This window comes from Thunnus albacares, chromosome 24 (assembly GCF_914725855.1).
Source record: "Thunnus albacares chromosome 24, fThuAlb1.1, whole genome shotgun sequence".
NCBI classification, from domain to species: domain Eukaryota; kingdom Metazoa; phylum Chordata; class Actinopteri; order Scombriformes; family Scombridae; genus Thunnus; species Thunnus albacares.
The window spans coordinates 77,204-149,292 of NC_058129.1; the positions used below are offsets into that span (position 1 = coordinate 77,204).

The 72,089-nt window shown below is 39.8% G+C and overlaps 3 protein-coding genes across 10 annotated transcripts; 1 reads left to right on the forward strand and 2 right to left on the reverse strand.

The window, feature by feature from the left end:
- The first annotated feature begins 10,160 nt into the window (after positions 1-10,160).
- On the forward strand, positions 10,161-41,267 carry LOC122976516 (chloride intracellular channel protein 5). Of its 2 annotated transcripts, none has more exons than XM_044345035.1 (6): positions 10,161-10,293; positions 33,946-34,055; positions 34,145-34,270; positions 34,708-34,814; positions 39,246-39,427; positions 39,588-41,267. In XM_044345035.1, the coding sequence occupies exons 2-6, from the start codon at positions 34,000-34,002 to the stop codon at positions 39,747-39,749; spliced, it is 633 nt and encodes a 210-aa protein (XP_044200970.1). In that variant the 5' UTR covers positions 10,161-10,293; positions 33,946-33,999; the 3' UTR covers positions 39,750-41,267. The 2 variants fall into 2 exon arrangements, with proteins under 2 accessions (XP_044200970.1, XP_044200969.1); XM_044345034.1 differs by lacking the exon at positions 10,161-10,293 and adding an exon at positions 31,345-32,069.
- LOC122976517 (protein ANTAGONIST OF LIKE HETEROCHROMATIN PROTEIN 1-like) lies at positions 10,368-57,322 on the reverse strand. 6 transcript variants are annotated; one of them, XR_006400953.1, is made up of 7 exons: positions 56,955-57,322; positions 52,327-52,480; positions 23,527-23,593; positions 23,107-23,247; positions 22,727-22,857; positions 10,612-10,674; positions 10,368-10,399 (listed from the first exon to the last, which is right to left on the reverse strand). XR_006400953.1 is itself a non-coding variant. In XM_044345036.1 (2 exons), exons 1-2 carry the CDS (start codon positions 57,020-57,022, stop codon positions 55,470-55,472), a joined length of 372 nt encoding a protein of 123 aa, XP_044200971.1. In that variant the 5' UTR covers positions 57,023-57,322; the 3' UTR covers positions 54,908-55,469. The 6 variants fall into 6 exon arrangements, 1 of the variants encoding a protein (XP_044200971.1); XR_006400954.1 differs by lacking the exons at positions 10,368-10,399; positions 10,612-10,674 and having other exon boundaries at positions 22,253-22,857; positions 52,327-52,474; XR_006400952.1 differs by lacking the exons at positions 10,368-10,399; positions 10,612-10,674 and having other exon boundaries at positions 22,253-22,857.
- A 2,290-nt stretch (positions 57,323-59,612) lies between these two features.
- On the reverse strand, positions 59,613-71,603 carry urp2 (urotensin II-related peptide). 2 transcript variants are annotated; one of them, XM_044345037.1, is made up of 5 exons: positions 71,235-71,603; positions 61,589-61,623; positions 61,104-61,263; positions 60,824-60,869; positions 59,613-59,647 (listed from the first exon to the last, which is right to left on the reverse strand). In XM_044345037.1, the coding sequence occupies exons 1-4, from the start codon at positions 71,365-71,367 to the stop codon at positions 60,838-60,840; spliced, it is 360 nt and encodes a 119-aa protein (XP_044200972.1). In that variant the 5' UTR covers positions 71,368-71,603; the 3' UTR covers positions 59,613-59,647; positions 60,824-60,837. The 2 variants fall into 2 exon arrangements, 1 of the variants encoding a protein (XP_044200972.1); XR_006400957.1 differs by lacking the exons at positions 59,613-59,647; positions 71,235-71,603 and adding an exon at positions 61,864-62,097 and having other exon boundaries at positions 60,339-60,869.
- Between the last annotated feature and the right edge of the window lie 486 nt (positions 71,604-72,089).

Sequence of the window (72,089 nt, forward strand, 5' to 3'; positions counted from 1 at the left end):
CTGTTTAACAAACACCTAAATAACAACCTGTGTCCTGCTCAGAGGCACAGGAACCATTTCTACTCGCAGAATGCGTTTATACTATTTATTGATTATTTGCATTTTTTGATAATCCTGATGGCGAATTCATATTCTAATAACCTAGAATATGATCAGGGTGTCTTTTGAACACTGGAAAATATGTATTTGGCTAAATGTTTCATGGAAATGGAAATTATGTAACTCATATCAAACCCGACGCTCAGAAATTTTCAGCCTCACATGTGACTGAATGGAAATGAAGATGTAAAATATAAATGTGTTTAACTGTTATTATGGATAAAATTAAAGTCAGGGAGAGTCTGTCTGTCAGCAAGAAACAGTTTAATGGCTGAAATAAGAGATCATGAAAAGAAAAATCTTTCTAATAAATGAAGAAAGTTGTTTATGGTTCTTTTGTTGATCAGACTGACGATTAACAGATTTTTAACTATATGATGAATCAGAAAACAAATAAAACATAAAACATGGGAGCGAAACACTTAAAATTGATCTGTAATCTGTCTTCGGTATGATGTTGTAATGTATCAGATCAGTCAGATCAGCTGCAGCGTCCAATCAATAACTGATATTAAATAAGGGGGCGTGTTGGCTGGTAAAAGACTTCAGTGAAGGCTGCTCTCGTGTTTCCTCGCTCCTCAGAGATCCCTCTTTGTTCCTCGGAGCAGAAATAAGAGACGTGGGACGCCCTTCAAAATGGCGCACCAGGAACAATTTCGGGTTCAGGCGAGGAGCGAGGAAAGATCAAATAAGAGACTTGAGATGTACCCATAGAGTTAGCAGAATGAAACACACCCTCTGTGTTCCTGTGCTCCTCCCCAATCTGCTTTTCTCTAGACACTGCATCGTCCTGCCCTGTGCCATCTGTTCTCCCAGCCAATCGGCTCCCTGCCTGTTCTCCTGCCTAGTCACCTGCCCCCTAGGTTGTTTTTCATTGTTTCATCTTATTCATTCATTGTGCCCTGTTTTATTGTGAAATACTCACCTCTGCTCTCATTTCAGATACTTAACTTCCTGCCCTTGTGTGTTTCCTGCCTGTATGATTGTCTACTCTGCCCCAGTTAGTTTCACTTGTACCTCATTACCATTCCCTCCATAGTATGTAGACTGTATGTTCCCCTCTTTCAATGCCAGTTTCTCTTAGTACCTCTGTGTCTAGTGTTCCAGCCTTTTTCCAAGTGTCTAGTTTTCATGGTGTTTGTGATGTTTACTTAGTTTTACCTGTTCTTGTACTTATTCCTGCATCTTTGACATGTGGACTGATTTTGACCCGCCTGCCTGCCTGCCTTGCCCAGTTTGGACTTGTTTGCCTTATTTGGACTGATTCCTCGCTAACTACCTGTAAGCTTGTGTTTTAGAATTCTCATTAAAAGCCCTTCTCACTTTACCTGTCGGTCTGTAGTGTCTGCATTTGAGTCCTCTTGCCTGTAACTTTACCAGTCCTTACATAAGTGAGGTGAAAGTTTGAGTTGTACTCCAACTGTATGTCCATCTGTGTGGCATAGGTACATGTACCATATGTAGTGTGGGTGTGTGTGTGTGTGTGTGTGTGTGTGTGTGTGTGTAAGGTACCGCATCTGAAGTGGTGCTGGTCACTGGGTGGCAGAAGGGTTTAATCTCCTGGTCATGTGGGGATCAGCTTTCAGGATCAGAGAGAGAGAGAGAGAGAGAGAGAGAGAGAGAGAGAGAGAGAGAGAGAGAGAGAGAGAGAGAGAAAGAGAGAGAGAGAGAGAGAGAGAATTTATTGATGTCTAACTGTGCTTAAAGTACAGTGCTGATTTGAGAGCCCTGTAGCCACAAGCAAGGAGTAAAAGGATGGTGTACTTGAAACCTTAAGCCTTTATGCCTGAAAGACATATATTGTCTTATGATCTTGGACTTACAATCTGTGAATCCAGATTTTCTTTCTTCTGCCTGGAAATTTTGAACTCACAGGCATTTCAAGAACTTCAGAACTTTGTAAACATTCTCAGCTTCATCTTGGAACCCTCCTGAAGGATTGGACTCATCTGAAAATTATAGGCTTCAAATAGCATTTTGGAATTCTGGAATTATTCTTATCTACTCCTATTCCTAGCCACTTGCCTTGGAACAACCTGTGATCAATTTTGGAATATTTTCTTATTTATTCTACTCTTTATTCTACAATCTACAATCTTTATTGTCCTCAGAAACACTCTGAGATTTCTCTTTGGACCTAATCTGGAAATTGGAACCATTCTGCAATCTTAATCTTAGGTACCTCCTAATTCCCTATTCGACCTTTTCTGGAATACTGGGCTAAATCCGCAAACTTGACATCTTACAGAACTGCACACTGATTCTGGAAACTTGGGCACCAATTCGTCCTGAGTAAGTGTCCAATCATTTCCACATACTTAATCAATGGCTCAGTCAGACTCCTGCCCAAACCCAGACATGTCAAATGGCACCATTGTCCACAGCCCAGTAGCTTTTTGTTCAGACCTCGACACTCAGAGGGGAAGAAGGAATGAGGAGGGAGAAGAAGATGAGGAGGTGGAGCTAGCGGAAGAGGTAGGGGAAGATGTTTTGATGATGGATGAAGCAGGAGAGTGGCATGCTGAAGGAGAAAGTGGAGACCAGGATGAAAGGGAGGAAGTGAAGATTATCCAAATGGCCCTGTTACCAAATGAAGCAATAAAAGAGGGTGAGGGAGGAGGTGAAAGACTGGAGGAAAATGGGGAGGGAGATGTAGAATTGGGGGATGAACAGCATGAAAAGACAGATGAACAGATTGAGAAAGAGGGTACAGGCAAGGGAGTAGAAAGGTCAAAAGACACAAAGACAGTGACTGAAAATTCATGTTACTTTTCAGCAAAGATAGAGGTTGAAAAAGATAAAGAGCAGATATCACACAGCGATGGAAAACATGAAGAAGACAGTGAAAAAGAAGAAAATAATCAAGACTGTGTGAAAGCAAGTGTGAAAGAGGAGAGGGAGGAAAAGACCAGTGAGGCTGATAGAGGATTAGAAGTACATCAGATAGTATCTACCACTGATAATGCAGAGACTGCCTGGGATACTCAGAACTCAGGAGCTGATGCACAGAAGTCTGACGAAGGTACACAGTTGTCTTCTGATAACACAGACAAAACAGAAGTTGTTACATTGCCAACCAATGGTGATGTAACAGAAAGAATTGAGGATCCAATGATAGATGTGACCCCTGTTACCATGGAGGTAAATGAACAAGTCAAAATTCAAGATGATCTTTGCCAAACCTCAATTGTCAGTGACAATGTCATACCTTTTAATGCAATTGCTACAGTCGAGGTGGTGGCCAATGAGACAAGCAAATCAAGCAATGAGAGTCAAAATGAAATGAAAAACACTGATGAGAAGCTAACAGTAATGGATGAGGGAGAGCAGAGTACGGAAGAGAAGGGAAAGACAGGTGATAATGTTGTTAGAGAGTTAACAGTTGAGGAAGTGCATAGAGGAAGAGATGATCTAGAAATGCAGGAAGAAACAATTGTTCAGCTTCAAAACCAGGCTCCTCCAGAGGTAGCTCCTCCAGAACCAGTACTTCAGTGTTTGGAGGATTTACCTTTAGACACACAGCTACATGTGGATTTGGACCAGGTGGAGGAGGCCTTTGAACTGGAGGAAGGGAGTGAAGTCGACCTAAACCAGCCAAGAGGAGAGGTCAAATTAGAGGAGAATGAGTCCGCAACAGAGGGGGGAGGTGATTTGCAAGAACATCCTTCACAGCTCCTCAAAGAAGCAAGGGCAGACACCTTGTGGGAACAGCTAAGAGAGCCGGCCCTTGTAGAGGACGAAAAGGGAGTAGGAACAGAGGAAGAAGCAATGGAGGGAGATGTAGAGATGGCAGAAGAGCCTGTGACTGTTTTAGATGATGAGATTGAAGAGACAGAGGAGAGTCAGAGAAAAGAATCCGAGGAACAAAAGCCTGCCACCATTTTAATCACTTCCGAAGATGCCGCTGTCAAGACAAAAGATGGAGTGCATCAAGAGCTGGAAGGAGAGAAGGTTAAACTAGGTAAAGGGAATGATGAGAAGCAGAAGGATAATAAGGACAAGAAGCCGAAATATGAAAACCCAGAGGTAGAGTTGGATATACATGGAAGAGTTAAAGGACTGAAGCAAGCAATGGAGAATGGGATCCTATGTCCTGAGCCACAGCCATTTAGGAAGGAAGGATGGGGGACATCAAGACTGCTGTCACTCAGGAGAAAAGATGATGACTGGATTAAAAAAGATCAACCAGAGGAAGAGAGAGCTCCAGAAATGAAAGATTGGAGGAAAGACCTGAAGCCTCTGAAAAAAGACATCTGGGAATCTGAGAGGGAGAGAAAGGAATGGATGAACAAAGAACCAATGACAAAAGAGAAAAGTCCACCAAGGAAGGAGGACTGGATAAAAGAGCTGAAGTCAGTGATCAAAGACGAATCTCAGCCCAAAAAGAGGGATGAGCAGGTGAAGAAAAAGCGAGTGGTGCTGCTGGAGGATGGCCATTCATACATCCCCCAGCAGGAGGAGATGACAGAAGAGAGGAGAGAGGAGGTGAAACTGATCTCCCATAGGAGGGTGGAGAGCCCTTTGCCTCCTTTGCGCAGGAACAGCAGAACATCCCAAGACCAGGAGTATGAGATCTCACTTTATGTTAAGGTAATGAAACATATGCATACAGCCTTTCCAACATACACAGACTGTACACATACAGTATGTCCACCCTGAGTCAATAACACCTTATATACATTGAGAAAAGAGGATGCTTTCATGGTTCCTTGGTCAAGGCCACAGACTATAATGGTTTTAGTGGCTCTAGCACCTTAAATGACGTTATCACAATATAAAAGACAGCAATAAGACCATACTTAAAAGATGACGATGAGTATAATTTAAGCCTGTGGTCAGGCCGCCCAGATTAAAATACAAAGCTTCCTTATTCATTTCAAATAGACCACTGGGTTGGTAGAGCAGGGGTCCCAATGCAGAGGCCTCTAGCAAAAAAACAGGGTCATTTGGCAGAAATACTGAACCCATCTAATTCATCTTCTGAAATTCGCTGCATAGGCCAATCAAAAACCCACATTTCTGGTAGTTTACTTTGTATTGTGGATGGCGTAATCCTTGTATTTGCCATGCATAATGGATGATAAAAGAGTATTATAAAACACTGTGCAGTGTTTTGATGTCTGATAAGCACGGGGGTTCCAAAGGACAAAGCATTTACAAGAGTGAAAGTACAAACATTAAGGGAAATGCTCCAAATCCAGAAATGCTAGAAAATACCAAAACACATACAAAAGTGAAAACACTCTTGTGTGTACTTTGTTCTAAGGGCAAAGGTAGATAAGCCTTAAAACTCAATTAGCTCCACAGCACATGCAGAATATGTCATACAGACAACAGAGGTTGTCAAGGTAACAGGAGCTGGGACGTGATGATCCAGGGAGCATATATGGCAAAACTACTGATTTTCTCGAGAGCTGACGTGTACCGACGCTTGGAAATAGAACATGGTGTATGACAATGCGGTGTCGTGCTTCAACCCAAAATGAAGAGTATTGAGATGCTGCTGGTGTGTGTGGCCCTAAATCTGGACTTCCTGGTTTGTTTCATCAACTTATTGATACCTGAAGCAAAGCAGCACACAAAATGTTTTTCAACACAGCACTATTTTTGCTCTGAAATCCTTCTAACTGATATAGAATTACTACTGACACAGAATCAAACTCTTGAATGGGCTTCATACCAGATCCACATAAACTTGTATTGTATCATTGGGTATCAGACCTAGAAACACCAGTCTGGCCACAGGGACAGCTGAGTTAGTCTATCTGCAGCTGATTCTCAGTGCACTCCCATGCTCTGGCACTGGAGAACCAAATGTGAGCCAGCTGTGTTTATGGCTGCCTTTAGACTAGGTTTCTGAGCAATGTAGACTTGGGACAATTTCTGGGTCACAAACTCAATAATAAACAATAGAACTGATTGTGTAGCTGGAAGCTATTCTACCAGCAGCAGCAATTTAAACAAATAGTATTGTGTAAAGCCACCTGACACTTGTGCTAGCTAACAGGCACAATGTGCCATAGATACTATATTCACACTTCACAGTGTGTTTTCAGTTCATAAGAGTTAGCTGTAACATTCCGGTCACCTAAAAAAATCTTGTTCAGCATTTGGTTGTGATAAAAGATCCTCTAAGGAATCAATGTTTTAGGCCTGTTTTTCGCTAGCGGAAATTAGCATTAGCATTAGCGTTATCACTGTTTACCATAGATTGTAAATGTACCATGCTAACCAAGCTAGCAGCTAGTGCTATGGTCAGCTCCAGCCTCTCATCCAAATATGATCACTTCTGGCTCCAAAAATCAAACATGGTGACAGTCAAATCCAAGATGGCGATGGTCTAATCGCTAAACTCAAGGCCTCAAAACGGCAGTTCACAAACCAATGGGTGACATCACGATGACTACGTCCATATTTTTTACAGTCTACGATGTAGATACATATGATGTTGTCTACTAATATTAAAGAGGGTGGTAGTTTTTGCTGATACTTAATAAGATTTTGGTTTGGGAACAAAAATACATTTATTATATTCAGGACTTGACAACATTAACTTATCATTGATAATTTCTTGATTTAATGTTGCCTGCTACCTCGTGTGCTCAGTGTGTTATCTTGCCTTCAGTGTATTTTTATATATAATATTTTTCCTCTTCAGTGTAAAGTGCCTGTGATTACCTTGAAAAGTGCTCTATGAATAAAATGTATTATTATTTTTGTAAGGTTGGAGTCAATGAAGTCAATGACAAGTTTTTTAAAATCAAAAAATGATTGTGTGAATTACTATTATTATTATTATTTCGATTAGATGCTGCCCTTATAGGCACATAATGTTACACACAATTATTTTCAAAATTAGTCTAAAAATAGCATAAATTTGAAGAGTGAGGCTGAAATGTTGAGTTTATGTGCTTTTGTATGTCTAGCATAGGTATGGGTACTATATTATCATTGTGTGTGTGTGTGTGTGTGTGTGTGTGTGTGTGTGTATGTGTGTGTGAGTGTGTGTGTGCGTGATACAGAGAGAGAGCAAGTAAGAGAGAAACCCCATCTTGATCTACTTACCTTATCCAATTAAGATAGTGATATCCTAATCCATCAGGCATGGTAGCCTACATTTTACAAGGTTGTGGACAAAATAATAGGAATACAATATTATAATATAGTGTAACCCAATACAATATCCTTCTGAAGCTTATAATAATCATCGATCATCCATAACTTGCAAATGCACACACATACACACACCAGATCATTTCTCTCTCTGGTTCAGCAGCACATTCCTCACTGAGGTGAGAATAAAGGAGTGCAGCATGCTGAGGGCCAGCAGAGAGGTTTAACGCCAAGAAAAATGCACTAATATCTGAGAGCCTCTACTCACACATACACACAACCACCTTGTTCTCCATGGGAGTTCACATTCAAACAAAGGCCTCCTTTGTCAGGTACACTGTTGGCGGCACAGCCTGAGGTAGATGGAAATATTATGGAAAGGTTCAAGTGTCCCTCTGTGTTGCTGTAGCTAATAGCACTTGAGGTATAGGAGGGTTGAAACATTAGATCAATCAGTCATCAAATATCTAGAAAACAGTTCTTTCAAAATGACATGGTCAAATTACACCAACAAAATCTTGACTTAAATAGAGTATGGGTATTTTCTGTCATTGTCTTGCATGTACTGAAGGAATGAAGTTAGGGCATTAATGAATGGCGTAGTGGTGCTATGCTGTTGCCAGTAGCATGCAGGGTTAATCTCTACATTCTCACTCTGTAAGCTGATTAGCCGTTTGGTTCTTAGAGCTCTGGGCACAGCGGTGCTGGAAATAACACATCCTCACACTCAATTCTGCATGTACATTATGTTTAACAGCTAGGAACCAATCTCAGCAATGACCAAGGTTTGAATGATAAAGGCCTACTGGGTTTTTAATGTATACAGCTGATCTGACAGCTGACATCTGTTCCAGTGACTGCAGTGATCACTGCTGATTTGTTGACCTGTGCTGTCCAGTCTACTTATCCTCGTCCTCAGCCTCACCCGCTTCCTGGCCCCCCTTTTCATGGACTAGACTGATGTAAACATCATGGACCTACTGTCTTTGGACTTATTTTACTGCACTTATTAATCTAATCTTGTTATTTCTAAATTGCACGTACTATAATTCTACTCTTGGACATTGCATTTCTGTTTTTTTTTTTTTTTGCTTCCTTCCCATCTACAGCTCCTATAGTGGACCACAATAATTCCTTAACAAGGTTATTATTGTAACCATGATGATGAAGGTCGCCTAACTTTAAAGTCCCCCTCCTTGAAAAAATGTGGTTTGCTCATAGTTACTTTACTTGGCGGTTTGAGCTTCACTGTGCAGAATGATGTATGTGCAGTTGTTTTCACATTCATCTGCTTAAGGGGGAATGTTTCTCTGTACTGCTCACAATTTAGGGCTTATACCAGTGAGCATGATTTATGACATCACAACTATTTTAGATCCAATTATGGTTGAGTGTACAACATACGGTGTGGAAACCTAAAGCCTCCAGTGCACATACACTGAGAAAGGACTGTTCAGAGAAGTAGGAGACATCTTATGTCCAGCAGTTTGCCACTTTTGAAATGAAAAAATATTTGTAGATTCATGGATTCTGGATTTATCAATGAGGGAAAAAAAACAATAGATGTAATTTTAAGAATTTTTAATGAAGTAAATTAACTTTTTTTGTTAAAAAAAAAACATGATATATACATTATCATTCAAAGTATTTTTAGATGTCTTAAAACATGTCTGGAGGGGATCTTTAACAAAGTAGTTATTTTAACTTAAACCACAATTTTTCCCCAAACCTAACCATCATTTAGGTTTAGACACAGTCATTTTGTGTCTAAACCTAATCAAACCTTAAACATAGCGTTGTAACATCATTTTCAGCACTGTAACAGTTTTAGAGGGCACCGACAAATGATGTTGTCTTGCTGATTGAGGCATCAGATCAAAAAATGCTTGAAAGTGTCACTCTTGAGTGCATGGACCAACAACATACTGTATTTTGTCATTAAATTTGGTGGACTTGTTGACAGGGCTGGAGTGGGAAAATCATTTGGGAAATATAGCGCGAAATATAGCCCTCGTCAGGCCACTTTTTAAGCTGGGTGTCTGAGGATCTCCCACTAGGAAAATTTTAAACTTGACTTGCTTGTGATCCCACTGGGTGCGCTGTGGCACATTTCAGAAACATCCCAGCTCCGGGCTAAAGATACATGCCCTGTCTATTTTTGATGGAGGCCGTGTCAAGTTGTACACATGGATATATTGTAAGAGCTGGATACCTGACTAAAAATGGCGCCAATTCAGTCGTAAGGGAATTGCTTGCCTGGCGCATATGCCAAAAAAAGTTTCTAGCTTCCGGGTTTGCTTCCGTGTTGTGTGGCCCACTGAATATGCGCAGTAGTGTTTCCCCTGCTGGCCCCGCTCGCAAGTTCCCGCTCGGCCCATAGACTTTACATTGTGATGACGTCACAGATTTTTAAATTGCTTTTCTGGGCCTGAGGAAAGTTTTACAAATATAAAACTTCCATGAATCAAAAGTTCATAATAGAAAGAGTTATAACTGACGTTGTTTGCAGTTCGACGTGTCCTGTCAACAGTTTTACAGACGTCTGTTTTACAATGGTGGTCTATGGGGAAAATCCTTTTTGGCCACTGGGAAAAATTGGTTGCAAGGCTGAGTGGCGGTGCCCTATCCAGCTCTTATTATACATCCATGGTTGCACAGAGCAGATCAAGCTGGGCAGGAAGTCAGACACAGAAACAGCATAGAGCATCCGGTCAACTTTCAAAATGAACACCCCGTGCAGATGCCTGATCATATATCAACAATAAACACAATTAAACAGACAAATAAAGAAACCATTTAACTACGTCACCTACTTAACCATAGTAGAAGCACAAAAATCAAGGAAAATTACCAAATCAACAAAATCTGAGCAAGTTAACAAAATCAGGCAGTTTAGTTGCCCTGCTACTGCAGTAATTACGGTAGTCTAAAGACGCCTTTTCAGGCTGCCGTGATTACTGTAGTAGGAATGCAACTGAATTTAAAAGGCGAATGGCTTCCCCGCAATCAAGACACTCCGCCTCTTAAACGCTCCTTGTGGCATAGGACGCCGTGCAGAGGACGGAGGAAATCTACGTTCCGGTTAGTACAATGTACTGTTATGAATCTCAAATAAAACTAAAAGTACATATCATTAAGTAGGGAGACGACACTACTACTACTGTGGCACCAATGCTACTCTCTTCACCTTCAAAAAGAAGCCGTGCCATATTTTTAATGAACGTTACCATAATACAGTTAACCACTACACTAAACTCCACCTATTCAAAGAACAGACCAAGAGTACAATACCCTATTCAGTTAACTGATTTACACTCATCAGAAGTTTGAGTACACCTATTTAAAACTATTTTTTCTATAAAATTACCTTAAACTGTATACATTTGATTTTTCTTGTACCTGCAGGTTGCTCTGAAGTAGTGGGCTTCTGTACTACTGTGGCACCAATGCTACTCTCTCCACCTTCAAAAAGAAAAAAGCATAGCTTAGCACAGCACATCATATCTTTTAATGTACCAATATAATACAGTTAACAACTCTCTCCACCTATTCAAAGAATAGAGCAAGAGCACAATACCCTACTCAGTTTACTGATATACACTACTCATCAACAGTTAAAATAGTCCTATAACCAACATAAACATTAAATAACAATAATAGGAAGTTTCAACAAATTACAGTAACCTGAATAGTGTGATAGAAGACTTTGTGTTGTCTCAATAATTTTCAATTATGAGTTCAAAGTATGAGCTCACTGACTGAAAATTTCACCAAAACATGAATTTTCAAATATTATTGACCACATTAACTAGACAAGATACGCCAATTATGCCATCAATGATTTTGAGGAAATTAGAAAGGGAACTACCACTTTTATTATTGATTGTGAAGTTTCCTGACAGCTTTAATAGGGGGTAATGATCATCAGTAACATTAGCTATGTTAGCTAGGTAGCAAACGTTAGCTAGCATGTTTATTTACTGACTAAACTGGCCGCTGTGGTCCCCTGCGTGCATCCATTTGGTCAATTTTGCCACATTTAGCGGCATCTCCTGCAAGCACCTTTCTTTTTTTTCTCTTTCCCTCTCTGCTCCACCCTCTTTTTTTCCACCATTCATCTTGCTAAGTCATTTAACCGCACTAACTGCCAACTACTCTCTCACCCTCTCTCTCTGTCTTTCGACACGCTACTTCTACTGTGTCTGGCTGCCACAGCAGTCCGGGCAGTGTTATGTTCAGGGTCAAAAATAAAAATCTGCAGCCTGTGGCGAGCCTGCCGAGCCATTTAGCAGACCAGGCCACCGGGAAAAGTCCCAGTGCTCCCAGTTGCCAGTCTGGGCCTGCTTGTTGACATTCACACTTAATGCTACTTTGAGAGGAAGGGGCAATTATTTTGTGGTATGGTTAAGATTTGGCAGCATTTGCATACTGAGTTCATGTTTCAGGCTTTAATGTATTCATGTGTCAAACACCCCACCAGTTACCACACAAACCACGCGAACCACACAAAGAGGGAAAGAGTTGAACTATTAATAGGTGTCAGTGTCTAGTAATACAGCACCTTTATCTACACTTACACTTGGGAGATTTTGGCTTGTGACAAATTGCTCTGGATTGAATTTACAACCAGTGACAGCTTCTTAATAACAAATCAGCCTGCAAAAAAACATATTGAATGAACTCAACACAAATAAAAGAGAGAACAAGACAGATTTCACAGCTGCTGTGGGTGTGAAAAAGACCTTCCATCCCTGCTGTAACACACTCACACTGGATACATTGTGTGCATGTGTTTGCAATGAAGCAGAGATTCCATTGCCACCCACTGAGATATGAAGGAACTGTAACACTGTTCTGTGCCTCAAAAATTCACACAAAAACTGACCTCAAGTAAGATTACAATGTTTATTAGATAATGGTCATTATAAAAGGACCATCAGAGAGAGAGACAGATCATAACCTGCTTTCATCAAAACATTGTGTGTGTTTGTCAACAAAGGGGGCGCTAAATCAAGAAAAAAAACCCTGTTCTGATGTAAATGTACAGTACATGTTATCCTCATTATTGTTATACTGGCAGCTACAGCACTAAAAATAACAGCATGTATGTCTTTTATGTCTTTATTGTCTATAACTGCACTGTAAAAAACTTACTGTGATTTTTACAGTAATTAATTAGCAGCAATTGACAAGTAACTTAGGCTACTGTAAAATTAATTAGTTACTGTAAAATAAATTACAGTAAGTTAGTTGTCAATTGCTGCCAGTTAATTACTGTAAATATAAACACAGTAAACTTACTATAATTTATTTTACAGTAAGTTACTGGTCAATTGCTGCCGGTTAATTACTGTAAATATAAACTCACTGTAAAATATGTTACAGTAAGTTTACAGTGTTTTTATTTACAGTAGGACTACTGTAATTGTACTGTTCTCATTATGCGGCAACACAATTCAACAGCAACCCAAACTCCGTCCAATAAATGCATGAGAGTCAGGGATCATCTTAGTTGTGTCTTTAATAAGATGTAGATGAGAAAACACAACGAAATACAAAACAATTCAATAGTGTTAGAGCTGGTGACATGACAGGGTAGCTATGGCTTACTGCAGCATACTACATACATTTTAAATAAACCAAAATGTATGAATTTCTAATATGAATATATATTAAATTATAATAATGCACTTGCACTTTACATACAATGTAATTCTCACAACAGTCTACATTCTTTTTTAGCTTATATCAGCGCCACAACAGGCAAACACATTAACTCTCAGCAATTACAGAATATATCTTACAAAGTTCACAAAAGCATCCTCCTCACAAATATCACCAAATGTGATTAGTATTTGAGATTAAATAACACAGAAACTTACAGATGATGCTTTCACAAGCTTAAACAAAGGGATGGCAGCAGATAATATATGTGTCTGCTCCTCAGTCTTCTTGAGTAGAAAGGGCTGATTTCAGATCACATGAGAACTATTTCCTGTACAGACAAACCCACCACTAGAAGGTGCTAAAACACTGCTAAAAGAACTAAAAAGCCTGGGGCAGAACACTCCCCGCCTGGCATCTATAAGATGTGTAAGAGAATTTCTTAAGAATTGAAGTTTTCTGAAGAATTAAAAACACAGAGTGATGAATCTTTCTTTACTCGTACATGCCAGCATGGAGAAGGGCACACAGCCATTCTCCCGAACAACCAAACAGTCTCAACTTAAGTACAGTATATCCTAGTGGGAATTTGACAGAGAGAGGGTAATAAAGTAATAAAGTACTAATGTTGTAAAATAATAAAGCATATAGCCTAACCAATGAACACTGCTAAACTCTTGATGACCTCCTGACAAATTTTACATAGTCAATTCTACTACCAGGTGTCTCTAACAAGATTCATTGTACAGATGTCCTTCAGCTGTCTACAAAAGTTAAGGCACATACTTTGACACAATAAATCCCTTACAGATGTCATAACTAGTTAACTATCTTGATCTTTTCATGACAACAGAAGGATGACTTCCATGACTGGTCTGAGGAATGTCTTGCATGATCCTTCCTGGGAAACCTTGATTTGTATCTTGTCTACCTTCTCATCTGCACTTTTAAAGACCTCAGAGACAAGCGTCACCCGCCACTCATTGTGTGCTACTTGAGCGTCTCTCATCAGAACAAGGTCTCCCTTCTGAATGTCCGACTGTGTTGTCTTCCATTTGCGGTGAGTCTGCAAAGTGGGGAGATATTCACGTCTCCAGCGATACCAGGACTGGTCAACAAGACTCTGCACCTACCTCCATTTCTGTCTGAAGTGGTTGCCTTCTGAGAACACTCCCATTGGACGAGGTAATCCAACCTCTTGAGTAAGTAGCATGGCTGGAGTAAGTATCAAAGGTGAGTCTGGGTTGGTAGACACAGGAGTCAGTGGCCTTGCATTGATTATCGAAGAGATTTCTGCCATGAATGTGCAGAGAACTTCATGGGAGAGAGGTTGACACTTGTCCTGCATCAACATGGAGTCCAGTATCCTTCGAACATCCCTATCATGTGCTCCCAGGCCCCGCAGGCATGGGGTGGATTGAATTCCCATGTGCAAGAGTGATCCCTGAGGTATTTCTGTACCACAGGTTCCTTCGCCATCTTGTGGAATCTCAGTTCTTTGCTTGCTCTTATAAAGTTCATCCTCCAGTCAGAGCGCAGCTGCCTTGCAGCTCCTCGAATAGCAAAGAACCTTCGAAGAGCATTAATGCAGCTTGAAGTGTCCATCATCTCAATTACTTCAATATGAACTGCTCGGGTGCTCATAAAAGCACAGCCCAGAGTTTGCTATGGCAAGCCCTCCTCTAGTTCTGCATGCCATGACTGTAAAAGGACCAAACACATCCAGGCCGACTACATTCTTAGCTTGAACTAGCTCCCTTTGAAGATGTGGTTGTTCACACTGGTGCCAACCAGTGCATTTGTGTGAAAGATTGACAGAAGAGGACTTGAAAGAGCAGGCTACATGGATAAGTGAAGCGATTCCATTCAGCAAGCTGTCTCATGTGGAAAAATGCTCAAAGCATTCTGAACCAAGTTGTCTGTCTTTCATGCTGGTGGAAGATGTGGTGACCTGGGGCTGATGGTGAATTTCAGAGTCTATTTCTGGAGGCTTGAGTTGTAGGGTATTGTATTCTGGAGGAGGCTTGAGTTGTAGGGTGACATGTGGATGGTTTGTAGAGGAAATCTGGCCCTGTAAGCCAAGTTGTATTCTGAAGTTGAAGGGCAGGAACGGATCTCGAAGCATGGTCAGCTGGATTGAGCTCAGAAGGCACATAATGCCAGTGCTCGGACCTCGTTGACTGTCTGATTCTCTGGACACTATTGTGTACATATACATAAAAGCGTCTGCTCTCATTGCATATGTAGCCCAGTACAACTCTACTGTCACAATAAAAAACGCACCTCATCTGGCTTGATATCGATTTCATGTAAAATGAAATCTCTACAGCTAACACAGCTGCACACAGTTCAAGTCTGGGAATGGTGGGTTCGTGTTGAGGTGTCAGCTTTGCTTTTCCAAGAATGAAGCTGATGTCACACTTTTCATCCTCATAGATGGCTCTGAGATACGCTACTGTGGCAATAGAGACATCACAGAGGAGGCACAGTTCAGTGTGTTTTGCCTTTGTAGTGTAGTCTGTAGTGATCTCCCAGCGCAAGCCAAGGTTACGCTGAATAAGCATGATTTCATCTCCAAGATTGAGGTCTTTGATGCCTTTAGCACAATCCTGAGGAGGGAAAGCTGACAGCACTGCTGCATTGTTGGATGCAATCTTGTGCAACCTTAGATTCAGCTCTGACAGTGGAGCCTGCATTCTCTGCAGCAGATCGATTGCCTCTTCTTCTGTAGGGAGTGACTTAAGACCATCGTCCATGTAAAAGTCGCGTTCAACGAACTTGCGAGTGTCAGGTCCATATTCATGTTCGCACTGCAGGGGAGGGACTATTTCCAAATACGTGGACCTTCATCCTGTATTCTATGATGTCCATGACCAAGTCATTGTCACAGAACCATAGAAACCTCAGATAGTCCCTGTGGTCCTCCCTCACTGTGAAACAATGAAACATTTGCTGGATATCTGCTGTTACTGCGGCTGGCTCCTTTCTGAACCGGATCAGGACACCCAGCAGGCTGTTGTTCAAGTCCGGACCTGTTAGGAGGACACTGTTGAGAGAGAGACCCTGATACTGTGCGCTGGAGTCGAAAACAACTCTAATTTGGTCAGGCTTTCTTGGATGGTAAACTCCAAAAGTTGGCAAATACCAGCATTCTTGACCTTCAGTTAAAGGAAGTGCTGGCTCAGCATGGTCATTCTCGAATATCCTCTGAATGAAGTCGGTGAACTGTTGTTTCATTCCTGGCTTCTTTTGCAAGGTGCGTCGCAAGAAGAGGCGATTGAGCTCTCTGTTGTTGGGGAGAGGTGGTCTTGGGTGTCTAAAAGGAAGTGGGGCCGCCCAGCTGCTGGCTTTGTCTTGGAAGAGCTCCTTTTCCATGGTGCCCAAGAAGACCTCATCCTCTATAGAGAGAGCAAGTTTGTTGTCGTCTTCTGTCCGCTCAAACACCGAGAGTCCGAGGTAATCTTCGTCTTTTCTGCCTGTTGAGTCACCTTTGAAGGAATGAGGAAACCCTTGCTGTTTGCCATCTCTTTGAGATGGATGCGGTTTTCACAGGGTGTGAAGATTGAGGGCCTGCCATCTTCTAACACACTGGTTTTGAAGCATTGCACTCTTGGCATGTGAGAGCTGCCCAAACACACATCACCTACTAAAACCCACCCCAGGTCCAGCTTGAAAGGGGGCGTTGTGAGGTCCATTCACTTGCTTCCTCACCTTGTGGACTCTCAAGATATCGCGACCTTGCAGCAGGAGGATTTGAGCTTTCTCATCCAGTTCTGGGATCTCTGGGGCGATTGACTTCAGGTGTGAATGGTAATGGGCTGCCTCGGGTGTAGATATCTCAGATCTGTTATCTGGTATTTTGTTACATTCTATCAGTGTTGGGAGTGACAGACAAACTCCACCATGTACAGGCTCTATCTGGTAACCTTCAGCTCTACCCCCAACTGTATCTGTGATGCCAGCACAGGTTTCAAGTGAGTAAGGAGATGCAGTGCTGTTAATGCAAAAGTGCTCAAAGAACTCTGACTTTGCTAGAGATCGGTTGCTTTGATCGTCGACATCACATACATCTTCACTGCATTCTCCCGCTTACCCTTTGGACAGACTCAGACCAAACAAATCTTTGGACAGGACTTGGCTGTAAGACCTTTGCCACAGACCTCTGTACATGCACTGTTCACAGATGGTAATGAAGATGAGGCTTCTTCCTCCCCACTGTGACCTGTAGAGGGGCTGGATGCTTGAGAGGCTGAAGGGAGAAGACCTGCATGGAGGACAGTGCTGTGGTTTTCACTGTTGCACTCTGTACACTTAACCGCAGCATTGCAATTGCATGCCAGGTGAGAGGAAGATGCACAGCACCTGAAGCCGATACCATTGTCCTTAAAATAAGCTTTCCGCTCCTCCAGTGTCTTCATTCTGAATCCTCAACACTGCCTCAAGGGGTGAGGCTTATTGTGAATAGGACAATATTTACCATTTTCTTTGGGATATGGGTCTATGTTGGAGGGTGTTTTTGGAGAGACATCTGTTTTATTGACAGTAATGGGCATTCTCTGACTGCTGTATTTGGGTGTAAATCTGTCACCTTTTGTTGGGTTAGTACTGAGTATGGAGAAATTAAGGTCGTTCCTTGCTTTTGCCTCACGGCAAATGAAACTGGTGAAATACCGGAATGGAGGGAAGTGTTCATGACTTTCCTCTTTGTACTTCATGCCATGAGAAATCCACCTCTCTTGTGGATAATTGAGCAGCTTCTCCACTATTAGATCGATCCCTCTTACGTTATCCAAATAAGCCAGCCCCGGTAAGTATCCATCATCTTTGGCCGCTTGCAGCTCCATTAGAAGGTCTCCAAGTTCTCTAAGCTTGGCGTAGTCTCTGTTAGAGATTTTAGGAAAAGCATCCAGCTTCTTAAAGAGTGCATTTTTAATCATCTAAGGTGCGCCATAACACTCTGCTAACCTAGTCCAAGCCATTTCTTTTTTTGGAAATTCTTTATTTTGGAGCAGCAGAATGTATTATACAGATAAAAGCAGTTACATTTTTCTCTGCCATCCAGGTTTTTCTTTTTTACACTGAGAAAAGGTAAAATAAAACAAGTAATAGAAAATATAAAAATAAGCAGACTTAAAGAACTTTATACAATTTGGGAGAGGTGAAGTGTGTACATAAGAGTCTATGCAGGAGAGAGGTGATGTAGGTGTTCTCAGTCAGTGGTAGGGAGGGAGTGAGCCGTCTCTTAGTTGGTGGTGGAGGGAGAGGGTATGAATCCCAATGTCTGGCAGGGAAAACGTGTATGGTGGTAGAGAGAGAGGGTGTGTGAGCATTGGAAAGCATATTGGTGGGGGGAGGGGGGAACATGAGAGAAATTAAAGAAAAAAGTGACAATAAAATAAAATGAAACAACAGCACAGTGTCATTCCTTCAGGGTCATTCCGAAAATAAAACAACATTAAAGTGTCACTTATTCACTCCTCCACAAAATCTGGCCGTAAAGGTTTTACATATTTGACCCACTTGGCCCAAAATTTAATGAATACATTTTTCTGAAGGTGAAGAGAGAAAGTGATCCTTTCCATAACATAAATGTCATTTACTATATCTATCCACTCCTGTATTGTGGGAGGTTCAGGAAGCAACCAGCACCTTGTGAGTGCTTTTTTACCAGTGGATATCAAAATACCAAATAAATATTCATCAGGTCGTCTTACCTGGAAATCAGCATTTCCTAAGAATAAGGTAGAAAATTGCAAGGACAGATCAGTGTTAAATATGCTTTTCAGTGCTTTGTGAAGCTCTACCCAGAAAGGTCTTATCGCAGCGCATTCCCAAAAAATGTGCCAGTGGTGAGCCTCCTGAAGTCCACACTGTCTCCAACATCTGGTATTCCCCCACTTCAATATATGCTTTCTGTTTTGGTGTAATAAAAAATCGGATAAGACACTTCCACCCGAACTCCCGCCATATGTAGGAATTGGTGCACTTCCACTGGAATTTACATACATCAAGCCAATATTCATTTGATATTGAAAAAGTACCTTCTTTTTCCCATTTTTCTTTAATATATTCTGTAGAGTGGAGTATTTTTCGTCATAAGGCCTTTATAAAGTCTGGAAATAACACCCTTATTTGAATCTGATTGATAGGCACCAATAAATATCCTCAATATGGGGTCATTAAAGTCTGTTTTATTCTTAATGTTATGATCAAAATGATTACGTATTTGGAGATATCTATGAAAATCAAAAACAATATTCTTTCCTCAAAGTTTCAAAGTCATTTAAGTGTCCCTTTTCTGTGAGGGAGTAGAATGTTGTTATTCCTTTTAAGATCCAGGACTTAAAGCTCCGATCCATTTTATTAAGCTTAAAATCAGGATCATAGGCACACCATTGGAGTATTTGTAGTTTATGGTCCAGTTTATATTCTTCTCTTATCATATTCCAGATTTTTAATTGGGCTTTGATCCATGGGTTTTGTACCTTGTCTGTAAATTTTCCCAAATTTTTATGAGCCAATATTGCATGAATTGGGGGATCCTTCATAATAGAGAGTTCGATATCTTTCCACCTGGCATTAAATGTTGGGTTGCAGATGTTAATTAAAGGTTTAATCTGGGCTGCATAAAAATAATCCTTAAAATGGGGTAATGCCATTCCTCCTTCCTCCCTTGACAGCTGTAAAGTTTTGAATTTAACCCTGCCAGATAAATCTGGAAATAATCTTATTCAGTTCAGAGAGTTGTTTTAAGGAAATTTCTACAGGGAGTGCCTGAAATAGGTAAAGATATCGTGGAAGAATGTTGATCTTTACAGAATCAATTCTATGGCTGAGACCAGGGAAAGAGATGGCATTCCATCTGTGTATGTCATTTTTAATTTTTGTCAAGAGGGGGCCATAATTTATCTCTGCCAGTGTTGGGATGCTTTTTGGTAAGTATATTCCTAGGTATTTCAGTGAGTTCTGATCCCAATTAAGATGGTACTTCTCTCTGAGGTGTTTTGAGGGTGTATAATTAAAAGTCAAAATTTGCGTTTTTTGTACATTTAATTTGTATCCTGCGTATCTACCAAAGGTTTCTATCAGATTCATTAGTTCAAAAAAAGAGTTAGGGGGTTTACTTAAATAGATCAATATGTCATTGGTGTACAATGCCAGTTTGTGATCTTCGTCATTAATGCAGATGCCTCTGACTTTCGGTTTGCCTTATCCACTGTGCGAGAGGCTCTATAAAGAGCACAAAGAGTAGTGGTGAAATTGGACACTCCTGTCTTGATCCACGCTCTAATATAATAGTATCTGAAAGGTACCCGTTTTTATCTGGGCTGATGGTTTATTATATAGCGTGCAGATGCCTTTAACAAATTTTGTGTGCATGCCAAATTTTTCAAGTACTATGTATAAGAATGGCCAACTCACTGAATCAAAGGCCTTCTTGGCATCCAGACTAACCAAGAGGGCTTCAAGTTTGTTCTGCTGGATATGGTTTAATATGTGCAGCGACCGTCTAATATTATCGTGAGTCTGTCTTTGTGAAATAAACCTGGTCTGGTCATTATGTATAAGCTGGGGAAGGATCTTGTCCTATCACCTGGCAAGGATGGCTGTGTATAATTTGTAATCAACATTCAAGACCAAAATTGGTCTATATGATCCACATTCTAATTTGTCTTTTCCCTCCTTTGGGATAACAGAGATCACTGCCTTGTTCCATGATGGGGGCATTTTAGCATTCGTTAGATATGAATTGCAAGCTTGAAGAAGGCTTGACATTAACTCGAGTCGAAAAGCCTTATACCATTCTGATGGAAAGCTGTCCGGGCTGGGTGACTTGTTAGCTTTGAGCCTGGAGATGGCGCTGTTTAGCTCTGTCTCAGTTACTGCAGCTATTAATGTTTGATTTTGTTCCTCTGACAGAACAGGTAAGTTAAGCGACTCAAGGAACTTTCCATTTTGTTGCTCATCCTTAAATGGGGTTGTGCGTACAGTAACTTATAGTATTTTGTAAACGTTTCCTGTATTTCGTCTTGTTTATATTGTATAGTTTTAGAATCTGGGTCCCTTATTTTATATATTGTGTTATCCGCTTGTTGTTTTTGTAGCCTCCTTGCCAAAGGTTTAGTTGATTTTGAGCCTGACTCATAGTATTTCTGTTTTGTAAATATCATCTTTTTTTCAATTTCCTGTGAGTACAACATAGTTATTTTGTTTCTAATTTTCTGAGCTGAGTCAACTTCCCCTTTATCATTTTCGTCTAGAAACCTTTTTATTTCCTCTCTCATTTGCGACCCAAGCCATTTCTAAAGCTGCGCTGGGGTCAGACACATGGACAGACTGAATTCTCCTCACATGCTCAGATGACTCCTTGCCCAACCATTTTGTGAGTAATTCCAGTTCCTCACCAGCTGTAAGATCTAGGCCATGAATGGCGTTGATGAAAGTGGACTTCCATGCCCTGAAAGTCTCTGGTTGGTCATTGAACTGTGAGACCAATATTGACGAGTTCACGAAGTGCTAAAAATCTAGCAAAGTCCAACATGTCTCAAACTTCAGGCTGGTGATGGTGTTGAGGGTGGAGTGAGTTAAGTGGATGAGGGTCAGGTGAGTCCAGCTTAGTTAGCTTTGGATATGATGAAATACCTTTCTGGAATGTGCGATCTGTAGGTATGAGCCTTTCACTATTGGCTGAATCAAGATGGTTTTGGAGAAGTGGCTCTCTTCGGCATGACAGTTCTGTGTTTGTTTTAGCCCTCTCAGTAAAGTGATCTTGTGCCCTAACATAGTCTCTCGTACACTCCAGTCTGCTCTGTGATACGGTGCCATGGCTTGACTTTCTCAGGAACTCTTCTTCAAACTCTACTGCTGCTGCTGCCTCTAGTATTTCAGCTTAAGGCAGAGCCGCAGCTGCTTCCTTTTCATGATATAGCATATCTAAGTCTGCCTCTAATTTGGCTTGGTCAAACTGATGGGTCATCTCCAGTCTAATTTTGTCAAGTTTGATAGCAACTTCCTTCTGTGCAAATACTGCACGTGCTTCAGTGTGAGTGCGTGCTTTGGCGGCTGCTGCAGCAGCTGATGACCCAGATCGATGTGATAGCCGTGATGAACCAGAATGTCTTGAACCCGCCTCTGACATACAGTCTGCCACACCTGGAGTTACTCCTGTCGTGGCATTGGCCATGCTTTCCTCTGCAGAGGATGCATATAGAATCTATGTAGAATCTATATGCGATCTACTACCATGAAACTTGCTTTGCTTGTAGGATTGACATATTTTCACTGTATTGTTCTCATTATGTGGCAACACTATTCAACAGCAAGCCAAACACCGTCCAATAAATGCATGAGAGTCAGGGATCATCTTAATTGTGTCTTTAATAAGATGCTGTTGTAGATGCTTTCATGAATCAAGAGTGAAACTGTAGAAAACACAACGAAATCCAAAACAATTCAATAGTGTTAGAGCTGGTGACATGACAAGGTAGTTATGGCTTCCTGCTGCATACTACATACATTCTACCACATCCCCTTTAGCCATAAAAGTAGGGTGCAACTTTCTGTCCTCTAAAGTCATTCAAGGTCAACAAAATTTTTAATTGTTTATATTACAAACATTAGCATGTGTTACAAAGACAACATTAAAAATCCAGCATATAAAAAGCTTGTTTAAATCTGTTGCCACAGTTAAACAACTTACTGAATTTGACAATATACTAGAGACTGTACTTTCCTTGAAACAAAACACTCTTCAGTAATCTAAACATGGATATTCAACTATGGGAGACCTCAATTCACCAGGTAGGCAGGTGTTCTTAGAGTCTTTAAAATTGTGTTTGCGGATACATACTTGCATAAAGAGTCCAGAAGCCCGCTTCAGTCTACTTTTGCAAGTGGACTGGGCCACAGGTCAGGAGCTGGGTGATTTCACTTTGATCCTCCACTGCTGCTTTGTGTTCTTCAGCAAATTGAATTAAACTACTGTAGATGACAAAAAACAAAAATGTTTTACCATTACTGTCTGTGGAATAGCCAAGCTATGATCGAAACATACATTTTTAAGACAAATATAGAAGTAAGATTTTGTAAAATAGGTTACACCTAACGATTTTATTTACCTACGCTAAGAAACTTTTAAAGACATATTAATAGCAGTCCTAGCAATAATAGGGAAAATGCAAGTAAAAAGAATGTAAAGTAGGATGTGATGTGAAATTATTTTGAACAGACTCTAGCGATGTTGTTGTTTCCTCCTGATATTCAACGGTGAACATGTTGTAAAATGTGAAGGACAGCCAAGGTGGTGGTGAAGTCAGGTCTCCATCAACAGCATCCATTTGGTTGTACACAGGATCTCAGGTTGAGGTTCTCCTGATGAGTAATGATCAAACACTGAATTGACAACAATTCTATTACCTTAAAGTATTGTTTTCTCTGTGAAAACTACGAAACCTACACAACAGAGACAGTATTGTTTGTGTGAGTTACTGCATAAGAACAGGTCTAAGCAGATGACTGCTGAGGTGCTTGTGGTTAAGCCAAAATAAATATAAAATATAAATATAAATGTCTAAAAACGGGCACATATTATAACCCCAACTGCCAAAAGAGCTGACTAAATTGGCTTTGTCTGTGGATTTTAAATCTTACCTTGCACAGTGAGACCTGTGATAATAGGGAGAGACTGGACTCTGGCATCCGCAGGAGTGGTCGTCACCTGTGAGGAGTAGAAATAAGATGAAAAAAAGCATCAGGATCAAGAGCCATGTACGACCTTGGAAAACATTATTTTAACTGAGAGTGATTACTTTTTAATTAACCATCCTTTCCTGGGGCTCTCACATGCCCTTTGAGCGCAGAGCATACAGAGCTAAAATCTGTAACATCAACAAGCCTGTTGACATGTTCGATTTGTAACATGAAGCTGTTTCAGTTTAACATAGTCAATGCATAGTCAGGTAAACTATGGATTTCTGTTAGCTAACAGACAATTAGCTAACAATATAATGCTCCTATAACACACTCATGAGCAGCCAGAAATCAATGTTAATAATTTAATTACAACACTAGCTTGGTGTAATGTCTGTTGTTAGTCAGCTCCAAGTGTTTTAATGTTGACGACTCTTATTGAGCTGGTGATGTTGGTGACTCCTGCTGCTACTGCTGCTGCTCCTGCTCCGGACTGTGGCTAATGCCTTGATTCCACCAGTCATGTAATGGCTGCATCGTGTTCTGGTGTCCTGACAAATAGAGCTACTGCTCAGAATGACCTACCAACACGATGTGTGCATATGCAGAGTGTTTTAGAGGTGAAAAAAATATTCCAGAGGACACGCACATAATTTTAAAGTTTTAAACTACCTGGGATTTTCATGGTGGAGAGAGCGGTTTTCTACAGGTAAATTAAATGAAATTAGACTAGATTAAAATGTTATCTCTAAAATTAGCGAGAAAAAAAAAATTCTTATGTTTCAGGTGTTTCAAATAGCTTATGACAAGTAAACTAGTTGTTAGCTGCTGGAGGTGGAGCTAGTTTGAAGCACTTTATATACAGTTAGCTATGTTTATTTTGCTATGAAGACATCACTCTGATACAATTCATTAAGTTACATTTCTTATCTAGTTTTGCTAGTATCTAACACTCTATGGATATGCGAAAGTGGCGCGGTTCAGATACAGTTAAAATGCTCGACAAAGACATTGCTAGAATAGCATTTCAGCCAAAAATGCTAGCTAGCTAAGGGGCGAATTCACAAAGAATGGACTGCAGCTACTGATAGCACCATAAATTGTACATCATTTGAAACCACTATTTGCCCCATCTCAAGGTCCTATTCACAAAAGATATTGCAGTAATGATATGACAAGCAAACATGCCCACAAAGTGTTGCAGCTGAGAGCAATTTGCCCTTGTTTTGCATCTGATTGAGTTAGCAGTTTCCATTGTTTTGGGTTTTCTCCAGCATACAGATTGGTCCATAATGAAAACTGCAGAGAGCATAAAATTGCTTTAACAGAGGTGTGCACACATAGAGCTCTCCACAATCACAAACCAACGTCCATGTATTTTGCTTCTTTTATTTCTCTAGTAATCTGCATCTATAACATAATCCACTGAGATGTCAGGTGTCAAAATACAGGGCCGGGGCTTTGTGGCAATTTTGTGGGGGGTGCTATTCAGCCAGTTTGCATCACATGTTCAGGCCGGGACTCTTATCAAACATTTAAAGTTTGGTGCAGACTGGAGCATGCACAATAAAGTTATAGCAACTTCCTCTGTCATGGTGAAGCATCAATTCTCAACGGTGTGAGGATGAGAATTTTCTGCAGGGTGAGACATGTCTGTCTTACTCACACCTGTGGCATCAAAATTCTGCAAGTTTTTGGCCCTTTCACTTGAATTTCAATTAGTAAATTGAAAACTCTTGATGAGTTTGGTTGTAAAAGAAATTAATTTCCTAATTTTTATCAAGTCTATTTTTAGAAAAGTACAGACTTTTAACCCACATGACCTGGTGAAAGTTTGATTGAAATGTGTACTGTCAGGTGTAGAGAGACAATAAATAACTGCAGCTGGACACAGAAAAATACTCATATATTTGAATGGAGAGTGTGAGCAAACCCACACTTTTTTGATCATTTACTGCTTCCACATAGTTTTGGATACAAACTTCATTTGAACTTTAAATGAGTCACGAGATGTTGACCTACAAATCTTGAATTTACATGTGTTTTCTATCTTTTACTGTTTTGGAGATATTAGAGTTTGAGTTTTAAAGTATTTTCTTGCTCCTCCTGGAATTTGATAATGAGTGTGCATTGCATCATGTGTCACAACGAATGACATCACCAGAAGCAGTTGGAGAGCAGGATTTCAGAGTACTCTTCTTGTGAAATATCTTCATAAATCCCATGACTTTGGCCAAAACACTAAAAATCATATTGTAGTAGGAAATTTCATTGCGAATCCATTGATACAGGTTTGAAAGTGGTCAGACTTATATTTAGACATCAGAAGTCTCTGTTTGACACAAAGTCCATGCCCAGAGATTGCCTCCCCATTGGTTTACATTGTAAGGTGCAATGTGGCACAGCAACTTTCAGGGCTTATAAAATCTAAACCGTTCAAGTTATTACAAAGCTTTTGACAACTTTTGTTCAGTACAGTGTCATAAGTCATGGATCAGAGTTTGAAGCCGATATTATTAACGCCCTCTGGAGGAGATAGCGTTTGTTCGGGGTCCAAAATTGGTGCAAAGTTGTACCTTCATGTGTGTATTGTGGACTTCCTGTTGGATTTAGGTCAGGGGTGTCAGTGTATGATTTGTGGGTCTTGATGAGACGAATAATTGAGTTTTGGTTCAATCTCACTACGACATTCCTACGGGCCGTGGCGGCCATATTAGTGACATAGGTGGCGCTATAGAGCATATTTTGGTACTTTGGGGGTTAATTTTTTACATTTTACCAAATTTTTCACCAGACCTGATGTGCAATTTGGTGAGTTTTTGAGCATGTTTAGGGGGTCAAATTTAGGTCTGAAGTGGCGAGATAATTAAAGCTGCAAGCAGCGTTGAACGGGCCCTCACACCTCTGTGCAAGTCAGGCCGCCGCACAATCGAAGGGCTTCTGTCACAGGCATGTAGATGTCTTCAGACCTGGTCTGTTTTCAGACAGTGCAAGAAGGAGATAAACATCACTTCCTTTGTCCGCTGTTTTGCCCGCTGCTGGGGCTGCTTTGCTGAAATTTCGTAGGGGGCGCTCTTCAGCCAGTTCGCATCACTAATGGTATAATGTCATGTAGACGTGTTCAGGCCGGGACTCTTATCAAACATGTAAAGTTTGGTGCAGACTGGAGCATTTACAATAAAGTTATAGCAACTTCCTCTGTCATGGCGAAGCATCAAATCTCAACGGTGTGAGGATGAGAATTTTCTGCAGGGTGAGACAGGTCTGTCTTACTTACACCTGTGGCATCAAAATCATGCAAGTTTTGGGCCCATTCACTTGAATTTCAATTAGTAAACTGAAAACTCTTGATGAGTTTGTGTGTAAAGCAAATTATTTTCCTAATTTTCATCAAGTCTATTTTTAGAAAAGTAAAGACTTTTAACCCACATGACCTGGTCAAAGTTTGATTGAAATATGTACTGTCAGGTGTGTAGAGACAGTAAATAACTGCAGCTGGACACAGAAAAATACTCATATATTTGAATGGAGAGTGTGAGCGAACTGCTAGGTGCTTGGGCCCTAATAAAGGAAAAACTGCAGTGCAGAGCTAAAAATTTTAGTTTTGGTTTTATTTTTCTGCAGATCTTTATCACTAAACTGTCACTCTCACTCAATGAGCTCCATTGAACCCCCACACCCATCACGCCCCCTCCTATTCTCTCTCTCTCGCTCTCAGTTGGAGAGGAGAATGTCACTCTCCTTGTGAAATCTCCTCATAAATCCCATGACTTTGGCCAAATCTTACATTAAAAGTCACATTTTTGGAAATTTTGTGGGGAATCCACTGCTACAGGTTTGAAAGTGGTCAGACTCATAGTTTAGACATCAGAAGTGCCAAAATGTGCTCTCTAGCACCACCTATGTAACTAAAATGGCCAGTAGGACTGTTGTAGAGAGATCGAACCAAAACTCAATTATTCGTCTCATCAAGACCCACAAATCATACACTGACACCCCTAACCTAAGTCCAACAGGAAGTCCGCAATTAGCCTTTCAAAATAAGACTTTGCCCTAATTTTGGCCCCTGAACAAACGGTATCTCCTTCTAGGGCGTTACTGGTATCAGCTTCAAACTTTAATAGGTGACTTATGACACTATGCTGAAAAAAAGTTGTTAAAAACTTTGTGATAACTTCAATGGTTTAGATTTTATAAGCCCTCAGAGTTGCAGTGCCACATCACACCTTACAACGTAAAACAATGGGGAGGCAATCTATGGGCATGAACTTTGTGTCAAACAGAGACTTCTGATGTCTAAATATAAGTCTGACCACTTTCAAAACTGTATCAAGGGATTCGCAATGAATTTTCCTACTAAAAAATATGATTTTTAATATAAGATTTGGCCAAAGTAATTTAAGTAATTTATGAGGATATTTCATAAGAAGCGTACTGTAAAATTCTCCTCTCCAACTGCTCTTGGTGATGTCACTCCCTCAGTGTGGTGAAACATTCTGCAATACACAATCATTATAAAATCACAGGAGGAGCAAGAAAAGACTTTAAAACTCACACTCTAATATCTCAAAAACAATAAAAGATAGAAAAAACATGTAAATTCAAGATCTGTAGGTCAAAGTCTCATGACTAATTTAAAGTTCAAATGAAGTCTGTATCTAAAACTATGTGGAAGCAGTCAATGTTCAAAAAGTTGTGGGTTCACTCACACTCTCCATTCAAGTGTATGAGTATTTTTCTGTGTTCAGCTGCAGTTACTTATTGTCTCTACACACCTGACAGTATACATTTCAATCAAACTTTGACCAGGTCATGTGGGTTAAAAGTCTGTACTTTTCTAAAAATAGACTTGATGAAAATTAGGAAATTAATTTGTTTTACACACAAACTCATCAAGAGTTTTCAATTTACTAATTGAAATTCAAGTGAATGTGGCCAAAACACACTAAGAAATATCCCTCATTTTTAAAAAGCAAAATGATCTGATCCCGACAGGCCAGAGTGTGAGGTCCGGACCAACACTGCTTGCAGCTTTAATTATAAATGCATTTAAGTCCACTGTTACATGTAATGTACATGAAATTGACAGTATGATGGTAATTTCTGTTCCTGTAAATGGTTGATTATATAAAATATTTTAAACTAGTACTCTCAGTCTTCTATCTTCTATTGAGAAATGTCTGACCACTATTATTCTCCTCAGGTGCAGTGCCACACTCGTCTCTGATGGGCACATCATTATTATCTGAAGTGTGAGTGCTTGTGAGATAGCAAATAATAATAAAAATAAGTGATAAATGTGTGTGTCTGTTTGTGTGTACATATGTTGGGTAGTCATTATGAGCTACTCTACTTTTGAACATATTCATAGTAGTCCATTCCGATATTTCCTACCTGACAGAATGAGCTACTCTACTTTTAACCACATTTATAGAGGTAGTTGTCAATTCTGATGAATATTCCCTACCTGCCAGAATTAACTACTCTACTTATAATTACATTTGTAGGAGTTGTATATCTGCTTCTCACACATGTCTGACCTGAGTAGCTACTAAACAATGTTTTTTGCCGGGGTAGGTCATTATGTGTGAGAGGCTTAGTTCACCGGACTAGTCTGACAGGATGAGCTACTGGTAGTCTGTTGTAACAAATATACTCTGATCAGTTGACTTCTGGCCTGGTTCCACTGGTTATGACATAATGTTGATGTAGTCATGTGATATACGATCGGGAGTCTGCGGGGGGTGTTTTATTTTGAAAATTGACTGGATGCTCTATGCCTTTTCTTTGACTGACTTCTTGCCCGGCTCGATCTGCTCTGTGCAGCTTGACGCAGCTTCCATGTCAAACTGTGTGACTAGGCGCAAATGTTTATCAGAGCAGAGCGGAGAGCCGCTTCTGGGACATTTCTGAAACGGAATGCGACACAGCCGTGTCCGGTGGACCAAGCCATAATGGCCAGGACACACAGCCTGTGCTAACAGTGCGCGTGTGTCGTGGAACCTCTTGCTTTTCATTTCAGTGCCCATGTTAACAGAGTAGAGCAGCAACACAGGTTGGAACTTTTAGAACTTTGGTCTCACCTATTTTTTCCATGTGACATGCGCGGTTCTCAGCAAAAATACACAGTGAAAAGGATCTGTTGATAGTCATATTGATGTCATACCAGCAACATTATACCTTTCACTATAGTTTGAATGTCTATATCTGTAGAATATGTCACAGACATGAAAAAAATGTAGTGTCACCACTGCAGGTCAGCCTGCACAGTGGACAGGGAGAGGGACAGGGAGCCTCTCTGGTGGGTAACTCCAGCGCAGAGAGTTGGTGACGCATGGCGCTTCTTCTCTTGACTCTGGCTCGCTTTCTGTGATATTAGTTCAAACTAGGACTCCTGCCAGTTTGACCTGTTTCGAGATGGAGATTTGGTGTTGTTATTTTTCATATTTGTTGTCACTTTCGCTCCTGACAGTTAGAATGGAGGTTAGTTTATCAGAGTGTGTTTGGCCTGTTTGAGGAACTTGGTGTCATCTAGAGGGATTTTCTTCACTTGGAGCAGTAACAGTGGGGGTTTAAGTGGAGGAATAATCAATATAATCAATAATGAAAAACCTGTCCTGTGTGAGGAGTGTATGTGGCTGGCTGACACAGAAGTAGCCCCAACCAGACCCCACCATGCCTGTCAGAAAGAAAGCCGCTTTCATCTCACATAATTATTTATTTTTCACAATTGAGCACATGCTTCTTAACCTTTTTTTGTCTAAACTAAATATAAATTAAATTTATAAAGAAATGATATGAAACACTCTATTATTGATGGCCATTATCAAAGTCAAACTCTGTAGAAAGATAGGGCTGGCAGTAGCAGTGCCCCAGCAGCAACGCTGTCTGTGTGGACACTACAGGTGAGCAAGACACAGCAGTTCAGTGATGCACATGCACTGCTTAGGTAGAGGTAGGCAGTGTGTCCCAGGCGTTAGCAAGCTGTAAGATGTCAGAAAGTACACTTTATCTATTTATTACACCATCTGACAACTTTACACCAAGCATGAACAGACAAGAACACAAGCACTCTTAAAAAGAAAATCCTTTACAGTAAAAAAGAAGAAAGATAACAAAGTAAATCCAAAAAGCTTTTAAGTCTTAAACTGGCTGCAGTGAAGAACTTTGGTGCCTAGATTTGGTGCCAGTGATGCATTTCAAATTTGAGATTGCGTGACACATTTCTTTGGCTCAACCAATCAGCTCACAAAAACTGAATGTAACAGCCTGCTGAAGCATGATGAAACAAGGCATGTTGAAGTATTTGAATTCATATATAATTTTTTTTTTTTTTACTAATGTCTAAACTATATAATCTGCACCATGAATTTGAGGGTTTCATTTGAAAGTATTACAAAAGAATCTCGAAATTAGTGATTTTCTCTAAAAAAGGGAAAGCTGCTACCTTAGCTACAGTAACATAATGCAGTAGTATGATTACTGTGATTTTCTACAGTAATATAATGATTACTGTGATTTTCTACAGTCACATAATGGTTACTGCAGTAGTATGAATATTACAGAGATATTCTACAGTAACAATGTTTTCTGTGGTAGTATGAATATTTCTGTGATTTTCTACAATAGTATAATGGTTACTGTGATTTTCTACAATAGTATAATGGTTACTGTGATTTTCTACAATAGTATGATGTTTACTATGATTTTCTACAGTAATATAATGTTTACTTGGATTTTCTACAGTAGTATGTTCACTGCTGTGACTTTTACAATAACATGCTGATTCCTGTTTTTAGGCCTAATACACAGTACTATACTGTCAATATATTCACAGTAATTAACTGTGCAGAAACACAGTAAATTACTGTGGATTTTTTACAGTGTGTAACCACTATAGACCTAACCACAACCCATGCCTTAACCTTTAAATGTCTTCTCCTGAATGTAATGCTTAGCTTTTTATCCCTAGATGTTTTTTAATCCCATAATGTGACTGTATTAACAGATTTTCTCTCCTCACAGTGTTATTAATACACACACACACACACACACACACACACACGTTCATTGAGACTGTGTTTGTACTTGTTCTGACAAAGAGGGGTTGTGTGTGGAGGAGACACTGACATACCAGAGAAAGCAGAAAAAACAACCACTCCAAGGAGCAAGCAGATGGACAAACAGACACACATTGTGCTGGTTGGTGGTTATCATGGCTTTATTGGAAGATAGCAAAACTGCTGGTATGGATTAACTACCTCTGCATTATACTACATTTGCCCTGAACTGAAAACGTCCTTTTTGGCTCTGTTTTTTTTTCTTTGTTTTTTTTGTTGTTCTTGGAGAAAGAAACTGTCTTTTAAGTGTTTTTAGAGGAGCCGCGTGAGCTTTCACTCAAACTTTCTGCTCATTTGGAATGCTGAACTGGATTGTTCATAATGTCCTGGTATGACATTATAGTTAAAAAATTGGGCTTCCCTACCATTGAGTTGTTTGTCAAGGTAAGAGATATGGTAAATTTCTGAAAATCCTTTATTATATTCACAGTAATGTTTTTTTCTTTGTGGCAGCTATGTTTAACATATAGTTATTTTCCCTCTGTGATGTATCTATGTACCCTGTCACCTCCAGGGTCACATTAAGTACAGTACACACAGCAGACTATACATGGCAGCTTCAATAGCTGTACAGAGCCCCAGAAACCTGCCAGGTTACCAGAAACCAACCAGTGCCCAGGTTTTACATTTCTTAGCTTGAGATAATTTAAAAATACAACTTGATTTAGCAATACTTACCATGATAGCAATATAAACTGAAATAACTGTCTGAAACTCAAATTGTGAGACAGGTGAACTTCGATTTTACAAGACAGGTTCAGAACAGAAGTCAGTACTTGTCATAGTCACTACTTCTGTCCACCCCATGACTGCAAGTCCAATATTCACTCACCTTTTAGCTCTGTTTTGGTTTCCACCAATTCTTGAGGTAAGTATCTCACTCATTAGCTACTAAATGCTCCACTGTCTTCACTAGCGAGTCACTAACTTAATCTGTGCTGTTTAGTGTTGGGCAGCTGGTGTACAGTAGGTTTATCAGGACTCTGTCACTGAAAAGTAGTTTGATTTTAGCACTGAATGCATCCTACAGTAAGACAAATTAGTCAAGGTGCAGTTGCCAGGATGCAGTGACCTTGACAGCAGATATGATCAAACTGCTGCTTTTCTGGAGAGCAGACACACATTGACGCTGGGAGATAAGGAGTGCAGGTTGTTGCCTTTCATACTCTGGAAACAGGCCCCACTACCTTAGACCTTAGCTAATGTTAGATAACTGGGAACACCGAATGCTGCACACTTGGGCTAATGTTAGCTACTTTAGCTAAATTGTGCTAACAGGGTAGGTATCATAATCAAGTAACATTAAACTTAGTGAAAAATTGCAACAATAGTACGACTCAGTGCGAGTATTGGAGCTGGGGAGAGCAGCAGGTGAGCCTGCTGTCAACCACAGCTGTCAATCAATCTGTCAATCTTCAAATCTTATTAACGCAGCAATAACTTCCAAATGACGATGATGAGCACATCGTTGTCATTTGTCATTTGAGGGCCTGAATTGAGCGATTGAGACCATAATGACTTGTTGAAAAAATGATTTTCTTAGTATTTTTAGAGATAAGTTGAGGCATTTTGAATGGGAGTCTATTGGAGACAGCATCATGTGGCCATCAATTGCATTGCATTTTAAGCTATTTCCGCATTGGCTTGGTGTTTCATATGCTGCCAGTGTATGTTGCTATTGAGACAGAAACATAAATGTAAATGTGCCCTAAAACCAAAATAATGGGCTATAAATAATATAGGCCAAAGAGCTATGTGGAGTTGACAGAACTGCAGAGTTGGTGATTTTATCCACAGCTAATATGAAAATATTGATTAATGGATGATAAAACTGGTGACTTTGACCACTCTAGAATAGGATGTAAAACTGGGATTTATGTGAAAAACAATGTTTGGCATTAAAATAAAATAGTGGTGAGAGCTATTCTGTGGTAAGCCCATCATTATTCTTAATATGTATTGTGTTCACTGTGTTCATTGTGTTTTTCTCCCTTTATTTGGCCAATTTATTACAGCACTGAAAGTGTTGTTTTAAGTGCTGATGGATCCTCAAGGAATTAAATGACTTGCAGGACTTTGCTTTTAGGTTTATATACAGATAAAATCCCATAAATATACTGTAATGTGCATTATGAATGACCTATTCTCACTTTGGCACTGACACCTACTGAGACTTTAAAGTTGATATAAATCATTCCCTCATTTCTATATTTGTGTGTGTATGTTTTCTTTGTGCATGCATGCATGCCTGTGTGTGTAGGCGGGAAGTGATGGGGAGAGCATTGGTAACTGTCCATTCTCTCAGAGACTCTTTATGATCCTGTGGCTTAAAGGAGTCATCTTCAATGTCACCACCGTCGACCTCAAGCGGTAATATTCTGTGAACTCACACATGCATATTCACCTGTGTGAAGATACAGTCTTTGTGAGTGTCTAAATGTTTCTTTTTGTGTTGTCAGGAAGCCTGCTGACCTGCAGGACCTTGCTCCAGGAACCAACCCTCCTTTTGTGACCTTTAATGGCGAAGTCAAGGTCGACGTCAACAAGATAGAGGAGTTCCTGGAGGAGAAACTGACCCCACCACGGTACACAAGCACACATTTACTGGAATATTGCTGGCCAGAGAGGACTTTGTTAATTAATCAAGGTTACACAAGTAAATAATAGGGTTGTGGCACCCTTTTTAAAGAGATATGATATAGTTGAATTGCTTTATCTCATAACAAGTAGGGTTGGGGTTATTAGTAGCAAAGATGGATGAGAGGCTCTCACCATAAAGGCAGTGGCTGATTGGATGAATATCAAACAGTATGTGTAGCACTGATATGTGAGTGAGTAAATGATGCACAATGTGAAATAAATAATGAATGTTCTGACCATTGGATATTCTGGAGAAAGAATTAATTTCACATTGTCTCTATTGTTTAAAATGAATGTCAAAATATATGAGCATCATTTGGAGAAAATAAAACAGTATACGGGTTTACACAGTTGACTTCCCTAATGTGTCTTTTAACACCAGTTACCCAAGATTGGCTCCTAGACATCATGAAGCCAACACAGCTGGCATTGATGTCTTTGCCAAGTTCTCAGCTTACATCAAGAACCCAAGGAAAGACACCAACGATGGTAAGAGACAGATGGAGAGAAGGATGGCTTCAGTTCATTTAACCCAGAAGTATTTTTGTTAAAGTTGCATAAATAAATATTTGAGTGTTTCTCATGTTGATGAACCCACAGTGAATTATCACTAAGTCTGTTAACTCAGTTCCCCTCAGCTCTACAGAGGTTTTTAGCTTATTTTAGCTCATTGTTTTGGTCGTATGGCCCGCAACCTCTGCTTTCATCAACCTTGTGTCCAGCAGTGGAAGGCAGCTGTTTTCAGTGAGCAAGACTATGGGCCCTATCTTACGCTCTGTGCAAAGCAGTGCCAAGCGCGATGCAAGTGTCTTTGTTATTTTAAGACAGATGCAGTTGTCATTTTCCTGTCAAGCGTCCACGTTGTTTAAATAGCAAATGCACTTGCGCCCATCAGAGCGTCCATGGGTTGTGTTGGTCTTAAAATGAGGTGTGGTCAGGCGCATTGTTGGCACATTGCTATCTTGAGGCAGCAGAGAGTGATTGCGCTATTGACCAACAAAAACCTGGTCTGAGGTGTGGCACAGTGTTTCACTGTTATTTTAAGGGCGCATTATCAAGATAGTAATATGCGCCTACATAAGCGGGTGCACAATATACACCCTGCTTGTTAAACACACACATGGCCGCGCAGCAGCACACAAACATGCAAAAGATGACAAATAAAAGGATTACAATGTGAAAGATTATTATTGTATACATCGACATATGTTAAAAAATACATGTCATAATGCTTAGTCATAATATTTATCAGAATTAACTAATCGCAGTAATGATGGATAACATTGTCTAATTATTTGACCAAATCGTGGCAATACATGTAGGTATTTAAACAGATAGACAACAACGGATCAGACACAGATCGACTTTCCTGCTGCATCAATACATGATGACATGAGGAACACATGAGGAAATAAATGAGGTACTTTCACATACTTTCAGCAGTTAAAACCCTGCTGATTTTAGCTGTTACTCCATGACTGAACAAATCGATTTTTATAGAAACCAAAGCTGTAATTAAAAAATAAACCTTTTCAAAAATCAAATGAAAATAAAATTGCAACAAATTAATGAACAGGACCTTAAACTGGTGGTCTGGGGCTGGCCACAGGAGAGTCCAGGAGCAGCAGGGGACATTGTGCTCATTATGTATCATGCGCAGATCTGTTTCCTCTGCAGAGAAGTGTCCCTTCTTCCTACTTGGCAAATGCGCCATCATAATAGCAATCCGCCAAGGTGCGAGCACACAGTGCTTTTAAAAGGGCATAGGAGATGACATTCTGATTGGTTTATTGCATGTTTATGCCCAAAACACACCCATGATTAATTAGGAGACTATGAACAACCCCTTTGAACAGCAACCATTTTTCCAACGGTGAAATAGCAAAAGTGGATTTGGACACACCCTAAATGCACTTGCCCCATTCACTTCAGACTGTGCGCTTTAGATTGTTAAAAGAGGGCCTTAAGAGTGTACAGCCATGCTAGGAATTAAATGCTAATGCCAGCATGCAACATAATGATGAGTGGAAGGTATTTACCTTGTCAACCATCTTAGGTTAGCATTTAGCAGCTGGAAGACAGCCAGATATTTTTCTAAGGAGTTGGGGAACAAAACAGAGCTAAAAGGAGAGTGAATATTGGACTTACATTGGACTTCATCGGATGGACACAAACACAATTCCAAGTTTATGCTAGTGTTGCTCTGTGTCTGCGCGATGTGTAAATAGGAAACTGTTTGCTAACAGGGTCGCCATTTCAGCTTTATATGGTGATAATATATCAATATTGTGTTTACGGTCGGTTGCCCTGGCCCTAAATGGCCAAAAAGTTATTGCAGCTCTAATGATTAGATAGCTTGGGTGTGGTTGAAGACTTGAGACTTTTACTCATGTTGGACTAGAGTCACAAAAATAAGGACTTGTGACTCGACTTGGACTCTGCTGTGAGACTCAACTTACTTGAGACTTGAAAGCCTAAAGAATTGAAAATTGCTTTTGGAGCGCTGCTTGGTAATTAATAACGTAGTGGGGATACGCGCAACATCTCTATAACGCATACCTGCTTTCAGTTATAGCTGCTGGCACCAGAATAAAATTGAGACTCTAAAAGAAGAAAACTCTAAAATTCAGATGAGATAAGCCTTTCATAAAGAAATTTGTCTATCTCTACAAATAAATGAGTAGCTCAAAAGTTTTTCGTTCTTTCCAGTTTATCACCTCTCTGTAGCCGTGTTCTGATACACAAATCACTTATATTAAATGTCTGCTAATTCCTGCTTTTAGCTAATAAAAGAGCTCTTTTTTGTTTTTGTCTACTGCAGTAATTATTAGAATTAACAGATTTTTCATGCCATTTGGCCTGTTTTAAACATGACAACAAAGGGTGCCTAGTGTATGGATGGACCGTGTATGAAACACTAGAGGGCTTTTAATTTGTACGTCACCTGGTAACCATGGACATGGGCAGCACTTTCAAGATAGTAAGATGCTTTTATGTAAGTTTAAGTTTATTTATTTGTATAGCACTTTTCATCCAGTAGTTGTAACTCAAAGTGCTGTACACATAAGACTATAATACTAAAAGACTATGGTGCTGTTGTAAGAAGGGTTGAGTTAAGATTTAGGCTATTTTTATAGTATAGTTTATTATTGTAAGTTATTCCACTTACCTACAACCCAGAAAATAGTTTTAATGCAGTAATTATCAAATTAATCATTAATACTAAGAATGACCCCAATACAGTGTGTTTCATGTGTGTAAAGTTTGCATTTGAAAATGGGTTTGTTATATTGCTTTTATTTCATTTACCATGAACACAGAAGTGCTTTATTTTGAAAAGACACTAGACGCATGTAATGTGCAGAAACTGACAGTAAGTTACAGTGGCGACAGGCACAGGTCATCTCTTCTCAAATAGGTGATAAACTGACTGCATATCGGGAATCTAAATGGTTACTTTCTAAAAAACTTTATAAAGTGACATATTAACAGTCCTACAGCAAAAATTACAACAAAAATTACAACAGCTTAATCTCTGCCATTTCTGTTGGTTGGTATGTAATGTCTTCTGGGATACTTAGCTTCAGCGGCCTTCGGCCTGCTCCGGCCACCTTTGGCCAACCAATGGTGTAACTTCATCACTCAGTCAGCCAGTCAGTCAGTGACTCTGTGACAGATAGATGTGGTTATAGGTCTGGCCCTGCTGTTGTGGTCCAGCCAAAAAATATCTAAAAAGAGTGCCCCGGTGGCCTACTGTGGCACATGCCACACAACTGCAATGTCCACAGTTCAACTCCCAGCCAGTGGACCCTTGTTGCATGTCATACCCCTTTCTGTCTTGTGTTTCATGTCTCTCTCTGTACTGACTGTCAAAATAGAATAGAATTTAAAAGAAATAAATACATTTTTAAAAAAGTTTTTGTAAGCTCTTACAGCTTAATGACAAATCATCTTAGCTGCTGAAAAGATGTGTCTAAAAAGATTCATGCGTCTTGTAAAGACAGCCAGGACACTGCACTTCATATCATCCTCAGAGCCAGTCTAACTGATAAATAATATTGATACAAGTTGAAACTTGTTAGTTAAGCTGAATACAGCACAGTGTCTGTATGTGCATTTTATGCATTATTTTATAAATCTTTATCCTTCTGACATTTAAAATTAACACCATGTGTTTGGGTCATTGGTAGATCATCAAAAATCACTGCTATCATCAAAAATACAAAGTTGTTTCAACATGAAAATATGAGTGACCACTGCCTTAAAGTTTTACTGAACCATTACTGAGTAGTAGGTATAATGTTAAACGTGCTGAGTCAATTGAACTAAAAAAATAACTTAAAATTAAGTTCAGTCAACAATTTGTACAACAAATTTGCCTAATCATCATAGCACTTGTCTACCTTTTAGAAGTGACATTCAGGTTCAGCACTAATCCCTGTTTTAATGTGAGCAAGCAAGGATGTGTTGAGATGAAAAGTCAGGAGCAATAATAGCAGACAAATGAAAATGTTCCAAACAGAAAGAAACTCCATGAGGCTTTCTGCACCATTAAACATATTTGAACCTTCATTTTAAGAGTTCTCACTGAATGATACACATGGGCAATACATTGTTTCCATTAAAAAATAAGTATTTTGTTTGATTTTGGCCATTGTGCTATTGCAATTTGCATACTAAGCCTTGATAGACCAAAATACTTGTTTTTTGACTTGCAACTAAAATGCAAAACTTGAGACTTGACTTGGACCAAAACACTTGAAAATAGCTAAGGGGTCAGAGCACATAGGATGATTTTTAGCAATTGAGATTTCTTCCTTTTAAGGCCACATTACTCTTATTTGTCCCATTAGTCTCCCTCAAGAAGCTATCTGATAAAGCAGACTCCATTTGTCTCTGCAATTTCATCCGTGTGTGCAGCCTTAGAGAAAGCCTTGCTGAAGTCTCTTCGGCGTCTTGATGACTTCCTGAGGACTCCGCTACCTGAGGAGATTGATGCTGACGCCTCAGGAGACCTGCCTGAGTCCTCCAGGAGCTTCCTTGATGGGCCTGAGCTCAGTCTGGCTGACTGCAACCTGCTGCCTAAACTACACATCCTGAAGGTTCTTTGAGCTTGATTTTCACACTGTAGTAAAAAGAATGGTCTATATATTTTTTTGCTCCAAATTCAAGAGAGAATCTATATGGATTTTGCACTTAAATGAGAACAAACAATGCTCCCAACTCCTGTCAACTCACTCCTACTCATTTTTGTCTTTCCAGGTCGTTGCACAGAAATACCGTGGATTTGAGATCCCAGCAGAGATGACAGGGGTTTGGCGGTATTTAAATTGTGCATACCAGAGGGAGGAGTTCACCAGCACCTGTCCAGCTGAGAGGGAGATTGAATTTGCCTATCTGGATGTTGCAAAACGAATCAAATAAGGGGAAGAGTGGTACAACTGTAAAAAACTAAAACTAAACTAAAACTGATACTGATATTGAAACTGACACCTGTTAACTCCTTCTTAAGTCTGATATCTCCACATTGGCTTGGAAGTGAAATATACCAGTGTGTGTGTGTGTGTGCATGTGCGTTCACAGGTTGGACTGCATGGTGATCTATTGTATCTTTATACCAATGATTCAACAAATAATGACATCCAGAAATAAGCAGTAATTAGAAGCAGAATGCTTGCAGAATTAATTTCTGATTTCTTTTTTTTTCACTTTTCAGATGATGGCCGGGCCAATAAAATAGCACATATAGCAAACTTCACCATTCAGTATTACAGTATCAGAAACTATAGTCAGTTTTTACCTAATACTTTTTAGTCTAACAATTACCACCTGACTTTAAATTTTAATCATTAAAATATAAATGACACTATTATCTTCTATTTAAACTAATTTTACTAAATGTTTACAGTTCATATGTGAATTTACATAAAATCACTCAATGTATTATCAATTATGGCCCTTCAATAATATACATGACAGAATAATTTTACATTTTGGAAAATACACTATTTAATTTTCTTGATGAGTATTAGATGAGAAGGCTGATATCACCCTCATGCAGAGCCAGAGCTGGAAGTGGATAAGCTTAGCTTAGCATAATGACTGGAACCAGGGGGAAAGAGCAAGCCTGGATCAGTTCTGCCTGATCCAGTTAACTTTGAGTTAAATACTCAAAGTTTTCAGTAGATTTTCTTTATGTTGTGGTCCTCCCTCTCCCAAAGTCCAGTTAAGTCACTGTAAGTGTAACCACACTGTGTATCAAAACATTATCTGATGGCATCTGTCTTAATGTTAAAGACCAATCAGTAGTTAAATCAAGCATTTAATGTCAAGGCCTGACTTAGAGTGTTTTCTACTTGTACATTTTATAAACAGTTAATTGTACTGTATGTGTACTCTTTATACTGATGCAATTAGACTATTTACTTCTATTGTGATTATCCTTTGATGGAATTCTTTTGTATCTTATGCTACTGACTGAGGCTGAGTGTGAACAGGTCTTGATGCTGGTTGGTATATCTAGTGTTAATGACATTTTGTTTGACATATTTTGTAGTTCAAAATACTCAAAGACCACCATTCTGTCACTTACCCAAAGTCACCTCACTCCTCTCATCTTGCATATTTGGGTTTATAGTCAGTCTGTTGCATTCAAATAATATTTTCAGTTGTAGTAGAATCCACTTATTCTCAGGACAACAGAAATGATAAAGTTGCATTCATGCCATACAGGAATAACCTTTATTAGTTAAAAAATAGTTAAATTGTCAATTAAAATTAAAAATCACTGGTTCAATTGTTGTAAAGATGTGGTTTTGTATGTTTTTACGCCAAACCACCAGAGTTTTCCAGTCAATTGTTATCTGAACCAAACCAACCCTAACATCAGCCTGCTGTGTTTTGGCCTTAAATCCTCTCTGGGGAGAATCTTTATTAAACTGATTTTATCATTACAGTACTTGGTCTTCTTTGTTTTGGTTGTCTGTGTTCCTGTCATTGTCCTTGCAAAGGAAGATGGAAATATAACTTGAGTTTGAGTCATAATGCTGAGTTTACTGATCCCTCTGTTTCACAAGAATTTTTTCTGAGGGGACGTTTGTGTACAATATGTATTAGATTATAGTAAGTAAGTAATTTCATAGTAATTAAGTGCTTTTTGGACTACTGTTGGTACTCATTGCTGTATTGCCTGTACGTGTCTGTCTGGCCAGAGCAATCAACACTGATGGAAAACAACTGGGACACCGAGTGATTGAGTTTGGGACAAATACTGGCTCATGGCCAGTTGACACTCCTACAGTAAATTTTCATCATAACTTACTGGTATATTTGCAATCTATTCCTCTGTCCTGCGGCATGGACGAGCCCAGGTACAAGAGCGAATCACCCATCCAGTGGACCGGTCATCTGCCACCCCATTTTGGAGAATAGCAGGTCTCCTCTTCATGCTGATCCTGCTCTCTGGAGATGTTCAGCTAAATCCTGGACCAGTGACCCCTCGAGTGCTGCAGAACTTTGATGCTGATTTGTGCCTGAGTGTGTCTGGGACTCCTCTGGTGCCAGTAATGAATGAGCAGCAACTTTCTGGGCCAGGCTTCTCCCTTAACAGACTAAACTTTGTTAACAGGAGGAATGACGCCTCGATGTATAACTTTTCACTACTGGGCTGTGGAAACCTTGATAGGTCCAGTGTCTCTCTCACAAAACCTGCTGCTGACACCACTGTGTGTCAAAACCCTGCGGTGAGGAGGCAGAGGTTATTCAAAACCTTCCAAACTGTCAATCATGCAAAAGTCTTATGGGACCCGAAGCTGAAACTGAGGGGGCTATTCGGTGGACATTTTAACATCAGAAGCATTACTGCAAAGAGCAATCAGCTAACTCATCTTGTGTCTGACTCAAATCTTTCTCTGTCTGACTAAAACATGGTTGAAACGAACAACTCCTGCAAGTGTGTTCACGGTGCCCGGATACCAATATTTCAGAAGAGACAGACCTGATGGAAGAGGAAAAGGGGTGCTTTTTTTATGTGAGAGACAACATCAAATGTGAACGTGTGGTTTATAATGCGGGTAACACGTTAGAATATGTTGGGATAAAAATAATGTTATCCCAGCAAATGTCTTAACATCATAGGTCATCATCTATAGGCCCCCTTCTGCAGATGACACTTGCAGAGTGCAATCTCAACAAAGAATTATTACTTATGGGTGATTTTAATGTGAACTGGGAGGATAAAACTAAGAGGGAAAAAGATTCAAGATTCAAAATTTTTATTTGTCAGTTCTCTACATGTGCCAAACATACAGAAGAATCAAGAAAACGTTTCTCAATATCCCGCGGTGGAAACATTAAAGTAAGACAAGACAAAGTGTGCAACAAATAGACATATATAAAAAAAAAAAAAAAAAATATATATATATATAATAAATAAGATAAATATATATATATATATATATATATATATATATATATATATATATATATATATATATATATATATATATATATATATATATATATATATATACATATATTGTCCTGTATAGTGCAAATAGTGCAGCAGCATGATATCATGCAGTAGTAGTGCAAAAGACAGTCTGTTTCTGAAGGTCAGGGTTCAGAGTCCAGGGTGTCCAGGAGGGAGTGAGAGGGTGGGGAGAGAGTTCAGCTTCCTGACAGCCTGGTGTATGAAGCTGTTAGTGAGTCTGGTGGAGCGGGTACGGAGGCTTCGGTACCTTCTCCCTGAGGGCAGGAGGCTGAACAGACTGTGTGTGGGGTGGCTGGCGTCGCGCACAATCATGGTCGCTTTGCGGGTGAGGTGGGTGTTATAAATGTATTGCAGGAAGGGGAGTGGGGCACCAGTGATCCTTCCAGCTGTGTTCACGATGCGCTGCAGGGTTTTCCAGTTCTGGTCGGTGCAGCTCCCGCCCCACACAGCAATACAGCTGGACAGGATGCTCTCAATGGTGCCCCGGTAGAAAGTGCACATGATGGGTGGGGGAGCTCTAGCTCGCTTAAGTTTGCGGAGGAAGTAGAGGTGCCGCTGTGCTGTCTTCGCCGGTGGTGCAGTGTTAGTGGTCCAGGATAGGTCCTGATGTGCACCCCCAGGAATTTGGTGCTGCTCACTCTCTCCACGGCAGTACCATTGATGGTCAGTGGAGGGTGTTGGGTGTGGCCTCTCCAGATGTCAACAACTATCTCCTTGGTCTTGCTGACGTTCAGCAGGAGGTTGTTGTCATTGCACCACGTGGTCAGAAGGTTGACCTCCTTCCTGTAGTGGGTCTCATCATCCTTGGTGATGAGACCCACCAGGGTTGTGTCGTCCGCGAACTCACAAAGTGATTTGCGCTGTAGGTTGGTGTGCAGTCATGAGTCAGCAGGGTGAAGAGCAGGGGACTGAGCACACAGCCTTGGGGGGCCCCTGTGCTGAGTGTGATGCTGCTCGAGGTGTTGTTGCTGGCTCGTACTGCGTGTGGCCTTTCACTGAGGAAGTCCAGCAACCAGTTGCAGAGTGTGGTGTTGAGCCCCAGCTGGTCCAGTTTACCGATTAGCTGTTGTGGGATTATGGTGTTGAATGCTGAACTGAAGAACAGCATTCTCACATATCTTTTCTCATAGTCTTTTGTGTCCAGGTGGGTGAGGGCTGGATAGAGAGCAGAGCAGATTGCATCCTCTGTGGACTGTTTGGCCCAGTATGCAAACTGGAAGGGGTCCAGGGTGGGGGGGAGGATGGATTTAATATGTGACATGACTAGCCGTTCAAAGCATTTCATGATGATGGAGGTCAATGCCACAGGGCGATAGTCATTGAAGCTGGATGGAGCGGGTTTCTTTGGCACAGGTATGATGATGGTGGACTTGAAACATGATGGAACGGTAGCCTGCCTCAGAGAGGTATTAAATATATCTGTGAAGACATCTTTAAGCTCCTCTGCGCAGTCCTTCAGCACATGACCAGGGATGTTGTCTGGACCTGTTGACTTGCGGGTGTTGATGGCAAAGAGTGTCCTCTTCACGCTGGCAGCCGACAGGCACAGAGTCTGATCGTGGGAGGGGGGTGGGCGTGTGTTGTTTTGTGCTTCAGTGCAAGCAAAGAAGCTGTTGAGGTTGTTGAGCAGAGAGATGTTGCTGTCGCAGAGCTGTGGCGCGAGTTTATAGTCCATGATGGTCTGAATACCCTGCCACAGGCTCCATGTGTCTCTGCTGTCTTTAAATTGGCTGGTTATCTTGTTTGTGTATTCCTGTTTTGCTTTCCTGATGCCGCGGGACAGGTTGGCTCTCGCTGTTCTCAGGCCAGTTTCATCCCCAGCTCTGTGGGCATTGTCTCTGGCCCTCAGCAGCCGATGGACATCCCCTGTCAGCCATGGCTTCTAGTTAGCCCAAGTGATGATGGTTTTTGTGTGGGTCACATCATCGACTGATGCACTTGCTGATATAAGAAGTAACAATGTCTGTGTACTCCTCAATGTCTGTGAGGTTGTGTGTGGCTGCCCAGTCTGTTGTGTCAACGCAGTCTTGGAGAGCAGAGGAGGCCCCCTCTGGCCACACCCGTACCTGCTTCTGAACCGGTTTGGTGACTTTCACTCTCGGCCTGTATGCTGGTATTAGCATAACAGTGATGTGATCAGAGAGTCTGATGTGGGGCAGGGGTGAGGCCTTGTATGCCCCTTTGTGGGTAGTGTAGACCAGGTCCAAAATGTTGTCTCCTCTTGTTGGGAAATCAACATGCTGGTGAAGTTTTGGGCTGATGGTCTTAAGATCAGCATGATTAAAATCTCCAGCGAGGATGGTGAATCCATCTAGGTGTGCTGTCTGTTGTTCACTGATGGCCTGATACAGTTCACAAAGTGCTGCATTCCTGTTATTGCTGTTGGGGGTGGGAGGGATGTAAACAGCGACTAGCAAAATCGCTGTAATTTCCCTCAGCAGATAGAAAGGATGGCACCTTATGATCATAAACTCTGCCAGTGGTGCACAGTGTTTGCATATCACCACAGCGTCCCGACACCACGCATCACGGATGTAAACACAAACTCCCGCCGCGAGTCTTTCCTTCGTTTACGAGGGCTCTGTCCGCTCAGCAGAGTCAGGGATGTTGTCATTTAGCCATGTTTCAGTGAAGAGAAGCACACAGCAGTTACTCACGTTACGATTTGCTGACCTCAGCAGTCGTATGTGATCCATTTTATTGTCCAGGGATCGTACATTTGCCAGCAGGATGGATGGTATGGCTGGGCGAGTTGGTCTAGCCACTAGCCTAGCCCGGATACCTCCGCGCTTGCGGTGCCTCCTTTCTGGGGGGGGAGCAGCAGTCGAGTCCGGTGTGGTTGCAGGCCGGCGAAGTAATCTGAGCTCCTCTATCGACTCTGTTTGTGCAGTATCCAAAGTGTTGTAAAGCTGGTTCCTGCAGATGTCTAACAGTCTGTCGACTGTACTTGTATTCCAACGTAGACAGACTAGATGAATACGAAAAACTTCCGGACAAACACTTACTAACAGAACAAAATACCGCACGGTTGGGACAGCGAGGGGCTGCTGCGTCTACACGCACCGCCATAAAAAGCTAAAAATGATCACAGAGAAATTCCAACTAAAACAACTAGTAAAAGGCCCAACTAGGATTACAAAATGCTTCATTACACAAATTGATCTGATATTTACTAACAAACCAGAAAGATAACTAAAAGTTATAATTTAATCACTGGCTTATCAGATCAAGTAGATTTAAGACCACGGCAACTAAGACAATGATCCTTCAATGCGTACCCAGAGCTAAGCAAGATAAATTTATCAATGAAATGAACAGCTTGAACTGGGATGATGTACTGTCCTCCGATGATCTGGACTATGGCTGTGATACTTTTACTCACAGAATCAACGCTGTGAGGGAAAGATTTAATGTAAGGATACAGATGATGTACTGTCCTCCGATGATCTGGACTATGGCTGTGATACTTTTACTCACAGAATCAACGCTGTGAGGGAAAGATTTAATGTAAGGATACAGATGAAATCCAAAAATAAAAACAATTTACCATGGTTTAATGAAAATTTGTGGAAACTTATGAAATCTAGAGATGCTGCACTAAGGAAGGCAATTAAAACTAGAAGGGACACTGACATGCTGATTTATAGAGGTTTAAGGAACAATTATCCAAGAGCTAAGAGAAGCTATATCTCGTTTTTATCTCAATATTTTGAATGAGGCAAAAGGCAATAGTAAATTCATCTGGAAAAACATTGATAATCTCACAATGAGGGACCCAAAATTTTTTAGGAGATTTTAAACTCAAAGTACAGGGAAAGTTAATTGAAGATCATTTTACTGTTGCTTCTGTCTTTAATATTTTTTTTTCTTGAGTCTGTATATGAGTTAGGAAAAAAAGTTACAAAAAAGAAGCTGGATATTGTTCCTATAGATGCTACAGGTCAGGTTTTAGAGCTGGTAGAGACTAATGAGTTACAAGTAAACAAAATTGTCAGCTCCTTAAAAAGCTCCAAAAGTAGAGATGCTTTCCAATTTGACACTACGTTTGTCGAATCACACAAAGATATTTTAACTCCCCCATTGCTAATTTCATTAACTTGTCTTTTAAACACAGCTCCTTTCCTGATGACTGGAAACGTGTCATTGTCACGCCTATTTTTAAATCTGGAGACTGCCTTGAAGCCAGTAACTACAGACCAATAAGTATGCTGCCAGTACTCTCAAAAGGTTGCTGAGAAAGTTGCCATTAAACAACTGACAACATTTCTTAAAGCCTCTGGAAATGTGGCTTGAAATCATAAAAATGCATATATGATATCAAAGTTGAGTGTCTCATTAAGCATCCACAAAAATCTGAATGAAAATAAACATTCATAACTTTTAGAAAACTTAGCTCAAAAACAGCTTATTTGGCTGCTCAAACCATTTCTCAGGACTGTGTGGATGTGTCCTGATCACGTTTGATTGACAGCTCACTTTCAGTTCAAGTACCATTTTATTTTCTATTCATTCACTAAAATTTTTGTTGATATGGAATAAACTACCAAATCTATCAAATGGACCCTGCTTGGTTAGAAAGCTTGACTAATCGACTAACTAGCAAAACAGGTTAGACCACCCAAATCTGTATTTTTATTTAACTATACCTCCCGGAGTATGATGCTAATCGTTTTAGCATTCTCCATTCACTTACATGAAACGGTTAGCATTAGCTTTTCTATTCAAAACTTTTGAGCTTATTATCGATTACCCTGGTTGTCTACTAGTTATCTTAACTAATCAGCTAACTAGCAGAATAGAGTAGACCACACATATCTGTTTTTATTGAACTATACCTTCCAGACCACAAAGTTAAGTGTTTTAGCATCTTTCATTCACTTACATGAAACGGTTAGCATTAGCATTCCTATGCTACACTTTTGAGCTACTTATCTACTCAGTGATTAATACAGATTTGGATGGTGTACCCAAGTCTGCTAGTTAGCTTAACACAGTAACTTTCAAACCATATCAGGCTAATTTGAATTCTCATTCTAGCTAAAAGCAAAGAAAAGTGCACTGCATTCTTTTCTCATGGGGGAGATGAGAGTAAGTGTTGTGAAGTCAGCTTGGCCAGATAGCCATGTAAATCATCTTTCTCTTAAATATGATTGGGCAGGTATTTATTATGTAATAAATTCCCTAGCTTAGCCCCGCCCAACTGCAACCCAGTAACATGGGAAGGGAGAGAAACTTTCTAAAGAACTACATAGGCTATGTCAAAGGCTATGCTCTCATACTTTTTAGGTGTGTACTATATACACATTAGATCCTAAATTACATGATTAATAGCCAATCATGGATTTGCCTTTCCAGGGGCTTTAATACAAGCAATTTTGGTCTACATTGTATGCAATTTAGCTTTAGAGCAAATCATTCCACCGAAACTGCTACCTTGCACTTAATAGAGCAAATTAAATCAAGACTTGATAAAGGAAGAGTAGTTAGTGCTGTATTTTTAGATATACATAAAGCATTCGATACAGTCAATCATGATGTTTTAAATATCGAAACTCGAAAACACAATGTGTTAAAGTTGGTGACACACTGTCCAGTAACGTGAAGTGCACAATGGGTGTTCCACAAGGGTCAGTGTTAGGTCCCCTATTATTTAGCATATATATTAATGATCTCCCTCAACAGTGTCATGATGTAGAACTACAAATGTATGCAGATGACACCGTTGTGTACACACATGCAAAAACAGCTGAGTTAGCTGCTGCTAAGCTAACAATTGCATTGGAAAGGATCACACATTGGTTTGATCAATCATGTCTGAGTCTAAATGTAAACAAGACAAAATGTTTTTCTCTAAAACTATGGTACAACCTCCTAATGCTGATATTTTCATAAAAGGTGAAAAAAATTGACAGTTACTGATTTTAAATATCTTGGTGTGACACTGGATCCAAATTTGAACTTTAAGAAACATGTTAAAAAAAACGGTTAAAACCATTAAGTACAACTTAGCAAATTTTAGACATATTAGAAACTGTCTCTCTTTGGACACAGCCAAGATATTTATGCATGCTATGATTCTTTACCATATCTCTTATTGCATCACATGTTGGGGGCAGGCTGGAGAAACAGCCATAAAACCTCTTGAGCCTTTATACAAACAAACTCTAAAAACTCTGGACAAAAAGCCAATGCATTTCCATCACTGTAGGGTACTGGAGAAATACAATTTACTGAGCTTTGAGAATTTTAGATTATTCTCAAATTTGTGCCTAGTTTATAAAATTTTAAATGGTTTGGCCCCTCCTCTACTATGCGACTTTGTGTACACTTGCTCAGTAAGTTCTATTAGATCCTCCAGAATACCATTTCGTCACACTGCATTTGGGCAGTCAGCTTTCTGTATGAAAGCCACCACTCAGTTGAATGCCCTACCTGATGATATGAAGAACTATAGTTCTATCAATACATTCAAGGCCAAAATAAAAAATCTACTACAGACTACTAATTGACATTGTGGGTGTATGTGATGTGCTGTTGTGTGTAGCTTTGTATTTTGTATTGTGTGGGGTTTTTTTTTGGCTTTGTACTGTTTGTTGTTGTGCTGTTGTATGTTTTGATTGTGGGGGACTACGGATGCAAATTAGCTTCGAGCTAACTCCAGTCATTAATGTTTAAAACTGCACACTGTCCCAATCAATAAATCAAATCAAGTACAGTTTAACCCTTAGGATTAGTCGCTATACCAAACTTCTGAACCACAAATCAATATTTCATTCATAAATTGGGTGATTAATCCTTAATGAAACTTTGAGAGAACAGAGAGAGTGTATTCTTTAGGTTTTGTACTATTTGTTTATGGAAAAAAGATCACATTCACACTATTTTGGTCCCTAAAATAGTACAACATCCATCATGATTTAAATGAATGTTATTGAATGTGAAGAATGCAACATTTTTTGAATGGTGATTTTTGATTTTTTTAATAAATTCAAAGTCAAATTTAACCTGGAACATCCTCTATTTACAAAAATGTGTATCAGCTGCACCAAAATAAATAAGTTGTATATTTTGGGTCACTTTTGGAAAGTTCACAAAATGTCAGGCTAAAAGACAGCTGTTTGGGATGTTTTTACTGCTCTAAAATATAAATATAGGTCAAATTTAACCTGAAAAGTATGTAAGGGTTAAAAGGTGTTCAGTCCATGAACCAACAAATCTTTAACAGAGAATTCTCAATTGGAACTGAAACTACTGAGTCAGTGTCACTGACTGAATCTGTACCTTTTTCCATTGGAGCTCCTCCCACTGGTGACTGAACGCAGCATTGTCAGCTCACAGCCACAGAAAAAGAAAAAGCCACAGATACACACATGCTGTGGTAGCTCTGCTGAACAAGAATGGCTGCTGTGATATTAATCTTAGGCTATAAAAAGAGCTTACATAGGCCTGGTTTTGTGCTGAACAGCAACAGCAACAGAATGACTTTACTACTTAAGTAAAGACAGTCAGAAGCAATGCTGTAATCGTGGTAATGTGATTGCTTAGAGTAGAAAAAAATGAATTAACTAGTCAGTGATTACACATCTTTCAAATGAGCTGAACAAACAATTTAAATTTATTTTTTTATGTCTAAGTGGAGCAGGTGCCAATAGATTAAAGAAAAAGTTACAATTTCAAAGCTTACTGGACTAAGACCTAAATTGCCTTAGGACTCAAACTCTCTCCGGATCTGAGAGCAACAACAACAGTATGTGGGCATAATCATAGATAACCATTATTAAATTGACTACAAGCAGCAGGAAACAGCTCTTCTTCAAAGTTTAAAAAAATACACCCACAGGTGCCTCTAAAGCTAACTAATTAACATGTTACATCTCATCAATCTGTACAAAAACAGAAATTTTAAATGGACTATTTGTGGTTTAATGGGGTGTTGCATGCTGGAACTATTCCTTGATGAACAACTTCTTTTGATAAAGCAACTTGGCCTTCTCTTCGGTTTTCAGTCTTTATGCTAAACTAAAGCCAGCTTTGTACACAACCCACAGACATGAGATTGATGTCCATTTTAACATAAAAGCACAAACCTAATTTTAAAAAGGTTTTTTCCATTTACATACAGCATGTGTCCACCTGTCACATTCCATTTCACATTTAATGTGGTTTCTGCTTTAACATTTACAGTTTTCATTATGTGATCACTGAAATTTCAAGATGTGTAAGCAGTGTGCCACCCAAAAAGTAAATGAGGTCATACCTACAGAGCAGCAACAGGAGCTCTGATTGGCCAGCTGTTGTTCTGATCCCATTCAGAACTCCCCTCGCCCAACACGTTGTAAATATGTATATCCATTTATTAATCAAATATAGTTAAACACTATAAAGGTCTAATTGTTCAGGTGGTACACACAAAATTTTACGTTGTTAGCTTTGGTTCTATTTCAAATACTATTATTATTATTATTATTATTATTATTATTATTATTATTATTACTCCACTTTCATTTTTTGGAACACTTGTATGTGTTTTACTTCACTGCTAAAGCCATATGTAATAATTTGCTGCTCAAAGAATCCAAAATGATACAACATAGATACACACGTTAACACTCAGGCATGTGCAGACACACACACTCATCACCATGGTGACAATGACAGTGATCTCTGTGGAAACGCTCCGAAAATAATGACCCAGAGTTTACACACCCAGACAGCAAATACACACAGTTCAATTACCACAGAAACATCCAGAGGAAGAATGTCCTGCTGTTCATACTGTGGTCTAATAACACGGGGTAAAGTCACACAGTGTAATTGTATATGTATCACCCGTCCCATGTAGCTATTTAGTTAGTAACTGTCTAACAAGTGTTGTAGTACGATGGGCGGGCCCTGGGTATGTTTACCTGTGGCTGGCCGTGCTAACCTGTATAACATAAATGAAATTACCAGCTTTTAAACTTTTTAACAAGACTATGAACTATAAATATATGGCGGTGCCTCTACTTAGCAGGAATGTATAGTAGGAGTCACTAATTTTAAATCCCACTAAGAATTTAGTTTTAATTACTATTCCCTGTTTTAAAACTCAAATCATGACTTAATGAAATGTAAATATGACACACACACACACACACACACACACAATACTTTTAATGCAAATAATGATTTTAGTTAATAAAACAAATATTTAAACCAATTAATAAAATTAAACAGGTATAAAATATTATACAAAACTTAAATGTGTTTCCCTTTTGCTTTTAAACCTTTCTCAGAAGTTATGACCTTTTTCTATCTTATCAATTTCGAAGCTCCTAACTAAAGGGCCCCCACTCACACGCACACACTCACTCTGCAACCAAAATTAAAATAGAGTCCTTTAAACCAAAACAAAACGTGCAGGCCTGAGTCGTTACTCGGGAGCGTAGTGACCTAAAACAATTGGCAGCTTCACTTGCAAATGCAAGCTGCCAAATAAAATAGCACATGCACTGGTTAATTGTTACTCACAAATCCCTGAGTTGAAACATGGGAACGGGGCGATGCGTGACGAGGGGAATGATGAGTGAGGTTACCGGCTGGCGGGCGACAACAGTCCAGACGAAGTGATAGCTGAGCAGGAGACATCTACTCTTCCATAGAGTCCATGGAGTGTTTCCTGGTTCTCAGTAGACATACATGACAGTTTTTCTCAGTCACTTAACTCGCCCTAAAGTTCTTTTACTTCTCATGCTGAGTGCGTTTTGAGCTTTACACTTATGACATTAACACATACTATCAACAAACAGTAATGGTGTGTTCACACCAAACGTAAAGCAAATTTTTTGCGCACTGAGATTAAATATAAAGTCAATATAAAGACGTGAATAGACGCAAATTTGCGTGTATTCGCGCCGGGCGACATGAATGATGCAACTAATGGCGCGAATACGTGAAATTCGTGAAAATATTCAACTTGAGCGAGAAATTCGTGTGACGCTGTGTCAAGAGAGCCTATCAGCGTTTACATTCTCCTGACGTCACTGACATCCTGACGGGCTGTTGAGTTGGAAAATGAAGGACAAGCTTATTGTTGCGGTGTGTGGTCACCCGGAGCTGTATGATACAACGGCGTACAGCTAAAGAGACCGGACAAAAAAAGAGAACGCTTGGAGGAAAGTGAGTGAAGAGATAGGACTAATGTGTAAGTTTTGAAAATATGTGTCTGTTACTTCATTCCAGCTATCAGCTGTACTTTACTATGGACCAAGTTAGCACTAGCATTAGCCCCAGTTAGCATAACCGTTCAGAGCTGGCTTTCACAGCATAAGTTACTTGTCTGGCTCACTAGTCATTTAGATTGAACAGTTCATGTTTACGTGTGTTTCTTGTCAGAGGAGGTGTGTCGAAAGAAGTGGAAGGGCCTGAGGGACACCTATTTGAAGGAAAGGAGAAAAGAGTGTGAAAGAAAGGGCCAGTTAAGAGGTGGAAGTGTTCTGCAGTCCTGTCTTTCCTCGACCCCTTTGTTACACCAAGAGACACCAGTAGTAACATGGGGCGGGTGGTCAAGGAAGACAGGACCGCAGAGTACGAGGACCAGGTGTCAGACGCAGCAGCAGAGCCGTCAGGTATTGGCATCGGAGGTTGGTTGACAGGAGAAGAGAGAGACACACAACCACAGACGCAAGGAAAATATTTTTTGTACAGCTGGATAACTAATTGTTTTTGTTTTTCTGATCTACCATAAGGCTAGAAATTATCATGGCTGGAACTGTATTATGTATCAATATGGTTGCATTTGTAAAATGCTTTATGTGCTGTAATTGACACTGAAAGCTAGAGTGGTTAGACAATCATATGTCTGCAAAACAAAAACCGAGACATTCTTATTATATTCACTACAGACAAGCTAGATCAGTCCTCTGAAGCCATAGAGGCAGAGTCAAGTGCTGCTGCAGTTTCTGCTGCAACACCACCCACAGGTATGTACTTCAGAAAAGTCGGGTTGCATTTTTTTATGGTATGAGTATAATTTCTGCATGAGTGAAATGTTTTTCACTACTGTATTCACTTCATGTTTGAGTCATGTATTTTTGTCTGTTGCCTGATCTCAGTAAATTTTAGCTTTACAAACTATTGCATTGATGGAAATATGGTGTTTTGATTTCATACAGTGACCAGGAGGACCTGAAAGAGGACCGGGGGAGTGACAGGGAGAGGGAAATAGAAGTACTCCTCCTGGAGGCTTTGAAAAGGCCGGCTCCACCTGCTCCACCTCCCCCCTCAGAGGATGAGCTTTTCCTCAAAAGCCTGGTTCCTTCCCTGCAAAGACTGTCACCCCAGCAGAGGGAATTTGTTAAATTTCAGATACACAAACTAATTTATGAGTCCAGCTCCGTAGTTCTCAATTTGGAACCAGCAGAATAGGTTATCAGGGCGACAGTCTTTGCAGGGAACAAACCAGGCCTTACATCATTATTCTTTTTTTTATTTTATTTTTAATTTTCTCATGCACACACACACACACACACACACACACACACACACACACACACACACACACACACATTCACACACGGCCTCCTCTGAGTCTGTCCGTGCCTGCTGCCACCATTTGTCATACATCCATGTTCAGGGGCTCCATGCTGATGTTTTTTATGTTTTTATATTTTTAAAATAGTATTTTGTGTCCTTTTTTTGAGGCACTTTGTTGAGAACCATGAATGGTACAATGTTCTTTTTAAAAGAACAACAAAAAAATAAAAAAATAAAAGCACTATTACCGTAATTTACTTCCTGTTCTTTATTTACAAAAATACAGTTGACACACAAAGGAAAAAACCTTATGTGCATTTCCTATGTTGTAAGATAGATATTTTGTTCATAGCAAAAGTTCAGGTCAATATCAGGTTTATATGATAATTTATCTGCAGCGTACAAATGGTTTATGTTTGGTTAGCTGCTAAATGTGTCCATACTTCCAGTCTCCATATCTACACTGGATATACTTACTGACAGCTTATCACAGTGATGTCTTTTTTTTTGATAGGCAATATAATAGGCAATATAATAATATTGCATGAATTTTGCTCAATAGTAATGTGTGAGTGGCTCTTAAAAGAGCCGTTCTTGCCATGGGACACTTCCCTCTGCAGAGAAGTAGGACATGAAGACCTCCCTAACCCTGATGGCCTCTCTTGCTGAGTTGTTTGCAGCAAGTCTGCCTGGTCGGCAGTGGCTCCACCTCACCAACCAGGATGCTCCCCCTTTCTGCATTTGTCCGGGTTGTCCTCCACAGGAAGTTACGGAGAACACAGGTAGCCTTCACACACTTCTCTGCAACTTCTGGGTGGACCTCAAGGGCACACCTGTACATCCTCCACTGCGATGAAAGGATCCCAAAAGTGTTCTCCACTACCAGCCGAGCTCGGGACAGACGGTAGTTGAATATCTGTCGCTCTCATGGAAGGACATGCCCAGGGAATGGCCTCATGAGGTTCTTCCGGAGTGGAAAGGCCTCATCAGCAACAAAGACGTGTGACTGGGGTCCTCCATGGTCAGCTCCAGATAGTGGCAAGTCAGCAGGCAGCTGAAGGGTGCCAGGTGGAAGTGCCTGACCAAAGGCTGAGTTGGCCACAATCCCACCATCACTCGTTCTTCCATAACCCCCAACATCAATCAACTAGAGAGAATGTTCCCTTGTAGTTGAAGTACTGGGATCCTGAATTAGCAGGGGCTTTCAGAACAACATGTTTGCCATCCACAGCTCCACAGCAGAGAGGAAAATTCCACCGCTCGTCAAACCTCTCTGCAATTGACCTCCATTCCTCCATGGTGGGTACAGCTACAGCTATGAACTCCTCCACAAGGCAGTCCCAGATAGCAGTGACAACATCTGGGACAATCTTGGAGACAGTGGAGACCCCAAAACGAAAGCTGTTTGCGATGGTCCTGAATGAGTCACCAGTGGCTAGGTATCTGCAACATAGAAAATATTTAATTTAGTTTAGTAGTTGTGCAATTTTATTGATATGGCTGCACAGGTGTTTTTTAAATGCTCACTGAGTGTTTATACTGATAGTGGGAAATTATCCTTTTAAAACGTGAACATCTACCAACCACTTTGTTCAAATTCATCTGCCACTAAATAATAATTTTGTGTCTGAAATTTACCAGCCACTAATATTTTACCAGCATTTGGCTAGTGCTAATTTCCCACCCTGTTTATATTATTATTTTATTGTGGTGGATAAAAGAATAACAAATTTTCCTTTGAAAAACACGAAGAGCAGATAAAGAGATTAAGGAAATAAATCTATTAACTTTAAATCTATTAACTTTACTCATAAATTGTACAACAACCACAATAAAGAATATAACATAACATTAAATTATAAATTTAATTTGGAGTCATACCGCTTTAGTAAACCAGATAATTCAGCCGACGTGTGACTTGCTAGATACAGTGAATATTTGTTGATTTTGACAGACCAAAAACTGCAATTCACTGGAGACAGATGGACAGGCGCTCTGCAGCTAAGACGGACCGCCTGTAGTTGGTGTCTATCCGTGATATCCTGGCACCGATCCTCGCCATCAGGTCATCAAGGTGGGCCCTGGTCAGCCTGAAGCACCGCTGGAAACAAGCGTCGTCCACACGCAGTTCCTGGAGAGGGCGGTGAAATTCACCCAGCTGTGTGCGCCTCCGGATAATGTCATGGATCCAAACACGGCGGCGTTTGGTTTTCCGACGTATCTGGGGCTTCCACAACAGGTACAAGGCAACGATGGTTGTAACTTCGGTCATGGTTGATGATGGAAAGAAATGGCAGAAATAAATTCACCTCTTTTCTAGTGAATATTCGCGGGGGGAAAAAGTCGCGCGAGTGACGCGAATAAAGACAAATGATCCTGCGGCCAAACTCGCGCGAATGACGCGAATAAAAACAAATGATCCAGCGGTCAAACTAGCGCGAGTAAAGCGAGGCGAAAATTCGCTTCGCGTTTGGTGTGAACAAAATTTAACATTAGCTGCTACTATGGTGAAATATGTGCTAATATAACTAGCGTGCTAGTGCGCTAATCGCGATTAGCATCTATCTTTTACACAATACATTGTGATGAAGCGAAACAAAAATACATACACAGAAGTTATTTACCTTCTGCAGGTGGCTATGATGTCCATTACCCGTCGGTAAAACTCTGCATCCACCAAAGTAATGAACATAAACAGTCTTCACACAGCTCCCATTTGTCGTCTGACTAGCCTACGGCTTTGCTCTACGGGGGTCTTCTAAACAGCCCATCCCTCCACCTTTCCAATTGGCTTACAGGTCGGTCACAACCAGTGCAATTAAAAAATGCTAAGATTGACAACTTTACGCCCTCTAGGGTTAGGTTATAAGACAAACATGCTATTCTTATGTGTACAGCAAACAAACTACTTGAACTGCATGAACTTCACCCACACAATGACAAAGATTTATTCATCTGCCTATAGCGTGTTTTAATTCACTATGAACTGCATTAAACACTCAACTTAACTGGCTTTTAATAGAATACTTTTTAAACATTTTAAAATAATTTATTCGTCTATGTATTTACATATTTATTTATCTAAAATGAAACCTTTTTAGACTGGGCTACATATAATTATTCAGTATAGAGTAAATGTAATCTCCAATTTGGGAAAAAAATTAATTACCTAAAGTGTATAATTCGAAGTCCAGTCTTCTTTCACTGCACATCACTTGTGTTGTTGTCAGTTTAGTCCTGGAGCAGTGCCAATGTGGTCTAATCTTCCAGGTGTCTGTAATCCAGTTTTGCAATCAATGGTAAGTGATGACATAGCTTACATGAAGACATGAATTTTGTTACATTAAGTGCTGTGGACAGACAAAATGTGCAGATGTTCATCTCCCTTGTGTAGAAAATACTGCAAACCCTTGAAAATGTTTGCTAAAGGTTAAAGTCCCTGAGTATAAGTATTGTAGTAAGTATATTGCAGTATAAAACTGTGTTGTTATTTTACAATATACACACAATTCTACAAAATAAATTTACAAAGGAAAAGTAATCTTTGCACACCTGTATACCAACAGGTATGGAGGAGAACGAGTGATAAGTGAAAAATATATATTTTTAAAACTCCTGCAAATTATGGTAAATTTATTCAGGTTGTTTTTTTCTATAACATTTGAAAATATAAAAACTATTTAATAAGTTTACCATTACTTTTCATAGGTGAATTTGTTTTTGTGACATTTTGTGTTTTCATGTTCATGAAACCAAGTGTAATAAAAGAAAAGACAAAAACTTCTGTAAGCAATAAAACATCCCCCTGGTTCACACAAATTGTGTTGTTTCTTTTAAGTGTAGTATTTAAGTAAAACCAAAGGGAGCTGTTAATGCATTTTTTATGTGGAAGTTAAGCTGTATCAGTCTCATTGCACATGATTCAGCTGGTGACCTCAGAGTGTGAGTCTGCTTCCATAATGAACAACTAAAGAGTGTAAGTGTAGAAAAATAAATGATAAATCTTTATTATAATGGTTGGCTTTTCTCATGCTAGAGATGAACTTTATTTTAAAGTTGGCGCACACATACAGAAACAATGTGCGTCTGTCTTTGAAGGCAAAGAAAGGGTTAGCAGAGGTCTTTTTTCATGCACCCGGCCATGAGCACACATCGTCTTCTGATTCGTCAGTCTTGTTAATTAATGAGTGAATGAAAAGGACAGAGTCAAGGCTGGCGGCGCCATGGGGGGAGACCCCGGGCTTCCTGATGCCACAGCAACAGTCTCCCAGCACTCAGAGGTTGGAGAGGAGCCAGAGGAGAGGAATGGACACTGGGTGGAATGAATGTATGGATAAATGGATGGATGAAACCAAAGTATGAGCAATATGAACTTCAGAAGGATGATATTTTAGATTATTTAACACCTTTGAATGTAGACATTTTCATACCAATAGATTCCAATCAACGCACAAATTTTTCAAACATAGCTAATACAATTCTGCAGGGTGTGGATAACGTAAAACCATTGCCAGAAATGTTAAAGGAATAGTTTGACATTTTGGAAAATATGCTCTTCTTCTCTTGCATAAAGACTGGTGAATCAGCTAGCCTAGCTCTGTCCAATATATGTCTAGCACCTCTAAAGCTCATTGATTAACGTATCTCTCATCATTATGGGTTTGTTTGACACATACAAAAACCTAAGTGTAAAATCAACAAGAAATAGAAATAGTCAGGTATATAACCTCCCATAAAAACACAACTTGTCTTTTTTACATTTGCAGTTGTAGTTGGAGCCAGTAGCTGGTTAGTTTAGCCTAACATTAAGACTATAAACAGGGGGAAACAGCCAGCTATAATGTGTTTATTAGTGTATATAGCTATAGAGGGGCTTGGCTTTGGACAGAAACAACCCTACTTCCCGTCTTTATACTATGCGAAACTAACCAGCTGCTGGCAAGAAGTGCATTTACCAAGATGTCAAATTATTCCTCTGTGGTTGCACACTCTGATACCTTCAAATCACCCTCTAACTACAATGAAAACAATGGAGGTGGTGGCAGCAGATACTCAGTCTGAAAGCACCGTTAGTCTTTTAAGTGCCAAATTCCCTCTTTGTGTTACCTTAGTCAGTATTTCCTTGCATAGCCAATGTAGGATATGTCCTGATGCATTCGTTGCCAGGACACAGTACTAGCAATAAACCTAAACATGACAGGACACCCACTTGATTCTGCTAACTTGGCTGCTGAAGCATTTTTTTCCCCAAAATGGAGTGGAATTGGTTCCCCATCTCTTTCAGTGTAGACATGTTGGGAAGGGATCTCGTTGCAGCCAGTATGGAGAAGAGAAATGATTAGAGCACAGTTATAATGCACATATGCCATGTGTGCATTGTATTACAACCTAATCGCCAGAAGAAAACATTGGCATTGAATGTTTCTGCAAACCACAGAAACGTTGTATGTACGTGTCAACACGTGAAATACGTATCATAACATTTCTACAAACGTAGCATATTAACATTTCTACCCGTTGAATAATGATGTTTTATGTTCTAACGTCTCGCTAAAAACACTCGCTATTGTCGGTTGAAACGGGAAGCGGACATTGGTTTCGAGGTGGTCTCGAACCATGATTTCTGTACCGTGCTCTCCGTACCAACAAACTACTAATCATCCACCGGCCCATTCTCCTCCTAATAGGAAAGATCAGCTCATACAGATCGAATGTGAACTACTTCACTTTAGAAATGTTAAGATGATACGTTTTGTTGACATTTTGATATAATATGTTTTGTTGAAATGTTAATATGCTAAGTTTTGTAGAAATGTTGATATGATACGTTTTGTTGAAATGTTAATATGCTACGTATTTCACGTGTTGAAAAGTAGATATTCAACGTTTCTGTGGTTTGCAGAAACGTAAACTGCCAACGTTTTATTCTGGCAACCAGGCTGTGTATTAAGAAACTTTAAAAAAAAAAACAACAAAAAAAACATTTGCAATGAAGAATGCTGTTCACATTCACTTAAAACATCATTTAACAGCATGTAAATCATTCATCAAATCAGGCAATTTGAAACATGACAAGCAAAAATAGAAAAGAAAAAAAAAAAGAAATCCAGGAAAAATATTAAACTGTCACATGGATTATCTCATGCAGTTCCAAAGTAAAAGCTGGTGAGTTACCATGACTGGGCTAATTTGTAGCAGCACTGTCTCATAGACTGACTGATCACAATACTTTCCTCCATTAATTAGTTTGATACAAGGAATTGCAGAGGTCAAATTTTAAATTCCACATACAAGGGCTTTAACATTGTTTACATTTGTGAGAACATGTCTATGTCCTGCTATGACAAATCTGAGGTCCTCATTTGTTAAAATTGTCCATTACGAGTTTCACTTTTTTTGACTGGATAGATGAATGGGAGGAGATGATAGATGGCTGAAGAGGAAGAAATAGAGGTACAGCACAGAGTGACACAAAAGGTGGAAAGGTAAATACTGTCTGGGAGACGGTCAGTTCTGGGAGCAGTACTTCCAGAAACACACTGTTGAAGAAAGAGGAGATGATATTTGGTTATAAAACAGTTTCATTGGAGCTCTACTTGAGTACTCCAATTGCACAAATGGGGGAGGAAAGGTGTACAGGGTTACAGTAAAATTTACAGGGCATTTAAAGGCATGGACAAATCCAGGTTGAGTAAAGGCAAGAGCAACCCATGCTATGCTTGTAACTCACTGTAAAGATAAGGTAAGGCAAAGTTAAAATCGTGGACTTTCACCTCTTTTGTTGGTCTTCTTAGGCTGGGGCGAGAGAGACTTCTTGAGGTTTCGATCAGTCAGGCTGGGGACAATGACATCTGTACTGGCTCTGGATCCAGTGCTGTCAGCTGCTGCTGGGGCGGCAGTGGTAGGCTTCACTCCTCCCTCACCAGCAGGAAGCTTCAATCACAGCAGGAAGTAAGAAAATTGAGAGGAGGTGATTATTCAAAGCAAGGATGTTGAACTGCATGTGTCCTGGAAGCCATATCATTACTTGATTTCATATTTTAGTCACTGTTGTTCTAGCATCTTTCTTCGAACTGAAAGGCACACCCCTGCTTGTATGTACCATATGCTTAGCTTTCAAAGTTGATATAAGATTCCAAACACAATCATACATTTCAAAATCTATTTAAATCAATGAATGAAAAATTGCCTTTGAAATTCGACTTCTAACATAATTAGACTGCAAAGTACTGAATACAAATATTTTACTAGAACTTACCGCTTTATTTTTTCTTCCTGAATTCCTGCTGTTTGCTGAAATAAAATTTAAAAAACAGCTTTAGTGTAAATGTCTGATGCACAGTGTTACTTAAAGAAAAATGCTTAATGGACAGATTATATACAAAAACATACAGAATTCAGAGAGAAAGAGAGAGAGAGAGATATTTAATGGGATCCAAAAGTCTGAGACCACTAGCCAAGATATTTTGCATTTGTTTCAAATGTTTTTACTATAATACTATTATTCATTACAAATGATAATATCAACTTAACAATTTGAGTAAAGATGAATCTTTGAAAAATGTACATTTGAGAATATCTTAGCATTTGGTTGTTGTGAAGAGTGGAGTGGAGCAGGTGGACCCAAGCACAGGAGACTACAGGCAACAGGAACTTGAAGAATAAGTTTTGTTTTGTTCTGCTTTGAGTGCAGGCAGAGCAAAACTGGTCTGAACAGGAGAAAACAGAACAAAGGATCCAAAAAGACTGAACTGAAAACCAGGACTTGAGTACCGTCCTCCTGGCCCGTACTCTGAATTCCTATCTGAATTCTCAGAGTTTTTGTCGTATTTAGTCCTTAGTACAGATAAAGTAATTATAGTAGGTGATTTTAATATTCATGTGGACGTTGATAGTGACAGTCTCAGCACTGCATTTCTCTCATTATTAGACTCAATTGGCTTCTCTCAGTGTGTAAATAATCCCACTCACCGTCTTAACCACACCCTAGACCTTGTTCTAACTTATGGGATTGAAATTGAACATTTAATAATTTTTCCACAAAATCCTATTTTATCAGATCATTTTTTAATAACTTTTGAATTCCTATTACTGTATTATACACCATTAGATAAAAATGTCCTCACTAGATGTCTATCTGATAGTGTTGTAGATAAATTTAAGGAAGCAATTCCGTCAATACTGAATTCACTGCCATGTCTCAATACTACAGAGGACTCTTATGTTAACTTTAGTCCCTCCCAAATTGATAATCTTATTGATAGTGCTGCAGGCTCACTAAGACAAACACTCGACTCCATCGCCCCCTTAAAAAAGAAGATGATAAAATGTAAGAGGTTAGCTCCATGGTCTAACTCCCAAACCTGCAAATTAAAGCAAACATCGCGAAAATTGGAAAGGATTTGGCGTTCCACCAAAGTAGAAGATTCTCGCTTAGTCTGGCAAGATAGTCTTAAAACATATAGGAAGGCCCTCTGTAATGCCAGAGCCGCCTATTACTCAGCATTAATAGAAGAGAATAAAAACTGCCCTAGGTTCCTTTTCAGCACTTTGGCTAGGCTGACAAAGAGTCATAACTCTACTGATCCATGTATTCCTATAGCTCTCAGTAGTAACGACTTTATGAGCTTCTTTAATGATAAAATTCTAACTATTAGAGACAAAATTAACCATCTCCTGCCCTCAACAGGCACCGTTCTCTCCCCAAACACAGGAACCTTGGTAACGGCAATAAATCCTGACATAAATCCTGACATATATTTGGACTGTTTTTCTCCAGTAGACTTGTCTGAACTAACTTCAATGATTTGTTCAGCTAAACCATCAACCTGTCTCTTAGATCCCATCCCAACTAGGCTGCTTAAGGAAGCCTTACCCTTAGTGAGCACTTCTTTACTAGATATGATCAATCTGTCTTTAGTAACAGGCTATGTAGCACAGTCTTTTAAAGTAGCTGTAATTAAACCTCTTCTTAAGAAGCCTCCTCTTGATTCAGGTGTTTTAGCCAATTATAGACCTATATCTAACCTTCCATTTCTATCCAAGATCCTTGAGAAAGCAGTCTCTAATCAGTTATGTGACTTTCTACATAACAATAGTTTATTTGAGGATTTTCAGTCAGGATTTAGAGCGCATCATAGCACAGAAACAGCACTGGTGAAAGTCACAAATGACCTCCTAACTGCATCAGACAAAGGATTTGTCTCTATACTTGTCCTGTTAGATCTTAGTGCTGCATTTGACACAATTGACCATCAAATCCTTTTGCAGAGACTGGAACATTTAATTGGCATTAAAGGAACTGCATTAACCTGGTTTAAGTCCTATTTATCAGACCGATTTCAGTTTGTACATGTGAATGATGAATCCTCCGTGAAGGCAAAAGTTAGACACGGAGTTCCACAAGGTTCTGTACTTGGACCAATTCTATTCACCTTATATATGCTTCCTTTAGGTAATATTATTAGGAAACACTCCATAAATTTTCATTGTTATGCAGACGATACCCAATTATATTTATCAATGAAGCCAGATGAACCCAATCAGTTAAACAAACTCCAAACATGCCTTAACGACATAAAGACCTGGATGACCTGCAATTTTCTACTACTAAATTCAGATAAAACTGAAGTTATTGTGCTTGGCCCTAAACACCTTAGAAACACATTATCTAATGATAAAGCTGCTCTGGATGGCATTACCCTGGCCTCCAGCACCACCGTAAGGAATCTGGGAGTTATCTTTGATCAGGATATGTCCTTTAACTCCCATATAAATCAAATTTCAAGGACTGCCTTTTTTCACTTACGTAATATCACAAAAATCAGGCACATCCTGTCCCTAAAAGATGCAGAAAAACTAGTTCACGCATTTGTTACTTCTAGGCTGGATTATTGCAATTCCTTATTATCAGGCTGCCCTAACAAGTCTCTAAAGACTCTCCAGCTGGTCCAGAACGCAGCTGCACGTGTATTGACTAAAACTAGAAAAAGAGATCACATTTCTCCCATTTTAGCTTCACTACATTGGCTTCCTGTAAAATTTAGAATAGAATTTAAAATCCTTCTCCTAACTTACAAAGCCCTTAATGGTCAGGCACCATCATATCTTGAAGAGCTCATAATACCGTATTATCCCACTAGAACACTGCGCTCCCAGTATGCAGGCTTACTGGTGGTCCCTACAGTCTTTAAAAGTAGAATGGGAGGCAGAGCCTTCAGCTATCAGGCTCCTCTTCTATGGAACCATCTACCGGATTCAGTCCGGGGTGCAGACACCCTCTCTATGTTTAAGAGTAGGCTTAAAACTTTCCTTTTTGATAAAGCTTATAGTTAGGGCCGACCAGGCTCACTTTGGATCAGCCCTTAGTTATGCTGCTATAGGCCTAGACTACTGGGGGACTTCCCATGATGCACTGAGCTCCTCTCTCCTCCTCCTCTCCATCTGTATGCATTCATGTAACATCAATGCATGTCACTAACTTTGCTTCTTCCCCGGAGTTTTTTGTGCTTTCTCATCTCACAGAAAAACCTGACTCCCGGGCCGAACCTTCGCGGTCCTTCACAGTCCTGAGGGCATCCTTCCCTGGCTGTTGCTACTTGTGCTTGTTGTTGTTTGTTGTTGTGATTGTTTTTCTTCTGTCCCCCCTCCCCCTTTCCCTCTCTCTTTCTCTCTCTCAACCCAACCGGTCAAAGCAGATGGCCGCCCACCAAGAGCCGGGGTCTGCTTGAGGTTTCTACCCGTTAAAGGGGAGTTTTTCCTTACCGCTGTCGCCAAGTGCTTGCTCATGGGGGAATTGTTGGGTCTCTGTAAATTAATGAGTACGGTCTTGACCTGCTCAATGTGAAAAGTGCCTTGAGATGACTTCTGTTGTGATATGGCGCTATATAAATAAATAAAGATTGATACAAACTGTACTATTGAGGGAATGGGGAACAGGTGACTAGCCAGAGAACAGGCAAGGAGCTGATTGGTTAGGGAAAACACTGGGAGCAGGGAAGGACTAATGAGGCTGATACAGGGCAGGTGTGGAGGGAAAAGCAGTACAGGAACACAAAAGAAGAGAACCAAAAACCCAGAAAACACATTAAGTAGGCTCAAGAAAGCCTTAAATGCCAGCAGGCCAAATGCAAACACAAAATCACTTTGTGCTGAATGACATTAGCTCAAAAAATAGATCTGTTCCATTACCCCAAAGATGAGCAGGCAAAAATTGAAACATCAACAGTTAGAGTTTGAATTGCTTGAAAAGCCACCTGGCAGCTCAGTAAAACCAGCCTGAAACACATTCTCAAAACAGTCTGGTCATAGAACAAGTATTCTCATCCTTAACCAGGTGAAAGAAAATGTATATCAGATTTGACTTCAGTTCTGTATGCTCCTCCAATCGACCACGTGTATCACAAACTCAGCAGTAAAATATCTGAACAAAGATTCAATGCAACAAGCAACAGTATCTCATTTGTCCTTCTCCCACTCAATCAAGTCTAAATAGACAGGGAGAAAGGTCTGAGGGCATCTGGTGGACTTGTGGAGAATGGCAACTAAGACAGTAAATTCAAAATGGCTGACTTCCTGTTAGTCATAGGGTATGGCTCCAAGAGGCTTTTTTAAAAGTCTGCAGATGTTACATCTGCCTACCAAATTTTGTACGTCTAGGTGAAACATACCTCAAGGGCTCCTCCTTTTGAAATTTTTAGGGGACTCTATTGAGACCCTTTTCCACATCTTAAGCCCAAGACCCATATCAGACAACAAAATATATCCCTTCTGTCTGTGCCTATTTTTGTGAGTTTTCAAGCATCCCTAGCCCCTCAAAAACAGCTTCCTTTTTTATGGCGAACAATACGCCACCATGGCAATACTTCTGATGAAAACCCAAAAGCTTCACTAATGAGCATCATCAGCATCTTAGAACTTAGCTGACTAAATTTTAAGTGGATCTGGTTTACCTGGTAGGAGTAGTTAGTAAAAGTATACGGCCTACAGCTTCCTGTTATCAATAGGTGGCCATATGACTATGATTCAGTATTGGCCTGTACATGTCTTCAGACTGGGAGTCTTATCAAATGTGAAATTTGAGAAAGATCTGATGCTGTAGAGTTGACTTACAACAGTTTGTTTTTTCATGTTGAAACATCGAAATTCACTGCATCACCATGGCAACGGCATTCAATGAAAACTCTCAAGCTTCACAATATACCATCATCAAGGTCTTAAGGCTTTTCTGACCAAATTTGAGGTTGATCTGGTGAATCTGCTAGGCAGAGGTCATAAAACTACAGTGCCTGTAACTTCATGTTGCAAGTAAGTGGCATGACTCAATATTGACATTTAGATGTGTTCAGGCTTGGACTCGAGCATGTGAAACCTGGGGCAGAACAACTTCCTGTTTCATGGCAAAACATGCAAATTTACTGGCACGCCATGTCAAGAGCGTTACGTAAAAAGTCAAGATCTTGATAACTTTTCATTGTAAAGGTCTTAAGTTGACACTGACCAAGTTTGAAGTTGGGTCAAATCTCAAGGAGGAATTTGTTAAAATACAACGCCTGCAAACGGCAAAAACTGAGCAAAATTTGCAAAGAAAATTGGCTGACTTCCTGTTGGACCTAGTATATAACTCTGGAGTCTTTTTTGTGCATCAGGACATGATACATGTGCCCACCAAATTTCATTCATCTATGTCAAATTTAAAGGTGGGACCTTTGACTTTGACTTTAAAATTTTCTAGGTGGTGCTTTTGAGACATGTTGCCATACCTAAGCACAGGATCCATATAAGATATCGAAGTTTTGCCACTTCTGACATGTGTGCCAAGTTTCATGACTTTTCAATCATCCCTATTCCCTCAAAAACAGTTTCCTGTTTCATGGCGAAAAAAAAGTCACCATGGCAATTGTTTTGCTTCACTTTTTATCATCATCAAGGTCTGACAACTTTTATTTTAGTTTATGACTTTCTGTTTCTAGCAGGTGGTGTTATAACAGTGATTCAGCATTGAACTGTATATGTCTACAGACTGGGACATGTTAAATTTGGGAAAGATCTCACCATGCGGAGTCGAATTACAACAGTTTGTTTTTTCATATTGAAACATTGAAATTTGCTGCGTCACCATGGCAACAGCATTCCATGAAAACTCACAAGCTTCACAATATAGCATCACCAAGGTTTTATGGCTTTTCTGACCAAATTTTAGGTGGATCTGGTCAACCTCCTAGGCAGAGCTTGTAAAAGTACAGAACCTGTAACTTCCTGTTGCCAGTAGGTGGCATCATGAATATGACTCTATATTGAAATTGTGTTCAGGCCGGGACTCTTATCAAGCATGAGAAATTTGGGGCAGGTTGGACGGTGTACATTCGAGTAACAGTAATTTGTTTTTTATTGACACCTGCAAATGGCAAAAACTGTACAAAAATTGCAAAGTAAATTCAAAATAGCTGACTTCCTGTTGGACTTAGAGGCTTTTTTGTACATGATACATGTGCCTACCAGATTTCATTCATCAATATCAAAACATGGGGGCTTCAACTTTTGAATTTTCCAGGGGTCGCAATCAAGCCATTAACCACACCCATGCCCCCAACCCATAAAATATTATATTTTTCACCACTTCCGACACAAGTGCAAAACTTTGTGAGTTTTAAAGCATGTTCAGCCAACCAAATTTCATTAATCTACATCAAAATTAAAAGCAGGGGCCTTGACTTTGAAATCACACAAGTTTTGATGCATGTGCAAGGTTTCTTGAGTTTGCGAGCACCGCTAGCACCTGAAAAATGCTAAAAGTAATTAGGGGGCGCTATAAAGCTGACATGCCACGACCAAGCCCATTTGTGATATCAAATCGAAATACTTGCTAGTTCAAAGATGCTTGCAAAGTTTTTGAGAGTTTTTGTGCATCCTAAAGGCCTCAAATGTGTTTGTATAATGAAAATTGAGAGCAGTGATGAGAGCAGTGATCCCACCGAATTTCATGAACATCAAAGTAACTTTGTTGCAAAATGGCCACAGACTTCCTTTTGTCAGTAGGTGGCACTATGACTATGACTCAATATTGACATGTAGATGTGTTCTGGCCTGAACTCCAATTAAGCATGTGAAATTTGGGGTGGACTGCACAAAGTCCAGTAGAGTTCCTACAACTTCCTGTTTCATGGCGAAACATGCAACTTTACCAGCACGCCATGTCAAGGGCGTTCCGTTAAAAGTCAAGATTTTGATAACTTTTCAACATAAAGGTCTTAAGATGACACTGACCAAATTTTAAACCTTCATGCTGTTCAGTACTTGGGCCTTAATAATCTCTACAAAAACAATAGGTTTCTTGCACTTTTAGCGCCAGGGACCGTTGGGCCCCTGTCACTTTGGTGCTTGGGCCCTAATCAAAGCTGTAAGCAGTGTTCATTGGGCTGGCACACCTTCGTGCACATTGGGACATGCCGCAGACATGCTGTTATGTGTGTGGTACGTGGTGCCGGAGATGACATATTGGAAATTGTGTATACATTTGATGAACTATGTATTATTTGGGCTTCATTTCCTGTTGCTTGTAGGCAATACTACTTAAGTGAAATGCTAATGCAGCAATACATATACCAGAGGGAAACTGACATGGATATACATTTTCATGAATATTGGACATTGTATATTGGCCATTAATATCACTTCCTGGGCCATATTTTCGTGGAGGCGCAACCACCACTGCAAGCAGTGCTCTGACTATTTGGTATTTTCCTGACCTTGCTTTGCGTGTGTGGTAAAGTAAGTGTGGTATTTTGGTGACCAGCGCAGAATGCACGGTGTGCACAGGTGGGAAGAGAGTCACAGACAGGTGAGAGGTTCATTCAAGTGAAGCAGTGCAAAGAAAGTTATTGTATTTATGTTGAAATTTGGTCTTAGATGTTGCCCTAAAAACAGACATGTCAGAGCCATGTGTATTAGTGGTGCAACGTCAATCCACCGCTTTGGTGATTGTGTCAACTAAATACTTGCTGCAGATGTGCTGCAGCAACATATTAATGATTAAAATATGAATATTTCAATTAAAAGCTCTTCAACCAAAATCAGCAGACAAAATAACATTTAATGTGGTTAAAACAGGAAAGTCAGTAAATCAATCTACATTGTTCTATAAATGAATGTGCAGCATCTGAAGACAGCAGGACTGATATATTTATAAATCCTCAGACTCTGAGAAGTGCCATGCCAGAGCGCAGTGCCACTACACAAATCTGTTCGCTGTAAATCACCTAATGTCACCATGCTAATACAGTAAAACCACATCAGACTGGTTGGTTATAATGCAGTAAATCAGATATTTGTCACATAAGGCTGACTTTCTGTTGCCAGTAGGTGGTGCTACACAAGTGGGTCATTAATGCAGCAATACATTAGGTGAAGGTCGCATGACATGCATATTCATTTTCATGAATACTGGATGTATCACCAAGGAGTTAAATGTCATTTCCTGTGTCCACTACATGGCGCCAGAGAACACCCCCTCCCTCCCCCCCAATTCAATTCAATTTTATTTATACTGCGCCAAATCACAACAAAAGTCACCTCAGGGCACTTTTCACATAGAGCAGGTCTAGACCATACTATTCAATTTACATAGAGAGACACCCAACAATTCCCCCATGAGCAAGCGCTTGGCGACAGTGGTAAGGAAAAACTCCCCTTTAACGGGAAGAAACCTCAAGCAGAACCCGGCTCTAGGTGGGTTAACTGATTGGTTTCATTGATAAATATATTTGGGTATCATCTGCATAGCAATGAAAATTTATGGAGCGTTTCCGAATAATATTACCTACAGGAAGCATATACAAGGTGAATAGTACTGGTCCAAGAACAGAACCTTGTGGAACTCTGTGTCTAACTTTTGCCTTCATGGAGGACTCATCATTAACATGTAGAAACTGAAATCGATCTGATAAATAGGACTTAAACCAGCTTAATGCAGTTCCTTTAATGCCAATTAAATGTTCCAGTCTCTGTAATAGGATTTGATGATCAATTGTGTCAAATGCGGCACTAAGATCTAATAAGACAAGTACAGAGACAAGTCCTTTGTCTGATGCAGTCAGAAGGTCATTTATGACCTTCACCAGTGCTGTCTCTGTGCAATGATGCGCACTAAATCCTGACTGTATGTACAAGAGCACAATACCCTACTCAGTTTACTGATAAACACCAATCAAAAGTTTGAGTATACCTGTTTAAAGCTATTTTTTTCCATAAAATTACCCTAAACTATATACATTTGATTTTTCTAACATCTCTTGTACCTGCAGGTTGCTCTGAAGTAGCGGGCTTCTGTGCTACTGTGGCACCAGTGCTTCTCTCACCACTTTCAAAAAGAAAAAAGCATCGCATAGTATAGAACTGTACACCATATCTTTCAATGTACCAATATAATATGGTTATCAACTCTCACCTATTCAAAGAATAGAGAAAGAGCACAGTACTCAGTTTACTGATATACACTACCCATCAACGGTTAAAATAGCTGGCTTTAGCCAACACAAACATTAAATATCATAGATTTTTAAGTTTCAACAAATTACAGTAGCCAGAATAGTGTGATCGAAGACTTTGTGTTGTCTCAATAATTTGAAATTATGAACTCAAAGTATGAACTCGCTGACTGAAATTTTCACCAAAACACATGGATTTTTATTTTTTAATATTGACCACATTGACTAGAGTAGATATGCCAATTATGCTATCAATGATTTAAGGAAATATAGAAAGGGTACTATCACTTTTATTATTGATTGTCCAGTTTCTCGGCAGCTTTAACATTGACAGTGGATGATGATGATGCATCGGTAACATTAGCTACATTAGCTGGGTAGCAAACGTTAGCTAGCTAGCACGTTTATTTATGGACTAACCTGTCCGCCGTGGTCCCCTGCATGCACACAGTTGGTCAATTTTGTTGCATTTAGTGGCATCTCTTGCAAGCACCTTTCTCTTTTTCTCTCTTTCCCTCTCTGATCCACCCTCTCTCTTTTTTCCACCGTTCATCTTGCTGCTAAGTCATTTAACTGTAACAATTGCCAACTTCTCTCTCAAGGTTGCAGCTTGTGGCAGGTCTGCCAGGCCATTCAGCAGGCCAGGCCACCGGGAAAAGTCCTGGTGCCGTGGTCCCCTGCATGCAGTCCCCTGCATGCAGATTGCCAGTCCAGGCCTGGTTCCCTGTTAAAAACCAAATGTGATTTGAACCGTGACGGTAGCTATTTTACTGAGAGTACAAGGTCAAAAGCCAAAATGGTTGGAAACCACTGGTTTAATCCCTAACAACGTGTTGTATTTTAAAAGCTTGTTATATTTTCCATTGTGTCAAATCTTCATCTGAAAAGTAATTAAACCTGTCAAATAAAGGTAGTGGAGTAGAAAGTACAATATTTCCCTCTGAAATGTAGTGGAGTGGAAGTATAAAGTAGCATCAAATGAAAAATTAGAAGTACCTCAAAACAGTACTTGAAAAATTGTACTTTGTTACTTCCCACCAGTGTTTTTAGAGTACAGATTTCTGTGTAGTAAACAGTAACAATTTTGTAAAAATTACTAGTACTTTCAAATGTATTAGCTGTCATGTTTACTGTAACCATTCAGCAAAAATTTAGGACCATTTTATATCAACTCCTGGCTGTAATTATGCTTGTAATTTACAATATGTTCAAGGTATCAAAGTTTTATGCTGTGATAAGCCCATTTCATTAGAAATAACAGTTTGTGAAACACAT

Coding starts and splice junctions, on each gene's coding strand:
- LOC122976516 (XM_044345034.1), top strand. CDS start 32,007: ATGTCCTGGTATGACATTATAGTTAAAAAATTGGGCTTCCCTACCATT. Junction 32,070..33,945: donor CCATTGAGTTGTTTGTCAAG/GTAAGAGATATG, acceptor CTGTGTGTGTAG/GCGGGAAGTGATGGGGAGAG. Junction 39,428..39,587: donor CTAAACTACACATCCTGAAG/GTTCTTTGAGCT, acceptor TTGTCTTTCCAG/GTCGTTGCACAGAAATACCG.
- LOC122976517 (XM_044345036.1), bottom strand. CDS start 57,022: ATGTTCATTACTTTGGTGGATGCAGAGTTTTACCGACGGGTAATGGAC. Junction 55,774..56,954: donor ATCATAGCCACCTGCAGAAG/GTAAATAACTTC, acceptor TCTATGTTGCAG/ATACCTAGCCACTGGTGACT.
- urp2 (XM_044345037.1), bottom strand. CDS start 71,367: ATGAACGGTGGAAAAAAGAGAGAGGGTGGATCAGAGAGGGAAAGAGAG. Junction 61,264..61,588: donor CAGGAAGAAAAAATAAAGCG/GTAAGTTCTAGT, acceptor CTGTGATTGAAG/CTTCCTGCTGGTGAGGGAGG. Junction 60,870..61,103: donor TAAGAAGACCAACAAAAGAG/GTGAAAGTCCAC, acceptor TTTCTTCAACAG/TGTGTTTCTGGAAGTACTGC.